Source organism: Mytilus trossulus, chromosome 4 (genome assembly GCF_036588685.1).
Source record: "Mytilus trossulus isolate FHL-02 chromosome 4, PNRI_Mtr1.1.1.hap1, whole genome shotgun sequence".
NCBI lineage: Eukaryota > Metazoa > Mollusca > Bivalvia > Mytilida > Mytilidae > Mytilus > Mytilus trossulus.
The window spans coordinates 96004720-96076808 of NC_086376.1; the positions used below are offsets into that span (position 1 = coordinate 96004720).

The window sequence follows — 72089 nt, forward strand, 5'->3', positions numbered from 1 at the left end:
GCGGACACTTTGTTCTAGATACATGTATTTTACCATTAAATTAGTCTGTGAACAGAACTTTAAACACAAAGACATATGAATTTGACTTACTAAATTAGACTATTTACCGGATTTGTTATCACATAAGCAACACGACGGGTGTCACATATGGAGCAGGATCTGCTTACCCTTTCGGAGCACCTGTGATCACCCCTAGTTTTTGGTGGTGTTCGTGTTGTTTATTCTTCAGTTTTCGATAGTGTGTCATGTGTACTATAATTTTTGTTCGTCTGTTTGTGTTTTTCCCTTTTAGTCATGGCGTTTGCAGTTTATGCATTTATGAGTTTGACTGTCCCTTTGGTATGTTTCGTCCCTCTCTTGCTATATGAGAGTTTATCTTAATTGATTAGTGACAATTTCGTATACGCAAATGTGTCAAAATCTGACGAGGACAGTTCTTGCTTTCTGCTTGGCAATCAGGAAGCTCTCTTGAACTTTTTAACACCATAGCAATGTTTGAACGCCCTTAGAAGGATTTTTCTTTCTAAAATACTGTAGAATGTTGATACTTTTCCATCCAAAATATCAGTGGTTATTTCTGTTTTTTTTTATTTCAAAGTTCATAATATATGCATTTTTTTATATCCCCTATAGGAGGAACTAAGTATAATGATGATGAATGATTTTTTCATCAATACATGTTTTAGTGTACGCTTTCATATTTAAATCTTGCAATACATGTTCCATTGTTGAATCCCCCATTTCTTCCTCAGTTGGAATAAGATCCCAGTTAGGGCAATCAGTCTAGTTCTTAAAAAAAATATATAACTTTTGCTATAAATTGTGTAGTGTTATTATTTCACTAGTTCTGTAACTGAATGTAGATTTATTTGAAAGGGTAGGCTTTCTAGTTTGAATTTCTGTAAAAATTTTGATTGATTTAAGGCGTCAGTACATAGAGTAAATTGCCTAAATTCTAGCCTTTATTCTTCCCCGGAAGTAGACAGACTGACCCTGTTGTCAATAAAAACAAAATTTTGCAATGGAATGCCGGTCATGAGGCACTGAGATTTTACCTGGACACTTCAAAATGAATGCCTAACATGAACCAGAAGTCCCAAGGTGGCTATCAAAATTATTTATTGAACAGGACCCTATGTATTTACTATGATTTTCAATGCGTTCCAATGGGGCAAATAATTGGGTCCCCGTTCCAGTTGCTTAAATTTCATTGCATACATACGGGTACTGAAGAACCGGAAAATTTTACCTCATCATAATAAAGAAGAGTGATCATAATAAAGAAAAGATATCATAATAAAGAAGAGTGATCATAATAAAGCAGAGTTATCATAATAAAGAAGAGTGATCATAAAGAAAAAGCGTATAATGACGTAACCACAGCATATAATAAAAAACCAACAGCATATAATAACAAACCTACAGCATATAATAAAAAACCTGCAGCATATACTGATAAACCCACAGCACATAATGACTGAACAACATCATATAATGACAAACCCACAGCATATAATAACAAACTCACAGCATATCATAACAAACCCACAGCATATAATAACAAACTCACAGCATATCATAACAAACCCTCATCATATAATGCAAAACCCACCATCACATACTAGTAATAAATACTATCACATAAGACAGCTATGGCGTTCCATATGTATAGCTTATGGATTTTCTCCTGTTTTATTATTATAACAATACAGAATGAATAGGTTGAAATTGTTTTGGTAGAAGAAAACACTATAAAGATAAAAAAAAAAAAAAAGGGATAAAAGCATATACGGCCACCTGATGATTTTTTTTAAAACTGTACTATCGACTGTGCAAGCGAAATGCTTGAACGCTAACATCCATTTTAACTAATTCAACATACACATTTTCTATTTATAACAAATTAAATATAGCCACTTATCATTATCCTTTAATATGACCTAGATATAGGCAAGGTTTGAAATTATTGTGTCCTCGAATATAACCTACCAAAATAGACCTGTAACAGGGTTTAAACGTATTGTTGTCATTCCTTAGTATTTTACTGCGAGATCCAATTATTTTAACTGGTTAACTTTGAGTATAGACATTATGTGTTTAAAACAAGCATGCAAGTTGCAAAAAGACTCTGGAACAGCTGATTATATACACATGCAGACCAATCGGTTCGGCAATGAAAATCTTGAGCGGATTTTTCGGTTATTAAGCTTGAGTGGAGTAATTTTCACCGCTTCCAAAGGTAAGTACATTTCTATTTCTAAATGGCAATTATATAATTCAGCTGATCAAAAGATTAAAAATCGTAGAATGCTATGATGAAGTGAATACTTTAACATAGAGACACATGTATCATGTATTGTTGTGCATACACTAAAACTCCTACAAATCAATCGTCCTACCAGTAATTATAGGAGAAAAAGACAATAATCTTTTGAGATGGTTTTATGACCAGACCCACAAGTTCAAATTTAGTTTTGAGGTGCAAACGAGATTTAAAGTCTATCGAAGTTGATAGACGTGTCAATTTTCATTATTTCATTCGTGAGGGGATCGGTTCTGATGGTGAATGTGAATGAAATAGTGCAAACATTTTTCTAATCTTCGGTCTTGTGAATTTTCTCGGCTTAATTACTGTTATCTATGCTGATTAGAAAAAGAACAAAGTTTTCTATATAATTTAATAGAAGTAAACTTATTCAAAGAAATCAAACCATAATTATTTGTTCAATTTCAGGCAATGGTGTTCTATTCATCTAAAACCTTGAATAAAGTGTTTTACATGCACACGAGAATAAAAACATAGTCTATCATAATATATAAACCACTCTGTACCGAACCAACAGCATCAGCCTTTAAGTGATGATGATATGTGAGTCTTACCGTCCGGATATCCTGAATATTGCGGACTAATTTCTATTTATTGTACGGTTATAGTTCTGCTGACCGTTTTGCGTTTACTTTACATCGATGAGTATGGTATGTTGTATCTGGCCGTTCCAAGATCGATAGTTCTGCTGTTACTGCCCCAAGAGATGGCACTGTTAGTGGTGATGTTGTCCGGATTAACTCTGGATCATCTAGGTCAAATCCATCGTCGTAGTCAATGCGGCATGGCTTGCCTCTGTAGTTGGTAGGTTGAAGATAGTATTGGCGATGGCATGCTTTCTTGGGGTTAAACGGACTGATGACGATGTCCGTTTTGATGACGATCCCCTCATATTTACCTTGGTATTTTGTAGATATTATATTATCCACTAGCGCTGTTTTTGCTTCTGATTGCTGTTTCTGGTCTACCCTGGTGGTTATTGTGTTAACCTCAGCCAATTTTACAGCAGAGCTTTTGGCTTTCACCAACTGGTCATAACGCTTCGTGTCCCTTCTCTTGGTGAATGCTGGTTTATTCTTTCAGGGCTGGCTTGGATTTACTGGAGGATGCCTCAGACTCCTTAGCCTTGTTCCATATCAACTGTACGGTTATCTTGTCAGTACTTGCAAACTTCCAAGCAGGTTCTTTACTACACACGTTCATGGCTGCTAATAAAGCGTTCAGTTGATCAGGGATTTCCATAACAAAGAAGTGAGTTGTATTGTGAACTGTGATCGAACCTCAACAATGATGTTAAGTGAATCTCAACGACTGTAAGTGCATAGTTACCTACTATGTATACATCGAATGCGGACATCGAAAACCGCATCCTAACAACAACTGTACAGATAAAACGTACTCTTATAGCATCCACGGATAAAATATGCCGTTTCAATGATCTAAAGATCAACTGGTAAACATTTTTAAAGATATCGGAAAATATATAAATACAGAATGTTATTAATTTCTTAAACTTTGAATACGCAACAATATGATTGCACTTCCCCTCACGCATTCACGGTGTCCTTAATCAGAGCCGATCGCCTCATGCTTGAACTAAATTTGATTCACGGTGTCCTCAATTAAAGCTGATACCCTCAGTCATGAACTAATGATAATTTGGCAGCTTTGAGATTTATTAAGACATATATAAAATTCGAACAGCGTGAACGCCGGCAAAAATGCATTCAATTCCGTTGACAGAAAGAAAAATAAATTGAACTTGTAGGTTTGTTTATAGAAAAATCTCAAATGGTAATTGTCACTTTTTCCCGCAATTACTCTTGGGGCGATGGATTATATGGGAGTTTTACTCTCCGCACAACAGTAAATGATACACGCATCTCTCCGTTAAAGAATTTACCACAAAATAGCATATTCCGATTTTCAATATGTTGATCGGTTTAATGAGAAATTTGCGATTTAGAAATGTACTTACGTTTCAAAGCGGTGACAATTACTCCACTCAAGCTTACCAGATATTACCAGCCGTGCCTGGTGTAAAATTTAATACGGTAAATCTAGATAGATTTGTTTGTAAATTAATGTTTATTTCTTTCTTATTATGAATAATAGCATAACTATATAAAAAAAAAGAAGATGTGGTATGATTGCCAATGAGACAAATATCCACAAAAGACCACATTGATGTTCGCGTATCTTGCAAGGTCCTTATGCCCGTCAGACTGTTTTCACATAACCTTGACCTCATTTCATGGAGCATTGAACCAGGTCAAGTGGTTGTGGTCAGGTTCATACCTCAGATACAAAAGCAATAGGTGTAGTATAGTTACTGTATGGTAGAACTGTAACGTGTACATGTCAAAATGGTAAGTGTCATCTAACGTTGACCTTCGTTTTCATGGTTCAGATGTTATAGTAATTTTTGTGTTTTGATCTGTTTTTCCTATACTTTATGCAATAGGTCTACTATATTTAGTGTACGGAATGATTGTAATGCGGACATGTGTAGCTGGCAGGTGTTAATATCATGTCACGTTTATGTGATAGATGCAGTACAGCTTTATATTTAGGACTGTCAACATGATATAAATGATGAGTAAAGAAGTCGAGATATTTCAGCGTGTGCACTCTTGTTAAAATTCGTTTGAAGTCGGCGAATTCAAATATAATTATAGACGTTAAAGGGGCATTAGCTGTCAAATTTATGATTACTGATTTGAGCAACACGAATATGTGTAGCAGGATCTGCTTTCCCTTCCGGATCACACAGGATCACCCCCTCCCCGTTTTTCTTTTTTTATGTTGCTCGTATGTTTCAGTCTTTAATTTTCCTTGTTGTGTTTCGTGTACTTGTGTACTTTTATTTGTATGTGTGTCTTTTTACTTTTTAGCCATGGCGTTGTCAGCTTGTTTTTGATATATGAGTTTGACTGTCCCATCTGGTATCTTTCGCCCCTCTTTTTCAATCATATTCTCATATTTGATTTATAACACTGAATTGTATACCTAAATTCTAAAAAGTCTGAGAAAAAATAATTTACAAGGCATTGTCCCGACAATATATATGATCGTTTTGTTTGTGTTTTATCCTAGATGTCCATCTAATTTACTATGAAGTTGACTTCCGAAGACTGATGACGGCAATACTAGCGCTAAAAACATAAATGCAGGTATAAATACATGTAGATAGCGGACTCGTGCAATCAGATGTGTTTAGTTCTTTTTAATTTTATGTTATATTTCAATTATCGTTTAAACCAAAGAAGTATTTGTTTTTGTAAATCGAATCAGTAAATTAAATGATCTACCTTTGTTTCACTTTCAATATTGATGTAATTTTCCTTTTAATAATTATATAACTGAACAGGCATAAAACATCTGTCCTTTTCAAATCCTGGCTAGAACATTGCAATGCCTAATACTATGGAAAGCCAACGGGGTCAACATTCTTACTTCGTATCTTGTCAATTTGTAACTTGTAACTGTGTGATTTGTCAATTTGTATATTGCTGTTTTGTAACTTGTCGATTTGTTAAATGTCGATTTGTATATTGTCTATTTGTCTATTGATGTTTTGTAACTTGTCGATTCGTTAATTGTCAATTTGTATATTGCTGTTTTGTAACTTGTCGATTTGTATATTGTCTATTTGTATATTAATGTTTTGTAACTTGTCGATTCGTAAATTGTCAATTTGTATTTTGATTTTTTGTAACTTGTCGATTCGTTAAATGTCAATGTGTGAAATGTCAATGTGTGAAATGTCATCGTTGTATTATGCTAACGATCATTATGACGACAGATGGCGCTCGGTTTCTTCTTCGGTGTATACATGTAAGCCTCCTGTAAGTAGGAGCACCGGCATATGGAATATATACCAATGTAATTTAAATCAATTATGTAAAGCACATTTATATAAAAGAAAACAAATAGATAAATACATTGTTTGTTTTATATAGCATATATATCTAGGTCTCGCTTTTATTAAGAGTTTACTGTACTGGTCACCAAACCTGGGATGGGATCCTGTATTAAGATATCATAGATGTGTCGCTGGAACGGACTTCCTTATCAACTTCGCAAATATATTACTGTCACTTGACAGGATATTTATACTTAATATTTAACCGGGTCAAAATAATACTAAATACATGAAATATAAGACGGTGCTCGAAAATTTATACTAACAGTGTCCTGGAACGCAAATTTTGAACTAAATGTATCATGAATGGGAGAACTTGGTTTGACACTCATTATTCCTTAATATTATAATCTCAATATAAAAATTTCAGAAAAGAATGCAATTCTCTAATGATGTTTTAATACAAGAAGCAAATAGACGAACAATCTTTATTTATTTGGCTCCTGAGTAATGAAGATAAAAGATGTCACAGTTTATTATATCATATTTGAACTTTGCAAAGACAATTCAAACTGAACGGGTTTTTTTAAAAATGAGTTACTTAATTAATGTATACTATATATTAAAACTGTATCGAATATGCACTATTTTGTAATAAAATCTAAAGGAACCAGAAAACTAAACGAGGACCTAAATTGGACTACCAATATTTCCAAAAATGCAATGTAGTCAAGAAGTCAAAATTAACACTAGGATTCCTGATAAGAAAGTTTTTCAGTGCTATAGAGCCTGACAATTAAAAAAAAGCTCGTCCAAAAAAGGACAATCAATTGCCGTTAAGGGCCCGATTGAACAATTATCAGTCAAGAAACGTATTGAAAAAATTGCATATCAAGAACTTCAAAAAGTGTTTTGAGATCTCAACGAGCAAAATACCACAATATTACAACTTATTTTTCGTAAAAAACAGTATTCCAGTTGAACCACCTTGAAGAAACTGTAGTGCACAAACCGCGAGCGTTGACAGTCGTTCAGAAACTGCTCTCGTGCATCGTCAATACATCGACGGCGCTCTGTCTATCGTTGTATTAAAGCCGGTGTTTTTATCCACAACGTTTTCCTACAGATACAGATCTAGAATGATCATGGTACTAGATCGAAATATATTAGGAGGTTTTCCCTCTGTATAGTTTGATAATGACCATGATCGTAAAACTATGAAACTGTTTATTTTTTACTACACACGTCACCTACTTAAAATTGACAATGGAAATGGGGAATGTGTCAAAGGGACAACAACCCGACCTGGGATCATGGTTGACTGCTCGACAGAAGAGCCAGGCGGAATACAGCATGGTTTGTCAATTGAGTTATAGGATTATATTGTTACGAATTCATTGCAAATGATTTTTTTATTTTACATGACATGCACATTTATTTTTTTTTAGCTTTATTGATTAACATCGTGAATCATTTCGGTTAATTAACGATCCGATCGACAAAATCTAAGATTTGGTAAGGTTGCCGGGCTATAAGGAGGTGTGTCACCGGGTGGGGATCATATCGGGAATACTAGGCGTTAATAAGCAGCTGTTGCGATCGAGGGACTCGTGAATATTTTGATCTTTTTGGTTGTAAATTTTTATAGAACGGGAATCTGGTAGCGGCAATTTTTAAGCTTTTTGATCAGAAAAATTCAGTAGGCATGTGTTTCAATATATATTTATATGTCAGCCCTTTCCCCTCCGGTCAGAATAAAATGAACCGATAATAGCATTTTCGGATTAATAGATACGTTTATTACTAGAACCTGGGTTTTCCAGCCTTTTATAGCCGACTATTTGTTATTATGTTTTCTCATTGTTGAGGCGCGGTAGGTTGCCTAATATACTTGCTTACATCGACTTTATTTGAACTTCGCTTTGGTGGATAGTTGTCTCATTGGCAATCATACGGTTTATTACCATATCTCCTTATTGTATTTACCTGAATAATCCAGTCGTTATATTCCATGGACCAACGACTATTTCAATTACCTCGCAATTAGGAGAGATCGATTTCGTCGAGGGACTTGACTAGTCGGGATGTATTTTTATAGTTTCCGTTTTCGAACGAAAGTCCACGTCAGTAAATAAAATAAAACTGGGATCCTGTAAACATGCAATTTTTGTTTTGCTTTCTTTGAGACGCATTTGCTCTAATTGATTGATTAAAATTACTTAGGTATATATATTCCATATGGAGGTGATCCTACTTATAGAAGGCTTATACACCGAAGAAGAAACCGAGCGCCATCTGTCGTCATAATGATCGTTAGCATAATACAACGATGACATTTCACACATTGACATTTCACACATTGACATTTAACGAATCGACAAGTTACAAAACATCAATATACAAATTGACAATTTACGAAACGACAAGTTACAAAACATTAATATACAAATAGACAATAAACAAATCGACATTTAACAAATCGACAAGTTACAAACAGCAATATACAAATTGACAATTAACGAATCGACAAGTTACAAAACATCAATAGACAAATAGACAATATACAAATCGACATTTAACAAATCGACAAGTTACAAAACAGCAATATACAAATTGACAATTAACGAATCGACAAGTTACAAAACATCAATAGACAAATAGACAATATACAAATCGACAAGTTACAAAACAGCAATATACAAATTGACAAATCACACAGTTACAAGTTACAAATTGACAAGTTACGAAGTAAGAATTTTGACCCCGTTGGCTTTCCATATAATCCATCTCTAGCTAAGAGGTATTGAAGGCATACACATGCACAGTGTAGATACTATTCTGTACGCTATCCGGAATTCGCGATTTTCGAAGCGAGGATTTCAAACTGGCTAACAGAACGGTTTTGTTTTGGTGCTTTTTCTTATCATTTGTTTACTCCTATATTTATAAAGTGCTTTGCACATCTTAAATGTATGTATAACATCATAAATATCAGTAACTGTGACAAAAACATGCAGTAGAATATAAAATATTCTCGTGCATCACACCAACTTCATAGAAAAAAGTGAAATCGATTGACAATTTTGCTCTCGTAGTACAAAGCAAATAATCTTTTATTGCGAATATTTGCATCAGTTTACAGTGAAATATATACTGTTTCAATATTCCTACCGTATTTAAGTAGATTGTTCGTATTTCAAATAAAAAAATATGCTTTCCTTGAGGATCCCAAAATAAATTACTGTACGATTAGTCTAAAACTGACTGTATTCTAGTAGCGATTTCAGATTTGTTGTCTGTATGACCAGTCGTGATTTTGAAGAAAAAAAACAACAACAAATGGAAGTTTTTAACGACCTTGACTGAAAAACAACGGCAATATGAAGGTATACACGTGTCTATGTGATATTATGATTGTGTCCATGGAACTATAACGTGTAATTTCTTTCATCAGACAATACAAATATATTTCTGATGATTTTTGTAGACGGCAAATTAATTTTTGTTCCGTCAGTCTTACTTAAAATCAAATGCTTAAAAAGCAATACATGATTCGCTTGTGGACTTTGTATTAGTGTGTCGTTGCAGTTATCTGTTTAACTATTCCATTTTTAAAAACTATTTACACCGTCTACCGTTGATCAATTGGTGATTACATACATCAATTGCAAGCCTGTCTCTTTTAAAATGACAAAAAATAGATAGAGAAAGCTTTGTTAAATAGTTCACATTGGCACTAATATTGATTTTGTCATTAGCAAATTAAAACATAACTAAATTTCATTATCTTTTGAGGCGAGATGTATAGGGGACACAGCCACGTTAACTTTTATTTCTATAGAAGTCGCTCTTCACTATACTACTACCTGTCGATTCATTTATTTTTGGCATTGCACAAGTCATGTCTTCTTTGACTTTTAATGACGTTAAAATACTAAATCCCTGTGATGTGTTTTAGTCGATTTTAGTCTCTGATGCATGATTTTTTACTATTAATTGGTTTTGGCTTTTAACTAGCTGTCAGTAACTGCGAGTACTCTCAAATCGTATTTTCTTGTTAATTCGACCTGTTGATACTGTTTATAATGCTTTTTTGTCATTTTTTATTTATATGGATCTTGGCTGTATACCAGCTTTGATTATTTGTAATATCTTCAATTTTTCACTTATTCTTACAACATTTGTATAAACTTAAAGATTATAAAAAAACGGTTTTTTTCTAAAGTGAACATTGATTGGTTAAATATTTCTCAGTGTGTTTGAATTTGTTTGATAGCCTTTTGGTCATGACTGTTTGTCTCTAATATTTAATTAACTGTGCATTTGTATTCAGATATCGCAGATCAAATTTATTCGTTCTTTGTGTAATCATACGTTTTTTGATTGAGTTAAGTCTGCTAATTGATATTTTATCGTATGTTTTTATATGTTGTGATGTTATGCTATTGTTTCAGAAAAAGGGAGAAGGTTTGGGCCCATTAAAACGTTTAATCCCGCTGCAAATGTTTGCACCTGTCCTAAGTCAGGAATCTGATGTACAGTAGTTGTCGTTTGTTTATGTAATATATACGTGTTTCTCGTTTCTCGTTTTGTTTATATAGATTAGACCGTTGTTTTTCCCGTTTGAATGGTTTTACACTAGTAATTTTGGGGCCCTTTATAGCTTGTTGTTCGGTGTGAGCCAAGGCTCCGTGTTGAAGGCCGTACTTTAACCTATAATGGTTTAATTTTTAAATTGTTATTTGGATGGAGAGTTGTCTCATTGGCACTCACACCACATCTTCCTATATCTATTTAGGTATTGAGGAAAGAATTAACGAAATTATACCCCGCCACTTCGCATAGTCCATGTTCTGGAAAAATATAAACCACTAGAAAAACTAAATTATAGGTGCACAGGGGCATCATTTTATAACGAATATGAGAAAGTTTTATTAATACTAGTATATGGTAAGTTTTTGAAAGTTGCGTATAGTAAGCGGGTACCACCCAATAAGGTAATGGAAAAGTCCATATCATGGAAATAAAAAAACTGATGATTTTTTGAAAAAACAAAATAAGAGGTACACAATTGAATTAAATGATAAGGAATCTGAAAAAAAAAAGATTCATTAAGTTATGACAAGTGTCTGAAGGAAGTTGTGGATATAAAATAGGTACGCCAAATATAAGGTTATGACAAAGTCCGTATTTACGAAATAGAAGGTCCATAGTAAATTAATAGATTACAAATGGAGCAATTTTAGAAAAGTTTAACAATTGGTTTTGGAGGTCACGGTTGGAAATATCTGATGGGTGCCCCCATATAATGCAATGTTCAAGTCCGTATCTTATATAAAGAGACCCCATAAAATATTTTTAATAAGATAAGAAATACATTCCTTTTTTTATATGAATAAGGCCGTTAATTTTCTCGTCTGAATTGTTTTACATTGTCATTTCGGGGCTTTTTATAGCCGACTCTGTGGTATTGGCTTTGCTTATTGTTGAAGGCCATACGGTGACCTATATTTGTTAATATCTGTGTCATTTTGATCTCTTGCAAAACCGGCGAAACATGTTGTACCGGTCCAACGGATGAACGGAAAGACGGACTTCATTATCACTATAAACCATCGCTTCACAAAGTGGTGTACAATTGAGTGTGAAAGAGACAGATCTACATCCAAAACAAAGTGAAGGTACTGTGATCAATTATAGGCTACAGTACGGCCTCGAATGTTTGTAAATTCATGCATTTTTATATAGTAACAATTAAATCTGTGTGTTTGTACAATTTTAAGTATTACGGGGGACATTTCTGAAACTTCTATAAACAAACAAACCTTCTTCTTATTTCAGCCACATTGAAACATCCTTATACTTAATGTAGTAAGTCGAGTACACCCTATCAAGCTAAAACATGTTTGAAAAAATTACAGGATGTGAATTTATTAAAATATATTTGTGTTATTTAGAAAAATGCCATCTTCTAATATATCGTAAATAACTTTGAAATCACTACTAGAATACAGTGAAATAACGACTGATCATACAGTTTCAAAATATACAAGCGAGACTGATCGTACAGTGAGAAATTCAAACAAGTGTAATTTTCTTATTTCTGGCTTCAAAGATCTGGCTGAAACTTTTACCACCACTTAAAATACACTTCAACTAGTAAATTAAGTCTGGATTTTACGTTAATTTGTACAGTAAGAGTGCAAAAAGATTGTTTTTAGGTTCACCAACTGATTTTCCTTAGTGATGCACTTGAAAATCTCTTAATTAAGGCAAAGATACGAATAATGAATGTGCTAAATTTAATTATAAACCATTTGTGAGTATCTATGTCAGCTGAATTAATCATTAAGCTATGTACAGATGAACTTCTTACCGTTTAATATAGTATATCCGACAAATTTAAAATGTGATCCAAAATGTTCTCGCTTCGAAAATCGTGACTTCCGGAAAGCGTACAGAATAGTATCTACACTGTGACATGTATACGGTTAAAATGAGATCGAATTATTCACCTGCAGGTTAATAATTCACCCTCAAAGTTTTTTTTAGCTTATTCTCATAAAAATTGAAGCATACTGGCTGCTACAGGTAAATTTTTGTTTAACTTTTCCAGTTTCACTACTTACTGTCAAAACAATCATATCCTTTATATATCATGCAGCTAGTGCTCCCCAAAGTACACACGGTGTGGTATTGGTCAATTGTGTGTTATATACATGCATTTGTGTTTATACGGAAAGCATTTATTTTGTTAATGTTAATTAGAAATGATCGAATGGCACATACTATAAATGCTGATTTTTCGGGTAGGATTTAAAACAGAAAGAGAAAAAAAACAATGATTGGTTCGACGAAAAGTGTAAATCAGAGCGTCGTATTTTTCACCAAGTCCGAAAGTTACATGGTCCGTGTAACACTTATCAATTCAAAGTTTAAAAAGTTTTGAAATTTTAGAATTTTGGAATTTTGATCAAAGTTTTAAAATATCAAAGTTTCAAATTGTGTAAAAGTTTTGAAATTTTGAAAATTTAACCAAATTATTAAAATACTAAAATTCTAAATATCGTTTATAAATTTGATAGTTTAGGAATTTGATCAAACTTTTAAAATACTAAACCTAACGTGCAATTTTGATTATTTCACTTTTTGAAAGTTTGATTTTTTAAATTTTTGAATTTAAAAAAGAAAAGAGGGGTACACTGAAGTAAACACGGCTCTGATAACAATCATTCTTAGTTATAAATAAATAGCACGAAATATATCAAATCATTTATAATTACAAAAGAAATAATGAAAAGAAGTCGTTTTTTTTTTATAAAACATATTAGACATCACATGGGATATAACAGTATCCTGAAATTTTAAGGTTGTGCATCTATCAAATTTTTTTAGTTAAACCTATTTAAACCGGAATTGATTTAAATCTCTTATATAAGATTAGCGTTTGAGATAAATAATTCAGAGCTATTTGGTGTTCCCAGTGCCCAACATTTAGAAGTAACAGTGAAAACTGACCAACTCGCAGTAAACCAAATAGTATTATTCGCCTTTTTGACGTTCCTGGTGAAGGTATATGTTGATCCAGAAAAGGCGCTTCGGTCGCATGCAACTTTAAAAACGTTTTGTTTTCATTTTTATCGATTGCAAGACAATATATTGCCTTTTATGATTTATTTCAGTTACAAGAAATGATACGGAAGGAATGTATAGCGTCGCAATGAACGTTGTGCTAGGCGTGCTTCAGCTGGCCCCTAGACAAAAAAGTGTACTGGTTCAGTGATTATAGACGTCATACTAAACTCCGAAATATGACAATGAACTAAAATTAAAATCATACAAGACTTAAAAGGACAGAGGCTCCTGAATTGGGACAGGCGCACAAATGCGGTGGATTTAATCACAAACCTCTCCTATACCTCTAGCCAATAAAGAATGAAAAACACACAGTTATACTAACAATAAAACGCACTTGAAAAGGAAATACAAGTCCTAAGTCAGAATAGGAAACAAAAGAAACTAATCAAAATGACAATGATAATAAATGAACAAAGGCCTACTATATATATAAAGCTAGCAGTTACTGCCATACGCCAGCTCCAGACCTCAATTAAACTAATTGAAAGGTTATGTCTTCATTATGCACACTCTCTCCCTTTAGTATTTATTGCTAATTTGTTCCGGAACATTCATGAAATATTTGTCACTGGCAACACAAAATCTTTAATTTATAATAGGTTGTTTACGTACAAATTACGAAGAATTTTAGGATTCAACTCCCTTGAACAAAGTAGCCCTTATAGATGGATTTTGATATGTTTTAACTTCACTTTGGCCAAACACCTCTTTGTTTCGGTTCTTATTTTTCTTGACTTTCAAATTTCAGTTTTCAGCGTTCCGTAGGTGAATTCTTTACTTAAAATTCAGCGTTTTACATTGTACTGGTTTTTCGAGAGCAACATTGGTGTATGGCCAAAAATGGAAAAATCCATCATGCAGCTGACAGTGTGGCTTCTCTTTACACGCCCCATTCTGACTGGGTGTACCTGTGTTCTTTAAGTTTTCTCAAAGTCGATTGTCGTACGAAAACTTAAAAATGCACAAATAACAAAATTCAAATACGGAACAATAATATCGCTTAATACAAAAAAAAATCCTTTCCTTTTATTTACTATTTAAAAACGGTGGTTGATTTAGGACCCATAATGGAGCTACGTTTATGTATATGATAACCAGTCCAAACGTTGTCTATAAGGGAGCAACCATTTAACTTTAAAAGTGGGGTGTGGTTGTTTTGTCGAAGCGCTAACAATTTTATAAAGTTTTTCATCGCTATTAATGGAATTTAAGTTAATAGACTTAAATTCAGTTATCGCCGGGGCCACTCACGGATTGTGTTTCATGTTTTAGATTTACCCGACATGAGTGACGTTATATTCTGTGACGTCATTTATTCCTTTTTAGAATTGCATCGCAGCAAACAAGATGTTTAAATTTTGTAAGCGGTAAACTTGAAAATTGAAATGGTAAAGTAAACTAGTGTTAGAATTTGTATGGTTATAACCTGACTTATGCTTATAATGTGATTAAATGTAATCTTAGAAAGAATGCGTTTTATCGATCGTCAATTTTTAACCATATGGCATCGCCACGTGGAGAGCACATGGAAAGACTGAATGACAAATTCATTGGTCTTATGAATGGATTATTCGTTTTCATTTTTTATAATTATTTAATTTTTACAAGTGTGAGTAATTAGATGCAACATTGTCCTAAGATTTGCAGATTATAATAATGTTTACCAGGCGTCATTGTATATTTCTACATAAAATTAGATGTACGAGTGTTTTTAATTTAATTTAATTTTTTTATATATTACTTTGATCTCATACCTTATACTATTGAAATTGAGTATTGACAGATCGTCAAGTGCCTATGGGTAAGCGTAACAAATGGTATTTTGCGCTGTTACAGATCATGCAGGTTAGTAACGTGTCTTTAATATTTACGTTTTGTGGGGCAGGTGTTATCTAATGAACTCCCGAAACCTCCGAATTAAAAGTAAATTTTCCTTAAGAGGGTATACATCGGTAATTGTGTTCTAGATCTTTCATAGCACATATACAGAAAATATTCCATGTAAGGATATGCACGTAAAAGGGACGTACTCTTTGGGGCGAAGGACCCAGGTTCATAACCGGAAGTTCAACTTTCGATTCAAATAAACAAAAATCTTGGAAATCTTGAACAGAGACCATACCTGGAGTTAAGGTTCATCATAAGGAATTGAAAAATATGGCCGTGTTTACGCCTCAAAAATTACTATGAGTACAGACAAACTGGTACATCCAGGAAAGTTTTAAGGCATGGCAGGAACTAGATATATAAAAGTTATATGAAGTCTACGTTTCAGAAAATTAAAAACTTACCTGCATTTTGATGTGCATTTTTTTCCAGTCTGCAGAAGATAGCAAAATAAACAAACACCCGAGTTTCATTTGATACGGTCCACTCAGTTACACAGTTTAAACCTGTTAAATCACCTATTGTCTACAGGAGTCTATTGTCCATTTAAATCAATACTACTCACAACATTGATTATATGAGGGGAGCTTCTCAATCGTTTTCACTACTTAGTTAATTTTTGCACCTTCTGCAGGAACGAAAAAAAATGGATAGCAAAATCTAGAAAAGTTTATAATTTTCTGAAACATAAAATGCATTTAAAATTTATATATCTAGTTCCTGCCATCCCTCAAAACTGTTCCAGGTGTATAGGTTAGTCTGTGCTCAGAGTAAAATTTGGGGTGTAAATACGGCCATTTTAGCCAAAAGGTTATGATGAACCTTAAGAAGCAGTAGCCAAAAGAAATCATTGCTAAATGTTAGCTTGCTGGTGGATTTAAGCAAATATTATCATCTGTATATATCCGGCTATACATTTTGCGTGTACCTACACATTTGTGTACTTTTAATATTGTCAAGAGTCATCCATCACAGTGACATGTACAAATGTATACATTTTATAGTTACTACTACTCTCTAGACTAGACTAGGTCGATATGGTATGAATAGTTCAGTTAGATCAAGAATTTAGCCATATGTCAACAGGCCACAGCTTGAATTATTGTTGTAATAACGAATCCGTAATAACTCAATTATATACTAATATTACACTATGTTACTATCAACTGACTATGGATTATAGTTTATATAAATCTGTATATATACTAATTTTGAATTATTTTTAAATTATTGTAACTATTATTGACACAACCACATGTATGAGTATACATAATGTTTAATTGTTATTGTTTCTTTGTACAGTTATTTGGTTTTGTTATGTCAATGCTATGTACATGTAGCATGGGGAAACTAATATTTACTTTTTGTTGAGTTGTAGCACATGTTGGGTAGATCAAGTAGAGACCTTGCTCGGCCACAGAACACGGCCAAGGATTGTTACAGTTGGACCAGAGACTTGGACAACAAGGCCACACCATTTTTTTACAAATGGGTTACCAGACTGGACTAGATTCACGACTCATCTCGCCACTAACTCAACTCCTTTGGTCACACACATTTGTACATTGGATCATCATCGATGTTATTTATGCTAACCCCTAGAGCTTCGCATTGGTATGATTCAGTTGAAAAAATTTCAGGTAATCGTCAGAATTTTTAGTTAAAAGCAGTATTACTTTTAAGTTAAACCAACTCATGTACAAAATGTACATGTGATTCCAACATATAACAAACTTACTTATATAGATTAAGACAACTTTTTCTAATCTTATGGGTAGGATTGAAAAGATTTGTGTAACGTTTATATCTCAGTTTCTAAACTTAAAATTGCTGAATGTGTTACGTTTACAAATTTTTATGGCCATACAATGATGGGATGCCACATCATGTGCTTTAAATAAAAAACTTTTGTATGAGGTTACATTCTATATAATTGTTATACATGTATAATATATTACATTGAAACTTTTAAATGTTGTTTGGTATTTATCACTTTTTGAATGGAGTTCGCTATCGATTTATATAACATTATAAAATTAAAATCCGGTCAGTTTAGATAGCTCTGAATTTCCGGAACGTTCGATTTACATTATCCGGAAATTCGTGTCTGTCAAATTTTAACGGATTTTAAATTTTATATTCACCGGAAGTCACGTGCCGTTGGTAATTGTGGGAAATCTTTGCCAAACAAAATAAATATTCCCCCACTTCAAATGGAATCTTATCTTGTTTTATCCTTTCTTTTGGATATTTCTGGAAATATTTTACATCAATAAGCACAAAAAAGGTAGGACTTTGTAACTACGTAAAACTTTCTAACCGGCAATAAAAATTTCTTGTCAAAATTAGGTTTCAGAGTTCCCCCCAAAATTTGCTCTCAAACTCCAGACGTAAAAAATGGCTTCGGCGTTATAACGTTGTAGGAAGGCGTCACAGAAAAAAAATAAAATAGCCTTGCCAGACGTCATAATTATTTGGACTAGGGATGCACATGTTTCTGGTAAAATAACTTTTTGTATCCCTCACCCATTTTCTCGAAATTTTGGCTAAAAAGACTGACTTGATTGGTAATAAAATTTGAAAAATGTATTACTCAAAAACTACTCAATGGAAATACCCAATTTTTTCACAGAGTTGAGTTTGATTATAACATTTTTTAAATTCATTCATATTTTCCACTTGTATCACATGTTTTAGACATAATTCCAGAACGAGATTTGAACGAGACTGAAATGTCAGAAGAATACATCCTTAAACCTGATAAATAAAAAAAAAATTGTAATGTTAAATTCTCTCTTATTATAAGTAATTGGATAACTATATTTGGTATGTGCGTACCTTGCAGGTCCTTATGTCTGTCAGACAGTTTTCACTTGACCTCGACCTCATTTCATGGATCAGTGAACAAGGTTAAGTTTTGGTGGTCAAGTCCATATCTCAGATACTATAAGCAATAGGTCTAGTATATTCAGTGTATGGAAGGACTGTAAGGTGTACATGTCCAACTGGCAGGTGTCATCTGACCTTGACCTCATTTTCTTGGTTCAGTGGTTATAGTTTAGTTGTTGTGTTTTGGTCTGTTTTTCTTATACTATATGCAATAGGTCTACTATAATTGGTGTATGGAATGATTGTAAGGTGTACATGTCTAGCTGACAGGTGTCATCTGACCTTGACCTTATTTTTTATGGTTCAGTGGTCAAAGTTAAGTTTTTTTAGTTTTGGTCTATTTTTCTAATACATGTACCTTGTGCATTAGGTCAACTATATTTGGTGTATGGACATTTTTTATGATCCTCATGTCGTTTACGCTGGTTTTATTTGACTTTGACCTCATTTTCACGGTCCATTGCTAAGTTTTAAGTGTTTGTGTGTTTTGGTCTGTTTTTCTTTATTTATAAGCAATAAGTCAACTATATTTGTTGTATTGAAGAATTGTTAGCTGTACATATCTGCCTGGCATGGTTCATCTGACCTTGACCTCATTTTCATGGTTGATTGATCAATGCAGACTGATATCCTCCAGATGGGGTTGACTTAGGTCTAGGCATGGAAATGTTTTTTGTGGTGGCATATTTGTCGCATGTTAACCGTTAACTCAGAATATACATGTATAATGAAACTGTAAGGATCCAACATAATTTCAATAAACTTGTAGTGGTATTGACACAGGTAGTTCTAGAGTGGGTCTTTGCCAATGAGATGTAGAACATGACCAGTTGCAGTGTGAAATTCATCTTTCTTAAGTAAGGATGGTCGCAATTTAGACCAATGCAAACTGGACTGGTGCTGCTATAGAATTAACAACTATGTATTGCCTTTAAATAAGCTGTCGGGTTGCTACATAAAATATTATGATTCGATCAGATCAGAACTTTTTCACTGGATGTTTTTCACTTGTCTCTCTTAACCTGCTTATGAAATGAATTCTTAAACATCTTTATATTATTGGTTGATATACTATAATATACTATATTTTATGATACAAATACAATCAACTATTTGATGGTTTGCTGTAGTTTTGGTAAGTATTTTTATCTGTGTAGGTAAATATGTTTTGAACAGTTGTTCCAAAACTTCATCTAGATTATTTAACATATATTATGTACCAGTTGTACTTTAAATAAAAATATCTATTTATCTATCTAGACATTATCATATATATGGACCAAGTTGTACGTTCAGTAAAATATCTATCTATCCATATATGTACCAAGTTGTACGTTAAATAATATCTATCTATCTATCTAGATTATTTTATATATATATGTACCAAGTTGTACGTTAAATAAAAATATCTATCTATCTGAGTTATCTCATATCTGGTTCACAGCTTTGCAGCGAACCGCCCTTTTTATGGCGGTTGACAGAGTCTCTGTTTTCCTCCGTCAATGTGGCAGAATTCGCTGCATAGAATCTTAATGTTAACTATGAAATTTTAGGTATTTGGATAATACAGACTACACTTGTGTATCCCACGGTGTTTTCTAAATTTTAAGCACCAGTTTATCCCACGGTGCATTTCATATATATCTATCTTCACATATATCTATCTATCTACCTGGTTGCCATATTATCTACGGGTAACCGACCATAGATCTATCTACATATACATGGTCTATGGTCTATCTATCTTAGTATCTACAACATATCTTAGTATCTATCTACAACATATCTATCTACATGTATATATATTATATATTATATGAATCTATCATATTATGAATAAAAGCTGTGGCCAGATATCGCCAAACCATATATGTATTTTGTTTTAATGGCACCATCTGAGATAATGGAATTTAAGTTAATAGACTTAAATTCAGTTATCGCCGGGGCCACTCACGGATTGTGTTTCATGTTTTAGATTTACCCGACATGAGTGACGTTATATTCTGTGACGTCATTTATTCCTTTTTAGAATTGCATCGCAGCAAGCAAGATGTTTAAATTTTGTAAGCGGTAAACTTGAAAACCCGCCCTCCCACTCCTTTTTATTGAACAAGATACTGCTCTTTTGTATTTATTTTTCAGGTTTTGTCGGTGATAGTGGTGATACAGATTTGACTGATGATGTTAACTCGTTTGCTGTTGAGAAAAGTGACTTTTATTTTTGAACTTTGAGCATCATAAATATATTCCCGTAAATGGCATAATTAGCTGCATAGAATCTTAATGTTAACTATGAAATTTTAGGTTTTTGGATAATACAGACTACACTTGTGTATCCCACGGTGTTTTCTAAATTTTAAGCACCAGTGTATCCCACGGTGCATTTCATATATATCTATCTTCACATATATCCATCTATCTACCTGGTTGCCATATTATCTTCGGGTAACCGACCATAGATCTATCTACATATACATGGTCTATGGTCTATCTATCTATCTATCTACAACATATCTTAGTATCTATCTACAACATATCTATCTACATGTATATATATTATATATTATATGAATCTATCATATTATGAATAAAAGCTGTGGCCAGATATCGCCAAACCATATATGTATTTTGTTTTAATGGCACCATCTGAGATAATCAACTTATCTGGTTCAAAATTTAACGCTATAAGGGACGACATCAAAAGTTCAATGAAGGATAAAAAAAACTTAATTCACATAGTTTTTTCACTTACCCCCCTACCCCCCTCTTAACTTAATTTGAGAAAAATTGATTGACCCATATGGATACATGTAAAAATTCAATGTCGGATAACCAAATCTTGCAGCAGTTAAACCCCCCACCCCAAACTATTTGAATTAAGTTTTTTTTCTCCTTCATTGATCTTTTGATGTCGTCCCTAAGGCATGGAGAAAATTTGGATTCAGAATTTTTCTTTTGTCCTCTGCTTGCACATAATATTATTTTTTCTTCAAATTGGGGATCAGAATATTTCAATGTACCATTATCGAAGCCCCTCGTGGAAATATCAAAGTAAAAAAAAAGTGACTATCTATATATTGGATTCCCCAAAAAATTACCATTTATCGCTGATATAAACTTTTGAAAAGAATTTTCAATTTTCAAAATGCCGACACCTACAAATGGATAGATTGGCGCTTAATGCAGTACAGCGGCAACTCTTACATAAATATGAATGCTGAAAATAATGTTTATGGTATACGTTTATATACGATATGATTGGCTTCAACTTTTACAAGACCAAAGCTATACGTTGGATATAAACGTTAAATTTATTTGGCCTTTTTAATTTTATTTGACTTTATTTGTCTTTTTAACTTAATTTGATTCGAACGTCACTGATAAGTCTTTTGTAGACGAAAAGCGCGTCTGGCGCAAAAACCGGCAAAATTTATATCCTGATATCCATCTATGACGAGTTTATGTAGATAACTTGTAACAGTATCTTGGCTCCAATCTACTAATATTTGATCTTAGTACTCTTAATTTCAGCGTAAATAAGATGTATATATATATATCAAAAACCTCCCACATTGTAGACTAGCCTTAATTGGGACACCATGCATTCAGTATTCCTACCGTACCAAAAAAATATATACTAAAATCATTGATACAAGGCAATATAATTATGATCGTCATACAACCGATAAAAATGAAAACATATGAGCCTTTTTGTTGCTTAAAGTTCAGTATTAAATATATATACATGCTCAACCTAACCATACTATTTGGCCTACTGCGAGTTGTTCAGTTTTTACTGCTACTCGGAGTCTCCTGTTTGTCCTAAAATATGGGTGCTACAAAAACCAGCAAGTAAAATGGCCAGTATCAGAGCCGTACGTCTTGTTCTGAAATGAATTATCTTCCTTTAAGAAATATTTATTTTGTCATCCAATTTTTTCAATGCTTTAATACAACTGTCTGTCTGTGGTTTTATTTCATATATTAACTTTTAAGTATAAGCATGTTTTCAATTCATATTGTTTCGTTTCGCTTTTTACAGGTACCCCTCTTTTTGCCCCTTTTCTATTTTTGATATTTTAATCAAAAATTCAAAAAATGAAACTTTCAAAAAGTGAAATAATCAAAATTGCACGTAAGGTTTAGTATTTTAAAAGTTTGATCAAATTTTAAAACGATATTTAGAATTTTAATATTTTAATAATTTGGTTAAAATTTCTAAATTTCAAAACTTTTACACAATTTGAAATTTTGATATTTTAAAACTTTTGATCAAAATTCCAAAAATCCAAAATTTCAAAACTTTTTAAAACTTTGAATTGATAAGTGTTACACGGACCTTACATGTATGTTTCCTACCGAATTAGACTACTTAACGGATTGGTTATGACATAAGCAACACGACGGGTACCACATGTGGAGCAGGATCTGCCTACTCTTCCGGAGCATCTGAGATCACCCCTAGTTTTTGGTGGGGTTAGTGTTGCTTATTCTTTAGTTTTTATGTTGTGTCATGTGTTCTATTGTTTGTCTGTTTGTCTTCTTTCATTTTTAGCCAGGCGTTGTCAGTTCATTTTTATTTATTAGTCCTCTGGTATCTTTCGCCCCTATTTTATTATTGTATTGTTCTCTGTTATCAGTCTTTTGTCACATTGTGTATATATTATGTATTGTCAAAGCATGTTCTAATTTATTAGGGTGTAATACTCTAAAGGTGTTCAAATGATTGTGATTTTTTCAAAAATTTTAACAAATAATAGGTGATTGAGTTGTGTAATTTGTTGTTAATATTTATAAAGCGGGCACCCGGTTTGTCCGACTTACACATTCTTCGACTCTCTAGCTTAGACATTAATGTTAAGCAGAGTGTTTGTACCCATTAACGTAGGTTGCACATTAAGGATTGTTTTATTTTTTATTCCATAAATTACTGAACCTAGTCTTTTTTATATGTTTGTGTGACTGACTTCTCAACTGTTTATTTTATCACAATATTGATAAGGGTTTTAATAATCTTTAAATGTATCTCTGACACATATGTCTTTTAATACAACATGTTCACGTTGAATTTTGTCGCCACTACGTATTACACTAAATTGCTGAACCACTTTTTAGGAACGAGTTGGTAGTTATATATTTGACAAGTTGTGTACGGTTAATGGTATATGCAAATAATTATATAGAAAATATTGGGATCTATTCAATTAAGACAGGAATTCAACGATATATAGATGACACAAACTGTTTTCCCCAAAAAGTTACCAGAAACAAAACGTGTCTATATGATACCTTGAGCTTTGACATTTCACCAAGTCGTTTAATGAACGTTATAGCATTCACATAACAAAAGGTAAACAGCATTCAACATTCTGACAATGCCATACCTTCTCTTTTCATTCTCAAAATTGATAAAATTTATACTTCACCCCCACCCCCTCCTCCCTGAAAACAACACCTTTCCACCAACGTTCTGATAAGCATACAAAATAAAATAACGATACATTTCAAGGAAAACGAAAGCATACACACGAACAACTAAAGTACTAGTAACTAAATTCAAAATATGCGGAAAAAAAGATTAATACAAAATCTGGAATATGTACAACAGTTAAGCGAAATACGAGAAAGATAAACTAGCAGATTATTGAAAAATCAACCCCCTTAAAAAAAAAGAATTAAACCTCAACAGATTTATTGACCTTTTCTCGCGTTCTTCTTTTGTAATTGCAATACACTTTAATAGGACGGACTAATTTGAACGAATGAACTTCCTAAACTAAAGAGAGCAATTATAAACATAATCCGATTTGTAGGGTTAGCTATGATTTTGTTCTATAATTTGAGTGTATAAATTGAACAAGAACAATCACAGATCTGCAACCAACATCGAATTCTCTATATGACGAAAAATATTCAGATCTAGAATAAGATAATTATTGATCGTATCTCTCACATGCGACATGAAAACGAATATGTCGCAAAGTAAAACATCATGTTTTTGGTTTTTTTTTAAAATCTCAATTATAAAAAACAACATCACCAAATAAAATCTCAACCCTGGTTCCAATAACAGAAGGAAATAAAGGGGATAATAACGTATAAAATAATAAAAAGAATACTTTATATATACTATTCTGATAAACTTCATACTGCTTGTATAAATGATTTCTTCTGATACAATTCATATTAATCATTAACAGAAATCATTCCTGTTCAATATTCTTTTTTCTTCAAATGGTGATTTCTCAACAAAAAATCAAACAGACATGTCATTAATAATTCCATAAATTGGATATATCTAAAATTGTCAATTGAAAATTATAATTTGTTAATTTGACTTCTTCCCTCATCTGTAAGTAATTAAAAGAAAAAAAAACATTTATGTGAACATAACTCTTGCAATAGGTCAGAAAAAAAAGTTACAAAAGTCATTACTTTGGGGCACATATGCATGTCTTACAGCACTATAGTTTATTACACATAACAATGGTTGGATATCGGTAAGTATAATGCAAGAGCGTTCTGTCAGTAGCTTTAAAACTCAAGTCAAATTAAAAATACCATGGTTCATTGCTCTTCGATTTTTTAATGTATGTTTTGGCTGTTTTGTCGGGTGTCTGGTCAATATTTTCTCCTTTTTCAATATTTTGAGCGTACATGTTTGTAAATTCATCGAAGGCCGTTGGAGTTGCCGCTGGCGGCGCTCCTCTAAACAAAATATCCTGCTGGACAACATTATTTCCTTTCTGTACAGATGAGGAACCGTCTGCTATGAATTCACTTAATGCAGGAATCTTATTCAGAATATTTGAAGAGCTAAATTCGGTTAATACGTCTTTCGGCTGAACAGGCGGTGGCTGATTAAATTGGCTAAATCTGCGTTTAGTTTCAATTGCAGGCCTCATGTATCGTTCATCGCTGATATGCTGTTGTTGAAATAATTGTGCATTATCGGCGATTTTCTGTTGCTGAAACATTTGTGAATTATCGGTGATACTTTGTTGTCGCGAAAATTGTGATTCGGGTAGTGAAGGCTGTCGGTACATTGATCTCTCGAACTGACGATAGTCTTTTTTGTTAAAAAGTTGAGCGAATCTTCCATCGAAATCTGGAATATCTGTTACAGAATTGATTCGCTGTATTCCAATACTTGGATCAATGAATTCTCCCAATCTTGGTCTGCGTGGTCTTCCTCCTCTCGACTTCTTTGAAGTCACAACAACATCTTGAGCTTTCACTCTGTCAGCTGTTATTGAGTCAGCTTTTAATTTGTTGGCTCTCATATTTTCTGTGTTGATGTGGTTTGCATGGAGTTCTTTTGCCTTCAATAGTCCATCGTTGCTATCTGCATTTGCTTCACTCAGTACTGGAGCTTCTCGCATTACAGCCGTTCTAGGTCTGCCTTGTCGCCTTTGGGGCTTGTCAAATATTGCGTTACGTGGTTCGTTAGGAGTTGGATTTGTTGGTCCAACATCTGAAGGTTTAGTGGAAGTCTGATCACTTGGTTTTGGTCGTCGTCGTCGTCCTTGTCGCCTTCTTGGCTGGTCAGAAACCTCGTTAGGTGCTTTGTCAGGCGATGTGTTAATTGCTCCATCGATGGCAGCAGAAGGTTTTTGTTTTCGTCTTCGTCGTCTCCTACGTCTTCCAGTACCATCTGCCTCCCCCATGGATTGGACAGCGTTGCGTTTATGCAAGACGTGATGTCTTCCTCCGTCCGGATAAAAATCCTTCAAGTTGTTGAATTTTTCAATAATAGTAATTTCCTCTGGGCTGAGACTATGCTTGATTTTCCTAAGTAGTTTTTCTTCATAATACTTTGGTAAAGTGTCTAACTTCTGGGCATTAGCATCTGAAATGACATAGATGTAAAATAAACCTTCAGCAAAAAAAAAACCAAACTGTAATCATATTTTATGCATCACATATATCTCATGTTCAAAATGATACGGAATTAAAATATACATTTACTCAGAAATTCATATAACTACAAATTTACTATTTTGTCAGCCAAATCAGTTTCAACAGGAGCATATCATTGCGACGATAGTTATAAATGAACATCTGCGCCATGCGTGCATGTAACGCCCGTCGTCTTGTGTAAGTTAAATGCAAAAATCATAAATAGTTCCTGAGAAGGTTTTAAGCAATAACCATATATTGTTTTTGAGATATGGAGGGACATATGAAACACCCCCACCCCATCTTTTTTTTCTCAAAAAAAGATAAATATCACTAAAATAAAATTATGAATCAAAACCAAAAAGTATAGTTCTTTAGATTAATATAACAAAGAAAAGTGTAAAGTTTTAAACAATAATCATAAATTGTTTTTGAGATACGGCGCAACATGAAACCCTCCCCCTTTTTTTTTTACAAAATTCTAGATAACTGAAAAGTAAAATTTTGAATCATCACAAAAAAGTATAAAGATCTTTAGATTGATATAAAAAAGAAGTGTGTACAGTTTTAAGCAATACTTATAAATCGTTTTTGAGATACGGCGTGACATGTAAAAAAAAACCTCCCCCTTTTTTACAAAATAAATACTCAATAACTCAAAAATGAAATTTTGAATCATCACCAAAAAGTATACAGATCTTAAGATTATGTAAAGAAGAAGTGTGTTAAGTTTTAAGCAATAATCAAAAAACATTTTTGATATACGGTGCGACATGTGAAAAATGCACACCCCTGTTTTAGTTACAAAGTGCCGTAACACAAAAACTTTTAATCTTATTTTCACCTCAAAGTATACAGATCATTTGAAAAGATCATATCAAAAGAAACAACTATGATAAGTTTCATGAAATTTGGATAAGTCGTTCTCAAGTTTCGGTGCGACATGTTTACGCCGGACAGACATACGGACGGACGGACAGACGGACGGACAAACATCGGACATTTGTATAACATAATACGTCCCGTCAAAATTTTGACGGGTGTATAAACATAGTGAAACAAAACACATTTCTTGTAATTATCGCTCTAAAAATTATATACCCTATATTCATTGTATAGTAAAATATGATCTGCTACCAAATTCATTGCCAAGCATGATTATTATATATAAACTTTACATCAAAATGATTGGCAAGCATTATTAAAAAAAAAAATAACTTCACGGGAATTTCTCGCTACATTGAAGACCTGTTGGCGACCTTCTGCTCTGTTTTTTTTCTACGGTTGGGTTGTTGTCTTTTTGACACATTCCCCATTTCCATTCTCAATTTTATTCACATCAAATATAGATTTAATTGATGCTGATCGCTTTATAGTGTTCAATTTGATGCATTAATTGATTATTGACAATGGAAATTAAATAGCATTAATTTAAAACAACAATTCACTTCAATATTGTGTATCTCCCTAGCTGGTCTTTGGTTCATCCTCCGTACTAAAACTATCAAAAGGTTATTTATAATAATCAAGTTTTTCAAGACAAATGCTAGTCCGGTAGTTTGCTCTTCAACTTTCTACTTGTTTGGCATTATAACTATTTCGATGTAAGCGTCACTGATGAGTCTTATGTAGGCGCGTCTGGCGTACTATACTATAATTCTGGTACCTTTGATACCTATTTACACCACTGGGTCGATGCCACTGCTGGTGGGCGTTTCGTCCCCGCGGATATCACCAGTTCAGTATTCAGCCATTTGGTGTTGACATGAATATCAATAATGTTGTCATTTTTATAAATTTCCTGTAAACAAATCTTTGAATTTTTCGAGAAAAAAAAAGGATTCTCTTAACACAGGCATAGATTACCGTAGCATTATTTGGCACAAATTTTTGGATATTTGGATCCGCATTGCTCTTCAACTTTGTACTTGCTTGGCATTTTAACTATTTCGATATGAGAGTCACTGGTGAGTCTTATGTAGACGAAACGCGCGTCTGACGCACTTAATTATAATCCTGGTACCTTCGATAACTATTTGGTCCTTGATGTTGAACACAATGATCTCGATTGAACCCCAAGGGTGAGGAGGGAACAAAAATATCGTTTTATACCATATCATTCACAAGTCTCATCTACAACTTTAGACGTATATAATATTTGCAGTCACTCATAAATATTATATGATAAAGAATAGTCCAATATACCATCAGTTATTCATTAATATAATATGAAAAAGAATAGCCCCATATACCATCAGTTACTCATTAATATAATATGATAAAGAATAGTCCAATCAGTTGAGTCATAAATATTCATGACATATAACTCACTTACTGGACGTTAAACAACAAACAATCAACCAGTCAATAATACAAGGTTGGCTACATCTTTAAACACTTTTACGTTGATATATATCCCACTTACATGTTTAACCCCGCCACATTATTTATTATGTGCCTGTCCCAAGTCAGGAGCCTGTGTTTCAGTGGTTGTCGTTTGTTTTTGTGTTAAATATTTGTTTTTCGTTCATTTTCTTTATATAGAAAAGGCCGTTAGTTTTCTCGTTTGAATTGTTTTACATGGTCATTTCGGGGCCTTTTATAGTTGACTATTATATATTTGTTTTGCCTATTGTTGAAGGCCGAACGGTGACCTACAATTGTCAATGTCTGTGTCATTTTAATCTTTTGTGGACAGTTTTTCTCATTGGCAATCATACCACATCTTTTTTTTTATATCTACCACTGCATCGAGTGTGATACGATATTAATCCACTCAAGACAGTTAATTTTTCAAATTTAAAACGCGAGGCTTGTCGAGCGTTTTAAATATTTAAAATTTTACTGTCTTTATTTGCAAGTGATCTGCAAAACCTCACTTAAACTGGAGGTGATAGCGAGTGCTCAGGAAAGGGTAATCATTTCCCGCTCATTATATGAAACTGGCCATGTAAATTAATTTAAGTAACACACCTAAAGATTAGTACAATTCGATAGTTCACACTAAAAGAGAGAGAATGGAATTTTTATTGCAGTAATTTGAACTTATCTGTAAAATAAATATTCCATAACGGGCGACCAATCTTGATGGCGTCCGAACGTTTTTCGAATCGACGATTCAATAGCTTCCTTCACAGCAGCAGCTTTCTGTCAAGGAAATCCCGATACCAGATAACACAATGTTCGTGCATACTCACAAGTAGAAAACGTTTAAAATTCCTACTATTTCGTTTGTCTTGTTGTATCATATGGTGTCTTAAACCCAATGTATCAACATTCCAATAGTGCAAGAATGTCCCTACATTGACAAGACCTATTTATAAACGAAATCCCTAAAAACCAATCCATGCATTTGTTATTTTGCATTGCACTGAACATAACAAATCCTTGATTAAAACCATTTAAGAAGTAAATGGACAGAGCCCTAATAACTTTACAATATTTTAAATTGTAAGAGAATGATAATCCATTTTTCATTACTAGTTCTTGATCATGAAAGGGATTACCAGTTTTTTACACTTACTTATATATGTTTTTATTTTTAAATTTTGTTATTATAGTATTTTGTTCATATAAAATGTGCATATTATAAATGACTTTACTTTACATTTATTATGTGTGATTCATCGGAGAGTGCAAATCTGAAATTCAGAATTGCATAATTTGTGTCCGGTTCATTTGTCTTACTTTTAGAAAAGTAGACCATTAACGTCTATGTTCACTAATTACAAGTTAGACAATTGTCATCACGGACAAGAACTATGATGTATAAGTCAATGCATGGTATTGTGTCAGTCATATGATGCTCATGACAATGTTTATCATTAATGGAAATATCAATGAACTCGCTATAGAACGGTTAATTATTCACAAACATGTACAGTTTTGTGCACGTAGGTAGAAAAAGTGCATGGTTATACACACTAATAAAATACATGAGAGAAAAAAAAATGAGCCCTCTATCTAAAGAGATTATGTGAAAACAATAAAATCGTGTCCTTAGGTTAAATTCTTTCATATCTGTTATTATTGTAAAAATTCATTTTTTTTTACTTTAACGACATTTGTTGTTTGTAAGCTAGGGTTGTACATGCTAACTATATTTGTTGTTTGTAAGCTAGGGTTTCACATTCTTACTATATTTGTTGTTTGTAAGCTAGGGTTTTACATTCTAATTATATTCGTTGTTTGTAAGCTAGGGTTTTATATTCTGACTATATTCGTTGTTTGTAAGCTAGGATTTTAAATTCTAACTATATTTGTTGTTTGTAAGCTATGGTTTAACATTCTGACTATATTCGTTGTTTGTAAGCTAGGATTTTAAATTCTAACTATATTTGTTGTTTGTAAGCTAGGGTTTTATATTCTGACTATATTCGTTGTTTGTAAGCTAGGATTTTAAATTCTAACTATATTTGTTGTTTGTAAGCTAGGGTTTTACATTCTAACTATATTCGTTGTTTGTAAGCTAGGATTTTACATTTCAACTATATTTGTTGTTTGTAAGCTATGGTTTAACATTCTAACTATGTTCGTTGTTTGTAATCTAGAATTTTACATTTTAACTATGTTTGTTGTTTGCAAGCTAGGTTTTACATTCTTACTATATTTGTTTTGAGTTGTCTCATTTCAAAAAAAAATATATTGTAGTTTCTGACAAAGTATACCTGATGTAAATGTTATTTTAAAAATTAACCAATCTAAATGTCTAATCTATTAACCAATCTAAATGTCTAATCTATTAACCAATCTAAATGTCTAATCTATTAACCAATCTAAATGTCTAATCTATTAACCAATCTAAATGTCTAATCTATTAACCAATCTAAATGTCTAATCTATTAACCAATCTAAATGTCTAATCTATTAACCAATCTAAATGTCTAATCTATTAACCAATCTAAATGTCTAATCTATTAACCAATCTAAATGTCTAATCTATTAACCAATCTAAATGTCTAATCTATTAACCAATCTAAATGTCTAATCTATTAACCAATCTAAATGTCTAATCTATTAACCAATCTAAATGTCTAATCTATTAACCAAACTAAATGTCTAATCAAATTAACCAATCTAAATGTCTAATCTATACCTAATCAAATTAACCAATCTAAATGTCTAATCTATTAACCAATCTAAATGTCTAATCAAATTAACCAATCTAAATGTCTAATCTATACCTAATCAAATTAACCAATCTAAATGTCTAATCTATACCTAATCAAATTAACCAATCTAAATGTCTAATCTATACCTAATCAAATTAACCAATCTAAATGTCTAATCTATACCTAATCAAATTAACCAATCTAAATGTCTAATATATACCTAATCAAATTAACCAATCTAAATGTCTAATCTATACCTAATCAAATTAACCAATCTAAATGTCTAATCTATACCTAATCAAATTAACCAATCTAAATGTCTAATCTATACCTAATCAAATTAACCAATCTAAATGTCTAATCTATACCTAATCAAATTAACCAATCTAAATGTCTAATCTATACCTAATCAAATTAACCAATCTAAATGTCTAATCTATACCTAATCAAATTAACCAATCTAAATGTCTAATCTATACCTAATCAAATTAACCAATCTAAATGTCTAATCTATACCTAATCAAATTAACCAATCTAAATGTCTAATATATACCTAATCAAATTAACCAATCTAAATGTCTAATCTATACCTAATCAAATTAACCAATCTAAATGTCTAATCTATACCTAATCAAATTAACCAATCTAAATGTCTAATATATACCTAATCAAATTAACCAATCTAAATGTCTAATCTATACCTAATCAAATTAACCAATCTAAATGTCTAATATATACCTAATCAAATTAACCAATCTAAATGTCTAATATATACCTAATCAAATTAACCAATCTAAATGTCTAATCTATACCTAATCAAATTAACCAATCTAAATGTCTAATATATACCTAATCAAATTAACCAATCTAAATGTCTAATATATACCTAATCAAATTAACCAATCTAAATGTCTAATCTATACCTAATCAAATTAACCAATCTAAATGTCTAATCTATACCTAATCAAATTAACCAATCTAAATGTCTAATATATACCTAATCAAATTAACCAATCTAAATGTCTAATATATACCTAATCAAATTAACCAATCTAAATGTCTAATCTATACCTAATCAAATTAACCAATCTAAATGTCTAATCTATACCTAATCAAATTAACCAATCTAAATGTCTAATCTATACCTAATCAAATTAACCAATCTAAATGTCTAATCTATACCTAATCAAATTAACCAATCTAAATGTCTAATCTATACCTAATCAAAATTACGAAAACAAATAATACGGGTTCCTGAATTGGGACACACTCATATATAAATTGCGGGGTTGAACTAGTTTGAACACCCCTTATCGTACAAGTGATAATACAACATAAGAAAACAACTATGAAAATCAGTTGCTGCCAAAAGCACAAATCATCAAACGTGGAATATTTTCTTTACTTATCAAATTATAAACACAGACTGGACGTGGCAGCGAATATATACATATCTAATTTTAAACACAGACTGGACGTGATATAGTGTATCTACACATATCAAATTATAAACACAGACTCGAAGTGACAGCGTATCTAAACATATCGAATTTTATACACAGACTGGACGTGGTATATAGTGTAGCTATACATTATAAGTTATATGGTTCGCTACTGACCCCATACGGTCTCATAAGGGGTTACCACGTGACGGCGTTTAACCAATCACAACGTGATAATTCATCAGTGGTCCGATAAATCAAATATAAACACAGACTCGACGTGACAGCTTATCTATCCATATCAAACAAAAACAAAAAATACCAGAGTGGACGGGGCAGCGTATTTATACATACAGAATAATAAAGAACGTTCTACATTTTTAGTTTGAAAAGAATAACATTATGAAAATTTGAAAACTGCCGTATCAAATGATATATTCGTTCGACATGTCGATTCAGTCATTTTAGTAGACAGTTGCCAAAAGATGTATTTTTAATTGAAAATCAAGTGACTAGAATAGTATATTGTTTTATTAAAGCAAAACATTTAAATTCAATTCAAGCTATGCAAAGGACATTTCAAGAATTGATTTGAGACATTTAAAAAGTGTTTATGTCACCTGTCTGATATATTTATTTACAAATCCCTCATGTCTGTTGTATTGCCTTCATTGTGTAAACGTACCATGTCGTGTATTTATAATTTTGTTTGTCTCTTGCTGTAAAATATCTCATTAAATGTCTTACCTGCAATAAAGGAAATTATCTGAAAAACAATGATTGAAATAAACAGCTCCTTCATAATTATTATCCGAACACTTCCCGTTCTGAAGGAGACGTTCCTATCAATTGCTTGCTAAGAGTCTTCTAAACAAATGAACGTTTTATATCTTGTTTAATGTAATTCATTGTAATTAATCATTTTAACGAAATGTAATAAGCGATGCATTTGAAGTTTATATCATTTACTAATTTTAAAGTTGTAAAAATGACAGACTAAATTGATACTTGTTCGTGGTAAACGCTTGTCGTTTATAGGGAAATTCGTTTTTTCTTCTTATAATTAATGCTTTAAAGAAATCAAGTGACAATACTGCCATGTTTCTTGTATCCGACGATAAAACATTCTTTTGTAACAGGTGAAGTATTAATCGTAAGATTAAAAGAAAACATCTGATTATATGTATTCATAGATAAATAAAAATTCAAACCGCGAGCAGCGAGCTATATTACAAATGTTAAGTGACTATATCGAATAAGAAAAAACTAAATGATTAATATAATGTGATTACATAACAGAAATTATATACTGTGTTGACGTTACACGCTTTCACCTCTGATAGGATAATTCTGCATTATTTTCAATGTGGCAACAGACTGAAACCAAAATTTGAAGTAAATCCGTAGTAAAAAAAACCACCGAGTGATAAATTCTGTATCAATGCCGTAAAATATACAACGGACACTTACTCAAGGGATCTGAGTTCAAAATCTTATAAATTGGACAGCAGTAAGTGTTCTTTTGTTGAGAAGAACAATTCTTATACAGGAAACTTGTTAATCTCATTTATGACTAAATGAATGGGATCTATTAATTTTTCGTTCTTTGAACGCTGTTTGGTCCAACTTTCCTTTCGTGCGTAATATTGGTGTATGCAATAAGAAAAAAAAAACAATGTTGGAATGATAACAACATTCGCATGAAGGCCATCATAGTTACATATTATCAGTATGGCAATCTGATCATACAATCTAACTAGTAACTAACGGTGTAATATCCTAACAGAATAACTTATAATCAGTCTCACACTTTACATGAGATAGCGTTACAGTGAAATTTCACAAATGAATAACTAATAACCAGTCTCACCTTTTACCCTAGATAGCGTAACAGTGAAATAGTTGAAATAGTGAAAAGAATAACTTATACTAAGTAACACACATTACACAAGATAGCGTTACATCTCCTAGCAGAATAACTTGTAATCAATTTCACATATACTCAAGATAGCGTAACAGTGTATATCGCAACATTTTGGGTACTTTGCTAATTAGCATATCGGCTAATTTGCCTTATCATGTCGACAGCCGTAACATGCTCATTCAATATAAATGCAAATATATCAATTCCAATGTCGAATCAACAATTTGCCCGCATATCGGTGAATTGTGCATGTTTTTTATTGTTCTTTCCGTGTACAATTGAACAATGTCTACAGTGATAACTATCGGACTTTTTTGTTTGAAAATCGGAAGCGTAATAGTAACTAGTAATAGTTCTTGATTGACAACACATGTGTTACTTTCGGAGGACGTGTTTTTCAACAGACTGTCGGCATCCCAATGGGAACAAACTGTCCCCCTCTACTTGCCAACTTGTTTCTTTATTATTATGAGGATGACTTCATGCAGGAACTTCTTAGGAAGAAAGATAAGAAGTTTGCAATATCCTTTAACTCTACTTTCCGCTATATAGATGACGTTCTTTCACTAAACAATTCAAAATTTGGTGACTATGTGGAACGCATCTATCCCATCGAATTGGAGATAAAGGATACTACAGTTACAGTTAAGTCTGCTTCATATCTTGACTTACATCTAGAAATTGACAATGAGGGTCGGTTGAAAACAAAACTTTACGTCAAAAGATATGATTTCAGCTTTCTAATTGTGAACTGTCAATTTATAAGTAGCAACATTCCAGCAGCACCTGCATACGGGGTATATATCTCCTAATTGATACGTTATTCCCGTGCTTGTATTTCCTATCATGATTTTCTTGATAGAGGGTTACTGCTCACAAGGAAGCTATTAAACCAAGAGTTCCAAATGGTGAAGTTGAAATCATCCCTTCGTAAATTTTACGGACGCCATCACGAGTTGGTTGACCGTTATGGAATAACCGTTTCACAAATGATATCGGATATGTTCCGTACGTCGTAACTATAATCCCCTTCCTTTTCATGAATGTGACCTACCGAATTAGACTATTTACCAGATTTGTAATCACATAAGCAACACGACGGGTGCCGCATGTGGAGCAGGATCTGCTTACCCTTCCGGAGCACCTGAGATCCCCACTAGTTTTTGGTTGGGTTCGTGTTGTTTATTCTTTAGTTTTCTATGTTGTGTCATGTGTACTATTGTTTTTCTGTTTGTCTTTTTCATTTTTAGCCATGGCGTTGTCAGTCTGTTTTAGATTTATGAGTTTGACTGTCCCTTTGGTATCTTTCGTCCCTCTTTTAATAGTAGTAGTATTGCTATATAGAATAAGGAAAACTGTCAAACAGCACCATTTGGCAAGATTCCAAAAAAAAAATATATATATATACAAAATAAAACACTTTTCATTTACCTACTTTTTAAGTTTTCGGCCAAATTATTTTAAGAACATGATGATTTCAACCTTCCCATTTCTTAAAAATGTACTTGAATAAAATCATGACCCACCGTTAAACCCGGAACGTTAAGAATTTCTGTACGCTTACATGTACAGCTGCAGTGTAGACTACTAATGACAATTTCTTTATAAGTGTTACTTGGAAAAGGTTTATAGGGTATTACTTCTCATCGAAGTTAATTTGATCCGGAATTATGACATATTTAGGAAGCAGAAATGTGCAAATGACATATCTGAGAATGTTTTAATCTAGCAATAGTTCGCACTATGTGTTTTACAAGCTGAATGTAGCTGAAAGTTGTACAAATATTGTACAAAATATAGAGAGAGAAACATTTTGGCCGATACATGTATATTGTAAACGCTGACTTAGTAACGAGGAATGATACCAACGTGTCACGGTGGGTACATGCACAAGCAACCAAAGGCAAGGCCATAACTCAACATTTAAATAAACTCATTATAGATGAATTAGTAAATAAAACTAATATTTGAATTGTTGTTTAATCTCTGAATTTGTTACATATTTTGTTGTTTATGTCAGTATTAGGTTAAAGAAGCATGGAATGCTAGGAGTGTTTTGTCTTCTACTTTTAGTTTTAAAAGATTGTTACAGGACTTTTTTTGTCTGTTATTTCTGAATATAAAATTATTTAACTTCAATAGAAAACTTGTACAATTATATGCGTAAAACTGATTCATAACCCATGCAGTACAATGCATATCGTGGTAAAAGTGGCATTATACTTATTAACTTCACCTTAGATTTTCGTCAATGAAATATGTAACAATAATTCGTATAATGGCTGGTACTGAACTTAAACAAATGAATCATATGGATCAATGTTTATTTTATGTTTACTTACCATCTAATGAATCTTATGGATCAATGTTTATTTTATGTTTACTTACCATCTAATGAATCTTATGGATCAATGTTTATTTTATGTTTACTTACCATCTAATGAATCTTATGGATCAATGTTTATTTTATGTTCACTTACCATCTAATGAATCCTATGGATCAATGTTTATTTTATGTTCACTTACCATCTAATGAATCTTATGGATCAATGTTTATTTTATGTTCACTTACGATCTAATGAATCTTATTGATCAATGTTTATTTTATGTTCACTTACCATCTAATAAATCTTATGGATCAATGTTTATTTTATGTTTACTTACCATCTCATGAATCTTACTTACTTGAGTCTCATGTGGACTAGACGCGTTTTTGGCGTATTGAATTTTAAACCTTATGCTTTTTGTTATCTATTAATCATGCTTTTCTTTGTCTAATATGTTCTGCTTTTTATTTGTATTGTAGTCCTGTAATATTTTGTTTTCATTTCAATGTTATATTTAACTATGCCATTAAAGTGTGAGGTTTGGCATGCCATAAAACCAGGTTCAACCCACCACTTTTATTCCCCTTTAAAAGTGTCCTGTACCAAGTCAGGAAGATGCCCATTGTTATAATATTGTTCGTTTCTGTGTGTGTATTGCATTTTAACGTTGAGTCGTTTGTGTTTTCTCTTATTTTTGCGATAAGACGTGGCACGGTACTTGTCTATCCCAAATTCATATATTTGGTTTTGATGTTAACTTTGTTATTCTCGTGGTGTTTTGTCTGTTGCTCGTTCCGTTTCTGTGTGCTGTTGCGTTTCGGTGTTGTGTCATTGTTCTCCTCTTATATTTAATGCGTTTCCCTCGGTTTTAGTTTGTTACCCCGATTTTGTTTTTTGTCCATGGATTTATGAGTTTTGAACAGCGGTATACTACTGTTGCCTTTATTTACTTACTTAATACTCTTCATGTTACTGAACTCATAAGGCATCAATAATGAATCTAATGAATCTATTAAATTGTAATCCTGGCACCTTTGATAACTAGTTATTGGTATAGATATTGATTGTTATTAGTAAATTGAAACCAATGTCATTATTACTTGTATGCTATATACATATACACATTCATGGATCTACAATCTGTCGGAACCTGGATCTTGGCATTGTACAATGTCATATTTTTCTCTGACTGTTTATGACCTTTTTACTTTTTAGTTTTTTATTAGTTGTTAGTGGCTTTGAACTAGCTGTCAGTTAACTGCGAGTAAACTCAGATTTTAACCTGTTATAGTGTCTTTTTGTTGTTTGGATGTTCAAGTAACCGTCCTCGTTCACTTGTATTTTTATCCACCTGATGAGTTCAGCCTTTTTCAAACTAATTGTGATAGGTCGTTCCTATGTTGTACTGTTACAAAACTGTCCCAGGTTATGGTGAAGGTTGATATCCCACTAACATGTCTAACCCCGCCACTTTATGTGTGTATGTGCTGGTCCAAAGTCAGGACACTATTATTCAGTGGTTGTTGTTTGTTTATGTGTTACATATTTTTTTTCGTTCATTTTCTGTACATAAATAAGGCCGTAAGTTTTCTCGTTTGAATTGTTTTACATTGTCATACCAGGGCCTTCAATGGCTGACTCTGCGGTATGGGTTTTGCTAATTGTTAAGTTACAGCTTATTTGAAAAAAATAGTAAAAAAAAAAAAAAGAGGTCACCAATGATTTAAAAAAGATAGTTTCAATGTTAATGTAAGAACGTGGATATTTTGCGCCTTTTAGCCTCGGTCACACCTTAACGAATAGCTCGAACTGATGCCGAACGGATAACTTTTTTTTTTCAATCCGTTATTATCCGTTAGACGTCCGTCCATATCCGTTCCATGTCCATTTAGTGTACGTATTATCCGTCGACGTCCGTTCTGTCTGTTGGCAGATTTTAATCCGACAGATGCTGTGTCAGTTGAACGTCCCGGAAGGCGTCCGTTTTGTACGGTACTCGTCCGTTTGGTTTCAGTTTTGTATTCGTAACTACATCCATTGGAGGTCTGGTAGAAAAATTCACCAACGGAAATCTACCGGACGTTTGAGATATAAAACGGATGTTGAACCGGACGTATAACGGATAAAACATGATGAACGGATCTGAAACGGTTAAATGCCATTATAAAATATCGCGTCAGAAATGGCAATTAATGTTATGTCAGATTTCTTGAATTTCATGAATTCCTATTATTCATAATCGATCTTAGAGTAAGGGTACGTCTCACTATCAAGCAGTTCTTATTCAGGCAAGACACTACCCTTTTGTGGCATTTTGAAGAAAAAAACAAAACTAGTTACACTGAAATGTTCTGAATATTTTTGCGATTTCTATGTATAATTATTGTCTGTATATCTTGTTTCTACGTTTTATCCGATACGCCTCCGATTGGTGTCCGTTTTATGCTGTACTCGTCCGTTGGATGAACGCTCGACATCCATTCTGTCTGGTACGTTTCCGGTTCTCGTACATTGCATATTTGTTGAGAGTCCGTTATGGATTCGTTATGCGTCCTTTTTATTTGGTAAGTACATCAACGGACTCTCAACAGATATTATTTTTGTCAACGGACAACTTTTATTTTCAACCGTTAGACGTCTGTTCCTGCTATCCAGAAAGGTGTGACCCAGGCTTAAAAAGGGAGATAGTTTGGAGCTTTTTTAAAACATAGTATAAACATGTTAAAAGTCGTCTGAGGGCAAAACGAATTGGGGTTTTTGGTGGAATTTTGTACCATATAATAACGCAATAACTAATAGACTAACTTACTTACTTACTTAATCCTTTTCATTCCTTGTGGAACATAGAGCTGCCACAGTTGCTTTCCACCTAACACTATTTTGAACTATTATTTTTTGTTCGCTCCAGGGATATCCAATCTCCTCCAGCTCCTTGTGCCTTGTTCTTTGTTCAGCTGTGAAATGGTCGCCCGGTCTCATATGTCTTTGAGGTTCCATTTTAATGCCTGTCTAGTAAAGGTACCTACCGATTTCCTCAAAGTGTGCCCAATCCATTGCCAAGTTCTTCTTTTTAGCTGTTTAATTGCTAGGTCCTGGTTGGTTCTATCCCAGAAGCATTTATTATTAATTGTTTCTGGCCACCAAAACTTATAAAATTTGGCGCAGGCAATTTTTGATAAATACGTGGTTTTGATGTTGTACCCTTGCTATAAGTCTCCAGGTTTCTGCTCCATAAAAAAGGACTGATTTTACATTTTACATTGGTGTTGAAAATTCGGATTTTGGTGTTTTCTGTAAATGCTGTAGATTTCCAAACTGGCTCAAGATAGCTTGTCTAACTTTATCTAATTTTGTCCTGATGTCTGCATCTGTCCCACCAGTTCTATCGATGATGCCTCCTAAATAAGTAAGGTTGCCTACTTCTTCAATATCTTCTTCTTCGATTGCCAATGATTCTCCTCTTTAAGGTTTTTCCTTACATATTTTGTTGTCTTCCTTATGTTCATTTTAGCCCAAGTTTTTTCCTGTTTCATGGAGTTTGATGGTTTAATCTCCAATGTCGTTCAACAGATCTTCTGCAAAACAGGTGAAATAAATAAAATTTGTTCCAATTTTAGCTGAAAATTTTGTACTTTCGAGCCACCTTAAATGCTAGATGTGTAGGTAAAGACTTCTCTACTACAAAAAGTAGTGATTAAAAAACAACAGCTTATATTTGTATTTGGACATCATTTGATGTATACACAGTAAAGGGACAAATTACATGTATTTAACCACAACAAACACCAGTAGATAACATTCTATGCTATGAAAATATTTATAGAAAACTAAGTATTAACTATGAAATCGTTGATGAAGGAGCAATATGGTCATCATTTGCCAGTTGTGGTTAATTAGTTTGAAATAGACTCCAACCACATCGTGTAATGAACTATGGAAACAAACTATCATATGTTAATACATACCAACAGCTGCTAAACGATCTTGTTGGTATATTGTTTGATTAATGAGGTTTAATATTTCCTAAAAAAAAGTTCATAGGAGGTACCAAAACTTTGCAGATAAAAGAGGGACGAAAGATACCAAGGGGACAGTCAAATATTCCGTATCAACTTCACAAAAAAAATAATGATGGTCTTGATGTATATATTCTGATATCATCTAAACAACGTGTTATATTTTTTTTTTCATTTATCTTTGTTCTATTATTATTATTACTTTTACTGTTTGGACTGTTTTCTATGATATCCACTTGTAGTATCTCGGTACTTATATTTTGTTTGTATTATCTTTCATTTTTACTGGTGTGTTTTGTATTTGTGACGTTTTGTGTTTCTTTGGTTCTTAAAACGTGACTCTGTACTTTAAAAGATTCCGTCATTATTTTGTTCTTTTATTAAATGTCATTTTGTTATAGTTCTATTATAAATTAGAAAATAACGACATAGTTATTTTAACCGAGTTGCGGTATTAACCATTTTTGGATTCTTAGAAATTCTACAGAACTTCTGGTCAATTTAAAATCCCGGTCTATTTGATTTTTTTAACTCTGTATTCCAACATTTTCCATGTGAAATTATAAAATTGTTTTGTGTAAACATTAAACGTCAAAATTTCTTCCTATGTGACGTATGAATTTTTTGACGTCAGACACGCGAAGCAATGAATGTTTTTATAATTACATGGATGTTTGTGTGCTTTTTTGTGTGACATTGTTAGTTTTAAGATTGTAACTCAGTGATGACTGCTGTACCCATACTTTGACTATTTTTTTTTATGTCTGTTTTGTTTCCGTTGATCGTTGTAAATATAACGGAATTTGATGAGACTGTCGTAAAAGTGAGAGGTTTAGCCACGGTTTGGCACTATAAAACGAGTTTCAATCCACAATTTTCTACATTTGACAATGCCTGTACCAAGTCAGGAATATGACAGTTGTTGTCCATTCGTTTGATGTGTTTTGTCATTTGATTTTGCCATATGCTTAGGGACTTTCCGATTGAATTTTACTCGGAGTTCAGTATTTTTGTGATTTTACTTTTTCTTCTTATGGTTGATAATGACACTATCGGTCACAAACTCGTTGATATTATACATACTGCTGCAGACATTGCAATTCCGAAATGCGGATTCAACCAACAAACCAAACCTTACTGGAACGCTGATGCAAAGCGAGCACATGACAATGAAATATCAAAGTGTTTATACTGGGTACTAGAAAGTAACCATCGAGACTTGCATGCTGACTATTATCGGTATATGGTAGATTAATTGCTAAAAAAATACATAAGATGTATGTTTCACTATAATACGTTATTCTGATTGGCTAACTGCACATCACATGTTATTCCTTTAGCAATTGCATTACTAAAAAAAATCATTCCTGATAACACGAGGTCCCACAATAAAGTGCACAGGTGAATTCAATAAAAAAAAATGAAAAAATTCGTGTTTTCATGATTCTAGCTAAAAAAATGTAATTATAAATATTGAATGCTTCTTTTTGTAACTTCATAGGGTTGTAAAAGCGTTGACCGTGCGCATGTTTTTAGAATGAAGCGCTTCCGCTTCCGCTTCCGCGCTTCATGCAAAATGTACTTCATTTAATGGACATATATGGTTTACCTTTTTTTAAATTGTTATTTGGTTGGAGAGTTGTCTCATTGGCACTCAAACCACATCTTCCTATATCTATTCGGTCAACGCTTTTACACCCCAATAAAGTTACCAAAAGGCAAAAGAAGCATTCAATTCTTAATTACATTATCAGTCTGGATCGTGATGTTTTAGACCGGATGTTTTTGGTTGTAGTCAGGAGCAAAACAGAGTGAGTTGTTTCCCTTGCGTCCAAAATGAGATGATAAATGAAACGAGTGCTAACAAATGTGGTTTGTTCTAACCGCTAGCTATCAATATAATACAAAAAATGTCAAGTAATTATATACAAAGCGAGTTTTCCGTTTATGCCTATCCTATTGGCGTTGTCAGTTTATTTTCGATTTATGAGTTTGACTGTCCCTTTGGTATCTTATGTTCCTCTTTTAATGAAATTGCCGATTCTCATGCGATAATGCGCAATTCTCTCCCATGTTTCTATGTTACTCCTGTATCCCAGATTATGTCGCAATCACAAAATTACATTTCAACATGTTTTTAGTAATACTTTAAATGTTGGTACTGGATTAGGTTTATCGGATGAGATGTACATGAAATGTATATTGATAAAAAAAAAAACGTCGCCAACTTTATTTTTCAAATTCTTAAAAGTCATAATTGATTTTTTGTTCAAAAAGATGGTTATTTGAGTTCAAAATCTGAAATGCTTGTAGGGTTTAAAGAAATTTTGAACGTAAAATTGTGTGTATATTTCAAATTGTGTTAGCTTTACCAACACTGCCTTTCGAAATATTAAGACAAATACATGAAATAATTGTGAAAATTACGAGACGGTATCAGTTCAGGTCAGGTATTATGTTTGAAATGCGCAAGTTTTAAAGATCATGAAAAATATGTTAAGTTTTATTTCGACCTGTAGGTACCAAGGTGATAGTCAAAACAATCTGGCTGTTCTAATTAAATAGTCAAAAGGGGATAATTTAAAGCGTCCAAAGCATCAAAACGAAGCTGGAGCTACAAATTTGATAACTAACGAGGCACAATATACATTGAGGATAGTTAAAATAGGCTGGACCTACCAAGGGGATAGTTAAAAGGGAATGGTCAAAAGAGGAAATAGGTTAAAGGGGATAGTCAAGAGAGGCGCGAGTTTCCATGGGGATAAGCAAATAAGGTGCGATGTACAAAGGGGATAGTCAAAAGATGATAAAAGTGAGGAGGCGATGGTCAGTGCGGCAAGACTGTACATGCAACATCGATGAAACAAAACAAACATTTTTTTCTAGATCTCCGGATATTTCATTTTAATGAATCAAAGGTGTCTTAGATTTATTGATATAATATAGGTGGGAGAAACACGAGAAGAATGAACATTGTTTGGTAGAGGACGTTGTAAAACAAATATTAGATTAACCTGATGTTTTGGCCTTGCCAAACCTCGCGCTTTATTGCAGTGTTAAATTTAACAGGAAAATGGACAACATTACATTAGAGGGCTACAGTACAAATAAATGAAAAAAAAAAAACCATTCAGAACAGAGAAACACAAATAGTGTTTACTATAGTATTTCGACCTACTTATAGGTATCTGAATACATCTGATTATCAAATAATAATGATAAAACACACGATAATAAAGTGCATAGATAAAATCCGACTAGCATTTAGTTCTTGATAAAGAGATAAACGATCACTTAATTTGAAAAATATATTTCTTAGTCAATGATACATTTTAAAAACAAAAGGACTTTGTTTTACTAATTTTTGTAAATATCTTAAATTTTGGGTAACATGACAGAAATGAACAGCTCTTAAATGATGCTTGAAGTTTGAATTTTCAAATATTTCGACCATATGAATCATTGACGAAACATTAATTAAACGATAAAAAACGCAGTAGCATTCTCTACCGTTATTGTTATTACTACCAAATGTGCTAATACTTTGTCTTGATTTTACACCAATCAGGTAGACTGTAATGGCATGCTTATACAAATAACAAATATTGTACTACTGATACGTGATGTTTAAAAACTCTGAAATCCTTAACATTTATCCCTTTAACATTCAAGGATTTTTTACCTTTTCTACCCGAATTAAGGATATCTGTTTTCAATCAATTGCACATTTCGATAAAAAGCTCACTCAAAGGACAAGTTAGACTCATCTGATAGACAATTGACCAAGGTTTCAGGAAAACTTGATTTAAGGAAAATAATTCTTACGTTGGTCACGTGATATCTCTCAAAAGTCACGTGACATGCTGAATTAAAGTGACAAAAATATACAATTCAAGCGGGAAAGCGTTTTTACAGACATTTAGTGACAAACATAGAACATAGTTTTAGTGTTAAAATAATGCATGAAGACTTTTGGAAACGTTATCGGTGAAAACTTTATACAGAAAGATGCAAAACCTGTCTGATTGGTAGAAATATCAAGACTCGAAACACCGAAAAATAGTGGATTTTTTGAGAATTTTTGTCAAAGTCAAATAAATGGCCCAAGTTTATGTTAAAGATGTACTATTCATAACTGCTGACAGAATGAGCCTTTAGGAAAGAATTTTGAGTAAATATTGAATGAAAATCTGGTATTATTGAGTGCCCAGGCTAATAATGTAACAAAAACAGAGAGAGGGGAGAGAAAAAAAGGGGGGGGGGGGGTAAATTTCTCTTTTTGATGTTATCATGTACTTCAATTGTCTTAATTGAAATTAAAGTTAAGTTAAGTTACATTTAATATAGGAATTTATTTTTTCACCCTCCGGCATTGAGGTTTGAACACGCGATCATTCGGGTGTAAGACTGTGCATCTTTCCACTGAGCCACATAAACCATTGGAAAACAAATGAAATTTTAGCATATAAGTCACCTTCTCTGTAAGACTATAAATTAATTTTGGGAGAACATAATCCAACTTCTTTTTTTTGTGAAAATATTCTTTTTGAAAATAAAAATAAAACAGTTTTCCCCCAAAATATTCTTGTCAATATAGGGCAAATTGACATAATGCATTGCATTTTGTTGGTTTCAGACACCAAAAATCAAGTTGGTGGCATTCTGGTCATTAATTTGAGCCCACAACCACATATTTACGTCAAAAATTGTCAACGATACCAAACTTCATGCAAACTATTACTCCACAAATTTAGCTTATCGGTCAGATTGACCGATAGGAACGTTAAAGGGTGAAGGTACTAATCTTTCTGTACCAATAATTAAGAAATAAACGAGTAAACCTTATGTTCGTCGTCAATATTTGACTAAACTTTAGGTTCTTTTCTATTTGATCAACCCTAACGTGTTTTGATGTATAACTTCCTGATAAAAAAAGAACTGAAAACCAAACATCACACTGATGCCAAACTCAATTTGACCTTTTGTCCATAATTTTTATTTTCTTTCTTACCTGTTATGTTTGATATTAATCCATATTATATCTAAGATCTAATACGGTCGGGTTTAACATGTGATATATTAATCCATATAGTATCTAATATATAATACGGTCGGGTACCTGCTATTTGATATATTAATCCATATTGTATCTAAGATCTAATAGGTCGGGTTTAACATGTTCAAGAGATATCACAAGTTCATTGTAACTTGATAAAGAGTAATGTAAAGTAATGTGTATTTGTATTGAATTTATTTAGTAAAAGTGTATATATATATTTAATGTTTTTTTTATAACTTCACTGACAGGTTGTCACCTTCATTTCTCTTACTCTTAACATGATAAGGTGTGAATGAGGTTAAACAAGGCGATTTGTTTAATAGAATTAGGTATTGTCATGTGAGGTTAAACAAGGCAATTTGTTTAATAGAATTAGGTATTGTCATGTGATGTTATGTGTGATGATTAATGGCCTGAAATCTGACTTAAATGTTAAGGTGATAGTAACTTCAGAAAGTTAATGAAACTTGAAAGGGCATTGACTGTCTAATTACACCTTATATAAGAATGCCAGCTTTTGATTGGCTGATAGCGAGTGTATTTTTTGCATATTCTAAAATTGAGAAAGGAAATGGTGAATATGTCAAAGCGACAACCACCCGACCATAGAGCAGACAACAGCCGAAGGCAACCAATGGGTCTTCAATGTAGCGAGAATTCCCGCACCCGTAGTTGGCCTTCAGCTGGCCCCTAAAAATATGCATAATAGTACAGTGATAATGGACGTCATACTAAACTCCGAATTATACACAAGAAACTAAAATTTAAAATCATACAAGACTAACAAAGGCCAGAGGCTCCTGACTTGGGACAGGCGCAAAATTGCGGCGGGGTTAAACATGTTTATGATATCTCAACCCTCCCCTATACCTCTAGCCAATGTAGAAAAGTAAACAGTAAACGCATAACAATACGCACATTAAAATTCAGTTCAAGAGAAGTCCGAGTCCGATGTCAAAAGATGTAACAAAAGAAAATAAATAAAATGACAATAATACATAAATAACAACAGACTACTAGCAGTTAACTGACATGCCAGCTCCAGACCTAAATTAAACTGATTGAAAGAAGATTATGTCTTCATCATATGAATATCAGGTACAATCCCTCCCGTTAGGGGTTTAGTATCATACTATCATAAAATATATGAGAAGAACATAACCCGTGTCATGCCAACAACTGTTTTTTTTTTAGAAATAAATGTGTTTAGTTCCGATGCAAAGACCCTATCAGTGAATCAATGTCAAAGCCAAAATATGCAATCTTTAATGACCTGACAACAGTATCGTAACTATATCCCCTTTTAATAAGTCTATTTAAAGGTTTTGTTAGTTTCTTGGGAGAATACTGACATTTTTGTGCTTTATAAAGAATATTTCCATAACAAAATGGATGTGAAATACCTGAACGTATAAGATGTCTGCATGTTGAGTTATATCTAACATTGTTTTCCGAATTTCAAACGAACCGCCTGTTTTTCACCACTGCCGGTGAATATGCCTCAAATACCATGGTATTTGCCATTTTGGATATTCCTTTTTTACCCTCGCGAGCATCTTCCCGCTATTTTTTCGGATATGACGTTACATAAAGACAGCGCGAACGCGTATACGTACCTGTATAGTTCCCGCGGTATATTTTATGACAGTACTTGTCCTCAATTAAATATTTCCTTTTCCTAGTACAGAGAGTTTAAATTAAAATTTATTCGGTGTAATTAAACAGATATATCATGTTATGGAGGGGTATTTGCAAAAAATACAAGTCTTTGGACAAAATTTCCCTTGCCTAGCGGCTCGGGAAATTTAAGTCCCTCGACTTGTATTTTTCGCAAATACCCCTCCATAACATGATATATCTGTTCAAAATTCATGATCACAAACTTTGAGATAGGGTTAGGGTTAAAACACTACTTAAGTATCAATGTAAGCATTTTGGGATATCGGTTCTGACACAGACTTTGTGTTCATACGTTTGGTTTTATGTTTGTTTTTACTGTCAGTTTCAGATGAACTATAACGATAAGATCTGAAGTTTGACTTGTTATTTTTTGTATCTAGACATGGATGTGATCTGTTGTAGTTGTACCTATTTTGAGTATCATTTGCCATCTATAGTCTATCATTATCACTCTTAATTTCATAAAGACAATCTATTGGTGACGAGCCCTAGCTATAGAGTCTTGGCAAACTAATGAACTAAGCACACATAACGCAACCAACAACCTCCCTTCACTGAATAACATAATTTTAACGGAATGTGCATGAATAGAATTTGCCGTGGTTAAATATGCATGTATGTGGGTGTTCAAACTCCCATTTGATTATTTGGTTGATTAGTTTTTTGTAGTCTAAACACGCGTCTGGTGTTCAACATTTTAATCCTGGTATCAAAGATAAGTTTATCTAAATTTAACAAAGGTGTTAAAACACAACATAAAAACAGTTTTTTTGTAATAGGAAATCGTATAAGTCATCAAATTGGTGGGGGCAAAAAAAACTGGAGTAGTACACTTAATGAACCGATCTAAAAGGAAAACTGCTTTGGATCATTCGTTAATATCGTTTTAGATCATCCTTTTATATCTATTCATGCTTGTAAACTGCTTTTCGAACATCCTCCATTATGTTTGTTTCTCTGTATGTTGCATTGTCGTTTGTTTTTGTTTATGCACTTTAGTATTTTAGTTTTCTTGCAATTAATTGATGACTTTCGAATAGCGGTATACTACTGTTGCCTTAATTCAGATTTTCCTCCAATACCTTTTTATGCTTGTTAAACTGTGTCAGATCATCCTCCATTATCTATTCATGCTTGTAAAACTGTGTCAGATCATCCTCCAATATATATTCATGCTTGTAAAACTGTGTCAGATCATCCTCCAATATATATTCATACTTGTAAAACTGTGTCAGATCATCATCCAATATCTATTCATGCTTGTAAAACTGTGTCAGATCATCCTCCATTATCTATTCATGCTTGTAAAACTGTGTCAGATCCTCCTCCAATATCTTTTCATGCTTGTAAAACTGTGTTAGATCATCCTCCATTATCTATTCATACTTGTAAAACTGTGTCAGATCATCCTCCATTATCTATTCATGCTTGTAAAACTGTGTCAGATCATCCTCCAATATCTATTCATGCTTGTAAAACTGTGTCAGATCATCCTCCATTATCTATTCATGCTTGTAAAACTGTGTCAGATCATCCTCCAATATCTATTCATGCTTGTAAAACTGTGTCAGATCCTCCTCTAATATCTATTCATGCTTGTAAAACTGTGTCAGATCCTCCTCCAATATCTATTCATGCTTGTAAAACTGTGTCAGATCATCCTCCAATATCTATTCATGCTTGTAAAACTGTGTCAGATCATCCTCCATTATCTATTCATGCTTGTAAAACTGTGTCAGATCATCCTCCAATATCTATTCATGCTTGTAAACCTATGTCAGATCATCTTCCAATATCTATTCATGCTTGTAAAACTGTGTCAGATCATCCTTCAATATATATTCATACTTGTAAAACTGTGTCAGATCATCCTCCATTATCTATTCATACTTGTTAAACTGTGTCAGATCATCCTCCAATATCTATTCATGCTTGTAAAACTGTGTCAGATCATCCTTCAATATATATTCATACTTGTAAAACTGTGTCAGATCATCCTCCATTATCTATTCATACTTGTAAAACTGTGTCAGATCATCCTCCATTATCTATTCATGCTTGTAAAACTGTGTCAGATCATCCTCCATTATCTATTCATACTTGTTAAACTGTGTCAGATCATCCTCCATTATCTATTCATACTTGTTAAACTGTGTCAGATCATCCTCCAATATCTATTCATGCTTGTAAAACTGTGTCAGATCATCCTTCAATATATATTCATACTTGTAAAACTGTGTCAGATCATCCTCCAATATCTATTCATGCTTGTAAAACTGTGTTAGATCATCCTCCATTATCTATTCATGCTTGTAAAACTGTGTCAGATCATCCTCCATTATCTATTCATACTTGTAAAACTGTGTCAGATCATCCTCCAATATCTATTCATGCTTGTAAAACTGTGTCAGATCATCCTCCATTATCTATTCATGCTTGTAAAACTGTGTCAGATCATCCTCCAATATCTATTCATGCTTTTAAAACTGTGTCAGATCATCCTCCAATATCTATTCATGCTTTTAAAACTGTGTCAGATCCTCCTCCAATATCTATTCATGCTTTTAAAACTGTGTCAGATCATCCTCCAATATCTATTCATGCTTTTAAAACTGTGTCAGATCCTCCTCCAATATCTATTCATGCTTGTAAAACTGTGTCAGATCCTCCTCTAATATCTATTCATGCTTGTAAAACTGTGTCAGATCCTCCTCCAATATCTATTCATGCATGTAAAACTGTGTCAGATCATCCTCCAATATCTATTCATGCTTGTAAAACTGTGTCAGATCATCCTCCATTATCTATTCATGCTTGTAAAACTGTGTCAGATCATCCTCCAATATCTATTCATGCTTGTAAACCTATGTCAGATCATCTTCCAATATCTATTCATGCTTGTAAAACTGTGTCAGATCATCCTTCAATATATATTCATACTTGTAAAACTGTGTCAGATCATCCTCCATTATCTATTCATACTTGTTAAACTGTGTCAGATCATCCTCCAATATCTATTCATGCTTGTAAAACTGTGTCAGATCATCCTTCAATATATATTCATACTTGTAAAACTGTGTCAGATCATCCTCCATTATCTATTCATACTTGTAAAACTGTGTCAGATCATCCTCCATTATCTATTCATGCTTGTAAAACTGTGTCAGATCATCCTCCATTATCTATTCATACTTGTTAAACTGTGTCAGATCATCCTCCAATATCTATTCATGCTTGTAAAACTGTGTCAGATCATCCTTCAATATATATTCATACTTGTAAAACTGTGTCAGATCATCCTCCATTATCTATTCATACTTGTAAAACTGTGTCAGATCATCCTCCATTATCTATTCATACTTGTTAAACTGTGTCAGATCATCCTCCAATATCTATTCATGCTTGTAAAACTGTGTCAGATCATCCTTCAATATATATTCATACTTGTAAAACTGTGTCAGATCATCCTCCAATATCTATTCATGCTTGTAAAACTGTGTTAGATCATCCTCCATTATCTATTCATGCTTGTAAAACTGTGTCAGATCATCCTCCATTATCTATTCATACTTGTAAAACTGTGTCAGATCATCCTCCAATATCTATTCATGCTTGTAAAACTGTGTCAGATCATCCTCCATTATCTATTCATGCTTGTAAAACTGTGTCAGATCCTCCTCCAATATCTATTCATGCTTTTAAAACTGTGTCAGATCATCCTCCAATATCTATTCATGCTTTTAAAACTGTGTCAGATCCTCCTCCAATATCTATTCATGCTTTTAAAACTGTGTCAGATCATCCTCCAATATCTATTCATGCTTTTAAAACTGTGTCAGATCCTCCTCCAATATCTATTCATGCTTGTAAAACTGTGTCAGATCCTCCTCCAATATCTATTCATGCTTTTAAAACTGTGTCAGATCCTCCTCCAATATCTATTCATGCTTTTAAAACTGTGTCAGATCATCCTCCAATATCTATTCATGCTTTTAAAACTGTGTCAGATCATCCTCCATTATCTATGCATGCTTGTAAAACTGTGTCAGATCCTCCTCCAATATCTATTCATGCTTGTAAAACTGTGTCAGATCATCCTCCAATATATATTCATGCTTGTAAAACTGTGTCAGATCATCCTCCAATATCTATTCATGCTTGTAAAACTGTGTCAGATCATCCTCCAATATCTATTCATGCTTGTAAACCTATGTCAGATCATCCTCCAATATCTATTCATGCTTGTAAAACTGTGTTAGATCATCCTTCATTATCTATTCATGCTTGTAAAACTGTGTCAGATCATCCTCCATTATCTATTCATGCTTTTAAAACTGTGTCAGATCATCCTCCAATATCTATTCATGCTTTTAAAACTGTGTCAGATCCTCCTCCAATATCTATTCATGCTTTTAAAACTGTGTCAGATCATCCTCCAATATCTATTCATGCTTTTAAAACTGTGTCAGATCCTCCTCCAATATCTATTCATGCTTGTAAAACTGTGTCAGATCCTCCTCCAATATCTATTCATGCTTTTAAAACTGTGTCAGATCCTCCTCCAATATCTATTCATGCTTTTAAAACTGTGTCAGATCATCCTCCAATATCTATTCATGCTTTTAAAACTGTGTCAGATCATCCTCCATTATCTATGCATGCTTGTAAAACTGTGTCAGATCCTCCTCCAATATCTATTCATGCTTGTAAAACTGTGTCAGATCATCCTCCAATATATATTCATGCTTGTAAAACTGTGTCAGATCATCCTCCAATATCTATTCATGCTTGTAAAACTGTGTCAGATCATCCTCCAATATCTATTCATGCTTGTAAACCTATGTCAGATCATCCTCCAATATCTATTCATGCTTGTAAAACTGTGTCAGATCATCCTCCATTATCTATTCATACTTGTAAAACTGTGTCAGATCATCCTCCAATATCTATTCATGCTTGTAAAACTGTGTCAGATCATCCTCCATTATCTATTCATGCTTGTAAACCTATGTCAGATCATCCTCCAATATCTATTCATGCTTGTAAAACTGTGTCAGATCCTCCTCCAATATCTATTCATGCTTGTAAAACTGTGTCAGATCATCCTCCAATATCTATTCATGCTTTTAAAACTGTGTCAGATCATCCTCCATTATCTATTCATGCTTGTAAAACTGTGTCAGATCATCCTCCAATATCTATTCATGCTTGTAAAACTGTGTCAGATCCTCCTCTAATATCTATTCATGCTTGTAAAACTGTGTCAGATCCTCCTCCAATATCTATTCATGCTTGTAAAACTGTGTCAGATCATCCTCCAATATCTATTCATGCTTGTAAAACTGTGTCAGATCATCCTCCATTATCTATTCATGCTTGTAAAACTGTGTCAGATCATCCTCCAATATCTATTCATGCTTGTAAACCTATGTCAGATCATCTTCCAATATCTATTCATGCTTGTAAAACTGTGTCAGATCATCCTTCAATATATATTCATACTTGTAAAACTGTGTCAGATCATCCTCCATTATCTATTCATACTTGTTAAACTGTGTCAGATCATCCTCCAATATCTATTCATGCTTGTAAAACTGTGTCAGATCATCCTTCAATATATATTCATACTTGTAAAACTGTGTCAGATCATCCTCCATTATCTATTCATACTTGTAAAACTGTGTCAGATCATCCTCCATTATCTATTCATGCTTGTAAAACTGTGTCAGATCATCCTCCATTATCTATTCATACTTGTAAAACTGTGTCAGATCATCCTCCATTATCTATTCATGCTTGTAAAACTGTGTCAGATCATCCTCCATTATCTATTCATACTTGTAAAACTGTGTCAGATCATCCTCCATTATCTATTCATGCTTGTAAAACTGTGTCAGATCATCCTCCATTATCTATTCATGCTTGTAAAACTGTGTTAGATCACCCTTCATTATCTATTCATGCTTGTAAAACTGTGTCAGATCATCCTCCAATATCTATTCATGCTTGTAAAACTGTGTCAGATCATCCTTCATTATCTATTCATGCTTGTAAAACTGTGTCAGATCATCCTCCATTATCTATTCATGCTTGTAAAACTGTGTAAGATCCTCCTCCAATATCTATTCATGCTTGTAAAACTGTGTCAGATCATCCTCCAATATCTATTCATGCTTTTAAAACTGTGTCAGATCATCCTCCATTATCTATTCATGCTTTTAAAACTGTGTTAGATCATCCTTCATTATCTATTCATGCTTGTAAAACTGTGTCAGATCATCCTCCATTATCTATTCATGCTTGTAAAACTGTGTCAGATCATCCTCCAATATCTATTCATGCTTGTAAAACTGTGTCAGATCATCCTTCATTATCTATTCATGCTTGTAAAACTGTGTCAGATCATCTTCCAATATCTATTCATGCTTGTAAAACTGTGTCAGATCATCCTCCATTATCTATTCATGCTTTTAAAACTGTGTTAGATCATCCTTCATTATCTATTCATGCTTGTAAAACTGTGTCAGATCATCCTCCATTATCTATTCATGCTTGTAAAACTGTGTAAGATCCTCCTCCAATATCTATTCATGCTTGTAAAACTGTGTCAGATCATCCTCCAATATCTATTCATGCTTTTAAAACTGTGTCAGATCCTCCTCCATTATCTATTCATGCTTGTAAAACTGTGTCAGATCATCCTCCATTATCTATTCATGCTTGTAAAACTGTGTCAGATCATCCTCCATTATCTATTCATGCTTTTAAAACTGTGTTAGATCATCCTCCATTATCTATTCATGCTTGTAAAACTGTGTCAGATCATCCTCCATTATCTATTCATGCTTGTAAAACTGTGTCAGATCATCCTCCAATATCTATTCATGCTTGTAAAACTGTGTCAGATCATCCTCCAATATCTATTCATGCTTTTAAAACTGTGTCAGATCATCCTCCAATATCTATTTATGCTTGTAAAACTGTGTTAAATCATCCTCCAATATATATTCATGCTTGTAAAACTGTTTCAGATCATCCTTAAAGTGTTTATTTTTGCATGTAAAATCATTGTATCATATAAGCAGCACGACGTGTGCCAGATGTGGAACACAATCTGCTCACCCTTTCAGAGCACCTGACATTACCCCAGTATTTGTGGGGTTCGTGTTGCTAAGTCTTTAGATTTCTATGCTGTGTCTTCTATACTTTTATTTGTCTGTTTGTCTTTTTATTTTTAACGATGGTGTTGAAAGGAAAGTTTATTTTCAATCTATGATTATGACTGTCCCTCTGGTAACTGTCGTCCCTTTTTTGTTGTAAACATCCTTTTATCTCTTATTTTGTCGTCAGACTTTTGCATATAATTCTAAATATTTCATCATATTTGTCAACTATAAACTTAACAGGCGCGTAGCTCCATATACGCTAACACGCAGTTGCGTGCACATCGGTGCGGCAAAAAAAAATATTGCAAAATTAAAAATTTATAGATTAAATTTTAAAGGAAACACATATGTTGTCACTTTTTTAATTGATGAAGTGTCATTAAATAACGGCATTTGGTTTCAAAATAGAAGTTTTATTGAAGATCATGCATGACAAAATCGGACAGTAACTTGTATCTTTTACAAGATTTGAATTTGTTATACTCAGTCTAATACATGTAGTTTCGGAGATATATTACAGAGTACGGTTTATCTGTTTGGAATGAGATGTACCAATCGGCTTTAGATTTATCAGAACCCTTCGATATCGTTGAAATTATGCCACGGCGATGTGTTCGACGGACTACCAGAGCCAATCATCCTGCAAACACGCCAAAACAGTATTAGAAAGTCTCATTATATTTTGCGTTTATAGACCGTTTGATATGGAACTGAAGAGTGGAGTTGCGTCTGGTATTATCAGAAAATCGCTTCCTCTTTTTTTTTAGGAATATAACAAACGAACAAATCTCAACATTGCATGAGACATACGAAACTGACCTGGTATGTAATTTTGACGAATTCAATTGGGAGGTCGCTCGATGGCGAAGACGTACACTGGTTTATAACTTCTCGCGAGTGCTACCGTGGAGATCTATCAGTGTACTGCGTCTGCTCAAATCAAATGTACGATCAACAATGAACAAATACAGGTTATCGTCGCTAGTATTACTGCATATTCATCGGGATTTCAGTGTGAATATTGACAAATAAATAGAGAAACTCGTTTCTGCCTAGACCTGAAGAGCAGATTTTGAACAATTTTGAGTAAATTCTGTATCAGAAAAATGTGTAGTTTATAATTTCAATTAACCATGATTTACTCTATTCAGAAGGTTTATGAATAGTTTTACATTCATAAATTGTTTATAAGTCCTATCTACATGTAGCTCCTCTTTCAACTGTTCTATGACCGAAAACCGAAAAAAAAATTCCTGCATAAAAAGGTCCCAAAAATTTTTCGCCTCGCTCCGCTCGGCGGTAGTTGCTTGCACATCATTTCTTTCTAGCTACGCCCCTGAACTAAAGCGTTAATTTTAACAGAGACATACAATACACTCAGATTGTCATGACCTAATCTGACTAAAGACATTATTTTTTTTCCTCGGTTATCTCATTAATCGTATCAATTATGAAACATAGATTAAAATCTTGAATGTAGAGTATGGCGACAACTTTTACTTTGGAATTCGTCCAATCACAAGACAAAACAAAAAAGGTCGTTATCCACACCATGTGAGAGATTTTATATAACACAAAATAAAATACAAAATGTATACATATACTGGTAAATGTATAGGTTACTTTTTATGACTGTCATACATGTACTTATCATTCGTATAAGGCTGTTGTCTATTGATAATGTGAAAAATATTCCATGACGTCAATATCGTCTTCTAAAACAATGACATTACTTATACATGTTCACATGACTAAGATATATTTATTCATAGCTCCCTCATGAAGGTCTTTAAACGCATTTTTAAATTGCTTCAAATCGTTCAGCAGTAAAATGTCAGCACTTGTACTAGTATAGTTGTTATAAATTACTAAATCTTCATCGTGGGACTAATGAGCTACAAACGCAATCTGCTTGAGTTTTATGGATGTGATAGCAGACTTGTGCAAGTTTGTCGACAGATTGAATAAATTATAGAAATATACAAAACCAACGGCAGCTTGAAGCTTCCAATTTTGATTTGTTTTCCTATTATACCTGGGTTTTTTTTGTTCATTCATCGTTGTCAATATAATAGAATTTAAATCGGTTGTCATACAAGTCAGAGGTTTTGCTAGCTACAAAGCCAACTTTATTCCAACACTAATTTATATTAGGAAATGCATGAACCAAGTAAAGAATCTGACAGTTGTTATCCTTCGTTTGATGTGTTTGAGCTTTTGATTTTGCCATTTGATTATGGACGTTTTGAATTGTCGCTAATCCGCGTACATATTCATGTAATGCTTAGTTAATTATCATTTCAATTGTTCCTTTGTAATGTAAGAATGTTTTCGAAACTAATGATTTAATGTCCGACAAATTAAGTTTGTAATCTTCACATCACAATTATCATTTCAGAAGATACAAATCAAAGTACCAACAAACTATGAATCTCCAGTCATGTGAATGTTCACCGAGTCAAATTCTAATTTTCCTGAGAGGCTACAATTCGTCAATTTACAGATAAGACGAATTTATATAATACATAGTTTAGATACTATTCTGTACGCTATCCGGAAGTCGTGATTTTCGAAACGAAAACTTTTTGGATCACGTTTTAAATTTGATGGATATACTTAATTAAACGGTAAGTTGATCATCTGTACATTGCGTAATGCTTAATTCAGCTGACATCGATATTCTTAAACGGTTTGAATGGTTCCTAATTAAATTCAGCACATTCATTATTCGTATCTTAGCCTTAATCAAGAGATTTCCAAGTGCATCACTAAGGTAAATCAGTCGATGAACCTAAAAACAATCTTTTTACCCTCTTAGTGTACAAATTAACGTGAAAACCAGTCTTAATTAACATAATGAAGTATATTTCAAGTGGTGATAAAAGTTTCAACCAGATCTCTGAAGCCAGAAATTAGAAATTTACACTTGTTTGAATTTCTCACAGTACGATCAGTCTCGCTTGTATAATTTGAAACTCTATGATCAGTCTTTATTTCACTGCATTCTAGTTGTGATTTCAAAGTTCTTTACGATACATTAGAAGGTGGCATTTTTCTAAATAACATAAAATATAAAATCACATCCTGAAAACTTATGAAACATGTTTAAGCTTGATCGGGTGTACTCGACTTACGACATTAAGTATAAGGATGTTTTTTTAAAAATGTTGCTAACAAAGAGGACTTGTTGTATAGGTAAGTTTCAGAAATGTCCTCAATTATACTTAAAATTGTACAAACACATAGAATTAATTGTTGTTTAACAATGCATGTATTTACACACGTTCGAGGCCGTACTATAGCCTATAATTGATCACAGTTCCTTCACTTTGTTTTGGATGTAGAGCTGTCTCTTTGACACTCAATTGTACACCACTTTGTTAAACGGGGGTTTATAGTGATAATGAAGTTGGTCTCTCCGTTCGTCCGTTGGACCGGTACAATATAATTCGCCGGTTTTGTACGCGCATCTCCTCATAAACCACTTAATATACATTGGGGGGTTCCAGCCATTTTTAAATAGAGAGGGGGTCCAATCCAGGAGAAAAGAGGATTCAAAATATATGTTCCAATACAAAAGCATTGAAAGTTAAAAAAGGGTTTCATAATATCACATGGACACGTATATATATATATACCTTCAAATTGCCGTTTTGTTCCCTTCAAAATCACGACTGGTTTGAAATCGCTTCTAGAATACAGTCAGTTCTAGACTGATCGTACATTAATTTATTATGGGATCCTCGAGGAAAACATATTTTTTTTATGGGAAATACGAATATTCTACTTAAATGCGAAAAGAATATTGAAGCAGTATATATTTAACTGTAAACTGATGAAAATATTTGCAACAAAAGATTATTTGCTTTATACTACGAGAGCATAATAGTCTATCGATTTCACTTTTTTTCTATCAAGTTGGTGTGATACACACGTATATTCTATATTCTATGTTTTTGTTACAGTTTCTCATATTTATGATGCTATACATACCTTGAAGATGTCCAAAGTACTTTATAGATATAGGAGTAAAATAATGATGAAAAGTCACCGTAGAAAAAACCGTCCTGTTTATAGCCAGTTGGAAATCATCGCTTCGAAAATTGCGACTTCCGGATTGCGTACAGAATAGTATCTACACTGTGTAAAATAAATATATAGAACCGAGAACGAAAAATAAGAAGCAGACATGAACCATATCAACAAACGACAACCACTGAACATCAGGTTCCTGATTAACATGTTATTAGGAGGTGAAAAAGGGAAAAATAATGGTTGTATTTAATCTATTCTACCACACCCTCTCCCTCCTTATTAGATATTCGTGACGAAAATAAATTAGAGCCTCGCATCTCATCTCAAAGAGCATCACATATAAAACAATGTATTTGCAGGTGTAATAACATTGAAAAAAGGTCTCGTACAATTTTTTTTTTCGATACGCCATTTGCAATAGAAAGTGTTTAAGTACATCAATATTTCAGGTGCCAGAAACATGTTTAACATCCCTAATTTTTCATGTGACTGTCCTACGTTATGAGCCTATATCTTTAGTTATATGGGGTTTTTCGTAAGCTGTTTGTTATAAATCAGTATTATTTCATTCGTTTGAAGTGTTTTTACAATTTATGCCGGTGACTTTCAAAGCCGAATATGCGTTATGTGTTTTACTCATTGTTGGTGGAAAGCTATCTCATTTGTAATCATACCACTTCTTCTTATTTTATATAGACGATTTAATGTTTACCCTGAGGCATTTAATTATGCAAAAAATATACAGAAACATAATAGCTAATTAGCATATGCCTGTTCATCACATGTAATTTACGTTGTGTTTAATGATAACATTGTATTTTACACTTAAATCTTGTAAATAATAATAATTGTGTATATAGGATATTTAAACAATGAAGAGATTCACGTTATTAATTGCTGTGCTTATTTCTCAAGTATGTGAGTATATTTCAAATGTTCTCTTTAGTGACGGTTTAAATGATTTGTATTGCCGGAATGTTTTCACGCATTCCTATTTAATTTTAGCTCTTTATTATATACGTCTGATTCATGTTTTCACGACATTTTGCTTTGGTTGTCATGAAATGTTGCTTTGGTTGTCAAGAAAAGTTGCTAGGTTTTCATAAAATGTTGCTTCGTGTTGGTTTGGTTTTCGTGACAATCATATTTTGTATTTGTCTTAATGGTTTTTGTCTTCCGGTATTTTTAGGTAGGGTTCCTCGTGTACAAACTGCAATTTTTTAAATATCAAAATGGGTTTAACAACTCGTGTTAACAGTTTGTTAATATAAAAAAAAACGACATGAAAAGTATGGTAAAGCGTTTCATCTTATTGACCGAGTGCGGCAAAGATGGTACTTGTATTGCAGATATCCTCATTCGATAGCAAACAAACAATATTTACGTCGTTATAAGTAATACATGTGGTATGGAAGAAAGTTAAAAATCAATCTTTTTCCCCAAAGAAACGTGATCTACAGTATTAATGTCGCAAATAATTTCTTGTCTTAAGTTTTGTAGATATAATGTTATATAATCGTACTTAACCCCCAGAAAGGTTACATCACGTTAAAAATGTAAAGTCTTATTTTTCTACGAAAGCGTACCAATCTTTGAATAGACAAAATACCCGTTCCAATTTTGAACAATCACGGTGGTCTCGTGGTAATATGATAGAGTAAAGGTTGTCAGGAACTCGAAACACAGCCTTTTCAAACCAGACTTGGAATAGACATTTTCTACAACGGTGATAATTTATTTGCAAGAGCAAAGACCAGGGCTAAGAGCTAGAATATTGTGCGCGGGAATGAATTCATGACTACCAGCGTATACTAACCTTGTCAAGTAACACTTTAAACACCTGGCTCAGCCTGTCGGTCTAGTACACATCATCACTAGGTATTATAAAAAGTAATCCGTCATCATCATCTGTCAGGTGATTTCAGCGCCCCAACTGTTAATTTACCATTTCTATGTAGCAAGATGCCAGCATCGATCACTTATGAAGTAAATATCTCTCAGTTGATACGTATAACAGTACTTTTGTTTCGTTTCATGATTTCCATACTAGAGCCAAGAGGCTACTAAACTAAGGGTTATCAGCAGAGAAGTTATATCATCAATTCATTAAATTAGCAGACGCCATCACGAGTTAATTGACCGTTATGAAGTATTAGCGTAACTTATTACGACATATGTTCTAATCGTCGAAGCCATAATAATTTTTATTTACCCAAATAAACTTATCTGTGGACTTGTATTTATACATCGAGACACGACCGGTTCCAAATGTGAAGCAATTTGAAGAAGTGGTCTGAGTGTCAATTTGACAACTCTCCGTCCAGGTTACAAGTAGTAAAATACAAACTCTTGTAAGTCAAAGTAAGGCCTTCAACAAGGAGCCTTGACATCAAACTAGTTAGAGTCCACAACGACAAGTGCAAATCATGCAAAATGAAAAAGACCGGGTTTATCTATATAAAAAACAAGGAACAGTTATAAACCACACAAGAAAACGAAACTCACACCTGCCTTATGACTTTGCCTTACTCTTTTACATCGATTTTCATAAAACTGAAAGTAGCAAACTATTTACCTTTTTTCGAACAAAAGTAAGGAGAAAAACGTTATCAATCAGTTTGCAGAAACCTATCAGTGGACGCCAATAGTAACTTTGAGTAAACCAAAAGTAGCTTCTCATATTTAACTTAGAAAATTAACCTTTCTCTGATGTTGATGATATATCACGAATATGATTTGTTTGAAGTGTGAATAGGGCTTTAAATTTACTCCTTAATCAATCTTCTTTTCTTTCTTTAGTGATTTGTTGACTTTTGAACGTTCTGTGGAAAATTATTCTTTTAGAAAATTGTTCTTGTTTTCAAATTAGGCCACCCGAGATGACGTATAATAATTATTATAGTTTAAAATGAGTGAATGCTTTGGTATGAGCAGAACATATGCACTGTATCCAGTTACTTACAGATCCGTTTATGTAATCTTGCTATTGTTTTTTTTTTATTGTACAAAAAGCTTGGAACTCTCCTTTAAAAAGACATCGGACTAACCAAACAAAAGCCAACCATACGTACGTATACCTCTCGTATTACAAAAAATTACTCCTTTTTAATATGAGTTTTAACCCCATGGAAGAATTCCAGGAACAACAATAATTTTTCACTTCATTTTTGTTGATGAAATCCAACTACTCAACTTGTGTTTGTGAAAAACACGAGAGAATTTTGAAATGTTCAAACATATCCTGATTGAATTACTAGTTAACAAGTTATAATGATGCAAATATTTAATTTACCGGGTTATTTCTACTTATTAGGTTATACAGCAACAGATCAAATCAGAAAACACGAACTCAAGAACCACAGTTTGCTTATTAAGAGTAATTCCAATATATACAACGCTGACAGCGAATACAGTAGGGATTCCGGAAACAAGTTCATTGATACGTTAAAAGGTGTGTTGATTCGAACACTTAAGTCCTTGGATAGATATAACAACGATCTCGCTATCTATTTCGTTCAGCATCATCCGTTTTTGACCAAGACGTATAACCAGCTGAGTAACCCTAACAAATCATATCCTCCAAAACAGCAACAAGAAGAAGTGTCTCCAAATAATATTGGATCGCTAAAAAAAATGTCAATCAGATTATCTGAATTTCAACGTATTCCGCCACGAAATAAGAAAAGTATGTTATCTGCCGAATTTAAATCAAATAATGTAAAAGCCACTAAAATTGTAGCAGACGATGTTATTGTAAAACAAAACGGTCACAGGAATACAGCAATGAACCGTCTCAACGACAATAGCCATAATAGAAATAAAAATTCACCACAACAAGCCTCTTTCTCGTTCAATAAAAAAGAACCAGGAAGTCAATTTAAATTTGCAAGTTGGAGACCTGGGAATAATAGGCAAACCATACCAACCAACGCTAACCAAAAATTAAGAGATTCATATCGACTAAGAAGACATTACTTTCCATCTCGACAGATACCACCCACAACACTGTCTAGGCTTATGGTCGCTAGATCAAAGCCACAAATATTAGCTCCCATTGAAAAAACATATTCTAAGCATAAGTTTAAATATCCCGCATCAGCACTATCTTTTAAAACTGGGCCTCATTTTTCGCAACAAATGCACATATCACAAAATAAAATAGAGCATAAACACATAACATCAAAGGAAAAAGAGTTAGAAGATCTTTGGGATGATTCATGGTCTGATTCAGACTCAGAATACGAGTACTATGACGACGAAGACAGTACTGACAATCGAAATGCAGTGATCAGAAGGAGTGATATTGATGCAGATGAAATACAGGCTGGAAGTGACGTCGATGCTGGAGAAATACAAGCTGTGAGTGACATTAATGCAGGCGAAATTCAAGCTGGAAGTATGTATGCTGATGTTATAAAAGCAAATCAAATGAATGCACAACGGATAATCGCAGATGATGTTGTAGTTTCTGCAAAATATCGAGACTTATGATTATCGTGGAATATGCAACAACCGCACCAGTTGTTGAACAGAACAAAAGTTCGCATTATTTTTTAAATGCTTTTGTTTTTCAATTTCCTACTTCATAATTGATTGTCATCCAGTTTATCGTTCATCTTCAAATAAAAAAAATTAAAAACAATTTGCTTTACATAATACAAAACATACTTGTACATCCTGACTTATTGCGTATTTACAAATGAAACTTGAAAATCGCAAACAAAACTATTATGAATGCTATTTAAAACGTCAGCAATGTCGTTTTCTATCCTGTATTTGCCACTGCAATCGAGCTTCATCGCAAATAATTCCTTCTATAATATAAGAAGGTTGATTGCGTTTGCTTTCAAGACTTGTCGGAAGTCGTTAATCTATTCTGTTAGCTAGGAATGATTTTTTGACAATATATCAAAAGGTTCAGCATCGATAGTAAAAATAAAACCATCCGATATAAATCGTTGAAATTAAACAATTACATTTGCTTTCCACACTCCTCTGAATGGAATGGGAATTAAAAAAAAAAAATGAAAAAAAAAATATTCAAACGAATCTTTCTAGATCTTCTCTTATTTATTGATTTTACTTAAAATAAGACAATGCAGTAGGAATGCAAATGATACGAATTTTCTCCGAAATTCAAATGAATCAGTTATCAGATTTTTTGTTTATAAATCTTGATCCCAAACCTTTGTCAACAACAATATTTAATCCACTGTATAGACACACGGTTTAGCCTTAAAGGCGTTTCATGACAAAATTTAAAAGGAAATGAAGACACTAGACACTCGCGATTTAATTTTTAATTGAATAATTCAGAACACTGTTCAAAGATTTTTTGGTATATAACTTTTCAATATAACTCAGAAGATGTGGCATGAGTACCAATTATATACAACTATCCATCCAAATCACAATGTTTAAAAAGTAAACAATAATAGGTCAAAGTACGACTGTCAACACTTATCATTTGCTCTCAACGAAAAACAAGCTATAAATGGCACCAAAACGACTAGTGTAAAACAATAGAAATAGGAAAAACCAACCGTTAAATTTATATAAAGCGAGAAACATTATAAACCCCATCAACAAGCGCTTATAAAAAAACCCCAATATATCATGTAGGGCCTTTTAACTGGCGCCGACCTTTACCTTAATTTGAGACAGCAGTGTTTTTACTGTAACTGACTTAAAAGAAGACGCTTCATTAACAAGTTAAATGATCTGTAATAACACACGGCTGGAAAGTTTTTTTAAATGATAGAAAAATATCCATATTTAATTTCCCCTCTGGTCGTGAAAAAAATATCTGCGGTAATTTTTTTGTATTTTAGCCCGTTTGTGGGGTACCCATTGATTTACGGTTTTGTGTAGTCGTATTAAAATTAAAATATAAAAGTTTTGCTCAATTTCATGCTCTGCTCGTAATTACTTTAGATACACTGTACACACATTACCAAGAATCATTGGAAAGGTGTATATATAGATATCATACCATCCACGAACGAACATTTCAAATTAAAAGTTTGCAGTTTCTTAAGGTTGAAATTTGACGCATTTTTCTTTGAAAACAATAAAACATACGATAAAAAAGCAGTAAATGTCATTTGAGAGGAAAGGATATATATATATAGAATAACCATATTTTGTCTCGAAATATCAATGTTATTTGTATTCGGCTCGAAACAGGTAGAAATGCTCGGCTGCAATGTAAGGTTATTCGTTATATACTGCAACTCTAATAACTGTTCTACATGAAGTATTTTGGGTAAAAAACATAATTTTGTAATTTGGAGCGGACGACGTTAAATTTCCGCGAACCTGTATATTTTATTAATGTCATAAAAAAAACCTCTACGGAAACGCATTGTCAACGTCATAAGCAAGGCGATATACGGTCAGTTACTATATCACATATGAATATACGGTCAATGCAATGTGACTGCTCAAATAGCGCAGATGCAGTATGTATTATTTTGAGACTACATGTTTATATGGGCAAATTATATACCAATTTGTCAAAGAGTTAAAAACAAAATTATCCCTTGTACCTTGTATTTATTACGGAAATTTCATATCCGCCAATCAGCTTCATCACTTATAATTACATTTTGTACCACCTTTGAAGTTCGTCACAAGGTCGTTTAGCTCCACAATTGATTTAAAAGTTTCGATATCAGTTTGTACATTTCCTTTGATTAATTGATCATATATTTTGTTTTTTAAGTGTGATTTGATTTCATATAGTAGGTATGTATTTCTTGTAAATAAGTTATATTTTTGTAGATTACATATTGATTTTTTACAAAAGTATGCCCAAATCTTTTTGACGAAATTTGTTTCCGGATTATTGCTAGTTATTATAGTCCAGTAAAGTTTACCTCCCACTAGTCCCAAAAGGAGAAAGAATGATGTAACGTTAGAAAAATACATTGTGTGTGAATGTTCAACATCAGAAAAATTAATATGTATGCGAGCGGCCGAGAAAAAAAGGGAAATTGAAGCTATGGATAAACGCAGATATTTAGTGTACAACAGGGTGATGCAACAACTATTTATTCTTTATAATTTGCTTTCCTTGGATTCGTTGTATGCTATCGAGCATTGTACAAGACATACACTAGCAAATAAAATTGTAACGTCTTTAGATTAGAAACAGAAAGGTAAAATGTGTGATCAATCTGATCCACAAGTATCCTCACAATCTGATACTTTTATACGAATTTGTTCTTCAATATCCTAGTTGTAGTTAAACATGAAACATTTTTCTGTACAAAAACAAATAAAATTGAGAATGAATCGGGGAATGTGTCAAAGAGACAAAAAGCCGACCATAGAAATGACAACAGTAGAAGGTTACCAACAAGTCTTCTATGTAGCAAGAAATTCCCGCATCCCCGGTGTCCTTCAGCTGGCCCCTAAACAAATAAATATTAGTTCAGTGATAATGAACGCCATACTAAACTCTTAATTATACACAAGAAACTAAAATTAAAAATAATACAAGACTAATAAAGGCCAGAAGCTCCTGACTTGGGACAGTCACAACAAATTAAACAAGTTAGGAGATCTCAACCCTCCCCCTTTACCTCTAGCCAATGCAGACAAATAAACGTAAAACAATTCGCACATTGAAATTCAGTTCAAGAGAAGTCTGAGTCTGATGTCAGAAGATGTAACCAAAGAAATAAACAAAATGACAATAATATATATATAACAATAGACTACTAACAGTTAACTGACATGCCAACACCAGACTTCCATTAAACTGATTGAAAGGTTATGATTTCATTATATGAATAGCAGGCACAATTCTTCCCGTTAGGTTTTAGTATCATACCATCATAACATATATGATAAGAACATAACCCGTGTCTTGCCAAAACCTTTATAAATCACAGAAAACAACACAAAGATGAGTTACGTGAACGTGTTGATAGTCTTATGAGGTATGTTAATGAGAGTAATGATTTATCCATGGTAAAGATAGGCGTTAGTTAATTTTTGTTTTCACATGCAGTCTACCATTCAGCATGAATTTCCAAGTATTTAGTTAAATCAACTCCTGTGCAATCGTGCAATATAAAGCCACTGAAGAATCAGAACATGAACTTGCTATCAAATCATTAATACCAATTGTTAATGATGATCTGTCCTTAAATAAAAGGCCTTTCTTACGTCGCACATCGTTGATGAATATAGATCACTTTCATTCAAAAATGTCTGCAATACAAACCTTTCTGCCAAACTTCAGAAAAAAATAATTAGTTATTACAAAAGCTTGATATCGATTCAGACACAGTGGGGACAAGAGATGTCAAATATAGTGTTTAGCTCTGGCGTACTTTAGGTAGCCACATCTGCTGCTGTAAAACTTTTAGAATTTCATCAAGATGCATCTGAAGATATCAATGATACATTAATTAATATTTCACTCTGCTACTTCCGCTCTTAGACGCGATATTAATATTCTCGCTATGTCATCTGCTTACTACCCTAGTGCCGATGAAGCAATGAAGTATCGCTGGGTGCTTCTATGGAAAAAGTAAAATCACAAAAATACTGAACAACTTAGAGGAAAATCAATTCGGAGAGTCCATAATCACATGGCAAAATCAAATAACAAAACGCATCAAAAACGAATAGACAACAGCTGTCATATTCCTGACTTGGTACATGCCTTTTCAAATGTAGAAAATGGTGGATTAAACCTGGTTCTATAGCGCTAACCCTCTCACTTGCTTCTATTGAAAGATGCCCGCATCGCTTGTTAAGTTTATTTGTTGGTTGATTGATGAAACATCACACAGTCGCTTCTAACCCGTATGACGTTCCTTAAGATAATATTCGTAAATGTATGGCTGGTACAAAATCTATCGTTTCCGTAGCTACATCAGGATTTACCCCATTTCATTTTGGCGTGGCCGTGCAGTTTTATCATGAATATTGGACACGAACACTGATAGAATCTTTGTATTTGCATAATGTTTTTCCTTCCTATGCAGAGGTAAAACAATAACTGACGAGCGTTGCCATGCACGAGGTTGATCGTATTTTTTAAAGACGGTATTTATTTCCAGACGTTTAAACTTTTAAGGCTTTTCTACCTCAGGAATAGATTACTTTAGCTGTATTTGACAAAACTTTTAGAAATATTTGGTTATCATTGCTCTTCAAATTCGTACTTTATCCGGTCCTTATTAATATTTTTAAATCGAGTGTCACTGATAATTATTTTGTTGAAGAAACCCGCGTCTGGCGTAAATATAGAATTTCAATCCTGATATCTATGGTGAGTTTAATTACTATACAAAAAAAGACATCATCTAATAATTGGCGGGAACCATTCAACAGTCGTAATATAAAAAAGCAAAAACTCAACTATACTGTTTTACGTTTACGTTATAAATAGTCTGACTGCTAAAGATACGGTCTGCACTGACATCTACCCTAGCTACAAGAGGTAGAATGTGATGTCGTAACATTTTTCTTCAATCCTTTAAATCCATAGCTGCATTTTAAAATTTCATTAAATATAATGACGCTTGAGGTCAAATAGTTTCACCGGGGTCGAACATTTGAATCTGTTGACTGGTCTAATAGTTCAACGCTTGCAATTTGAAATAATTTAAAACAAGTGTACTTAATTTATATATTGAAAATAATAACTTAAATAAGATACTTTGTTTCTATTATAGACTCGCGGATGTTGAGTTTGTGTTCTAGTAAATATATAAAATTAAATACAAGTATGGGACTTGGAAATGGTCAAACAACTGCAAGGTTCGGTTGAGAACAACATTTCAAGACATATGACCGTTAAAGAATATGTTTTTTTAACAGATGTCAACGGATATGTTCCAATCGTCGAACCAACACTCTAGTCCTCCTTTCATTGAATGACTATCGATTGCGACATGTGGAGTTTGATTTGTTGACCCTTTTTTGAGCACCTGATATCAATCTAGGTGTTTTGAGGGTTTTGTGTTGCTCAGTCGCTATAGTTTTCTGTACTGTAAATTTTATTCTGTTGTATCTTTTTCGATGTGAATGATTTAACACATTTATATATTTATAGTTAAGACAATACACATTATCGCTAATTCCGGCTGACGAGGCCACCTGAACTTTCCAAGCATACAACAATCACTTTTCCATTGTGGCGGCAGCTAATTTGTTTTATGACGTCAAAATTTTTCAGAACCTGTGTAATATCCAATAATAGCGGACAAATAGCGATAACGTGTATACTTGGTCATGTTTAATAAAGATTTAAACCCAAGCCGAAGCCGATGGATTAAATCTTCATAAAACATGACAAAGTATTGCCTGACCAATTTAGAACGTATTCACACTTTCGAGTGATCTTACACATCATAGATACAAGAATTAAATTTTGTGTATTACAAAATGTACGCCTGACGCGCGTTTCGTTTACAAAACACTTATCAGTGACGCTCGAATCCCAAAAAATTTAAAGAAATAAAGAACGAAGTCGAAGCATTGAGGACAAAATTTCCTAAAAGTTTTGCCAAAAACTGCTAAGTATCCTTTCCCATTTTGATGTCAAACCTAAATAAGAGTGACTTTTTATAATGAACTGAATGTTAAACATAGGTAAATATGATCAATTCAATTGATGGAATGAAATAGCACTGACAAAGTTTTTAAGGACCAAAAGGATAAATTACGTTTCATGTAAAATTGTATACTTATTTTTCTAAATAAAACGAATAGTTTAAAAAGCACTCACTATTTTTTATAAGAATCCAGTTTTATCAATTTGATTGTTTTGTTATGAATATAAATCTCATTGTATAAATATTAAACAGTTTTTTTTTTAAATACAATATGTTTAAAGTAAAATTCAGACTATTCGAAATTCAATGTTTACATTTTATTGATAAATGTACATATAATCTTTCTTTTCAAAAACAAATCATTTGCTTTACAAATCAGCAGTCTGGAATTGTTTTCTTGAAAGAAAGACAAAATAATTCAAAAACTACTTAAATATCATTTTAGATCTTTCCCTCATTTCATGTTTTGTTAATTCTATATATATGTACCTGTACTATTACAAAATGATTACAAATTTGTCAATTCATAATGTTTACTTTTTATACTTAACTCTTTTATCGTTAATCAGTAGGCTATTTTCCCAAGGAGTTATTAAGAGTTCACTTTCATGAATAATCTACAATGAACAGTCATCGATGTATAACATTTTATAGTGCATGGAAAGCCATGCACTATGCAAGTTAAAGGGTAAAAACTGACATTTTTTTTCGATGGGGTGTTGTGAGTATGTTCTAATGATTCGGTATTGGTACCAATTGTCTTAGTTTCGATATGATAGATGGTATAGAACTTATTAAACGATGCCTTTACTCAAATTCAATACCTTCAATGCTTTCAATAGATGTACTTTAGTGCTTTTTCTTAACACGTGATGAGAAATTTTAATTTACCTGTCGCATACATGTATATCTAAGAGGAAAAAAACACACAAAAAATTAAGTACAGCCTATATTTACGATTATTCACAGCAATAGTGTCCTTCTAATCTGACGTTATACCACTGTCCCAGGTTAGAGGGAGGGTTGGGATCCCGCGAACATGTTTAACCCCACCACATTATTTATGTATGTGCCTGTCCCAAGTCAGGAGCCTGTTATTCAGTGGTTGTCGTTGGTTTATGTGTTACATATTTGTTTTTCGTTCATTTGTTTTTTTACATAAATAAGGCCGTTTGTTTTCTCGTTTGAATTGTTTTACATTGTCTTATTGGGGCCCTTAATTGCTGACTATGCGGTATGGGCTTTGCTCATTGTTGAAGGCCGTACGGTGATCTATAGTTGTTAATGTTTGTGTCATTTTGGTCTTTTGTGGATAGTTGTCTCATTGGCAATCATAACCCATCTTCTTTTGTATATCCACTTTTCAACCGTGTTAATTTTTCCTTTTTCCATAGGAATAAATAAAGGCAACAGTAGTAAACCGCTGTTCAAAATTCATAAATCGATAGAAAAAAACGAGTGACTGGTTAAAAAATATGTTAATCCAATTTTTTAACCGATGTATGGATATATAATACTAAGTCTGTTGTGTACGGTTTTATTTTTTGTTTGTTTTGTAATTAACCTCTTAATTCACATGTCAATGCGACGGGGCGTTTTTACAATTAGGTACTGTATTGTTTATGTATCCATATCGTAGTATGATCGTGAACAAATATTTCACGTGGTCAGTGTTGTTAAAATTTGGAGGCAAAAAATGGACGCTGATGTAAGCAACTATAGATCACCGTACATCATTCATGTAGCAACAGACTCGAAAAGTGTCAACAACTCAAATTGTCCGTGCTTTCATCTTGTTTCGTTACTTAATCGGTTACTTTTACTATAAAGCATGATTATGCAAATCGTGGAAGAATCCTTTTATGAAGTGTAAACAATTCTTTGGATGATTTAGGTATAAAGACTGAATATTTGGATAATTGGTGTAGATTTCCGTTCACACTGATGTTACAACCTCGATTACAGTTGTCTTTCTCTCGCAGCGAGTACCTTTACATGTTTTATTTTCCTACAATCTACAGTACAATCTAATGTTTTAGCAGATAATTTATAATTCATGCCTGAAAACATGCATCTCTATTTTACCGACGGCATTTTAACGGGGATCACAAAGTAAACTGCCACATAAACAATGATTCAAATGTATCCGTTCGCATACAAAAGAAGCAGAATGAATATGTGTATTCTGTGTCGTGTTTATATAGTAAAATGGTCGACGATAGGATAAAGTCCTTCGTCCAGCACTCGA

The 72089-nt window shown here is 33.0% G+C and overlaps 2 protein-coding genes across 2 annotated transcripts; one reads left to right on the top strand and one right to left on the bottom strand.

Annotated features, from left to right (window-relative positions):
* Positions 1 to 24709: 24709 nt before the first annotated feature.
* Positions 24710 to 33969, bottom strand: LOC134716414 (uncharacterized). The gene is made up of 2 exons (XM_063579411.1): positions 33805 to 33969; positions 24710 to 26454 (listed from the first exon to the last, which is right to left on the bottom strand). Exons 1-2 carry the CDS (start codon positions 33857 to 33859, stop codon positions 25157 to 25159), a joined length of 1353 nt encoding a protein of 450 aa, XP_063435481.1. The 5' UTR covers positions 33860 to 33969; the 3' UTR covers positions 24710 to 25156.
* A 26080-nt stretch (positions 33970 to 60049) lies between these two features.
* On the top strand, positions 60050 to 63903 carry LOC134714323 (uncharacterized). Its single transcript, XM_063575561.1, has 2 exons — positions 60050 to 60182; positions 62578 to 63903. Exons 1-2 carry the CDS (start codon positions 60137 to 60139, stop codon positions 63753 to 63755), a joined length of 1224 nt encoding a protein of 407 aa, XP_063431631.1. The 5' UTR covers positions 60050 to 60136; the 3' UTR covers positions 63756 to 63903.
* The last annotated feature ends 8186 nt before the right edge of the window (positions 63904 to 72089 follow it).

Excerpts from the sequence above, each read along its gene's own strand:
- LOC134716414 (XM_063579411.1), bottom strand. The coding sequence starts at position 33,859 with ATGAAGGAGCTGTTTATTTCAATCATTGTTTTTCAGATAATTTCCTTT. Across the intron at positions 26,455-33,804 it reads GATAATTTCCTTTATTGCAG|ATGCTAATGCCCAGAAGTTA; the intron begins GTAAGACATTTA and ends ATGTCATTTCAG.
- LOC134714323 (XM_063575561.1), top strand. The coding sequence starts at position 60,137 with ATGAAGAGATTCACGTTATTAATTGCTGTGCTTATTTCTCAAGTAT. Across the intron at positions 60,183-62,577 it reads TGTGCTTATTTCTCAAGTAT|GTTATACAGCAACAGATCAA; the intron begins GTGAGTATATTT and ends TCTACTTATTAG.